General features: G+C 47.6%; 1 protein-coding gene and 1 pseudogene across 1 annotated transcript; one reads left to right on the plus strand and one right to left on the minus strand.

The window, feature by feature from the left end:
* Positions 1-516: 516 nt before the first annotated feature.
* Positions 517-49,824, minus strand: MAPKAPK2 (MAPK activated protein kinase 2). The gene is made up of 10 exons (XM_054479415.2): positions 49,217-49,824; positions 5,913-6,052; positions 5,663-5,727; positions 5,303-5,382; positions 4,680-4,806; positions 4,014-4,089; positions 3,515-3,639; positions 3,049-3,134; positions 2,855-2,935; positions 517-2,209 (listed from the first exon to the last, which is right to left on the minus strand). Exons 1-10 carry the CDS (start codon positions 49,496-49,498, stop codon positions 2,066-2,068), a joined length of 1,206 nt encoding a protein of 401 aa, XP_054335390.1. The 5' UTR covers positions 49,499-49,824; the 3' UTR covers positions 517-2,065.
* LOC129009893 (small ribosomal subunit protein uS11-like) lies at positions 38,472-43,066 on the plus strand (annotated as a pseudogene).
* Positions 49,825-72,089: the final 22,265 nt, after the last annotated feature.

Raw genomic sequence — 72,089 nt, forward strand, 5'->3', positions numbered from 1 at the left:
AGAATGGGCCACAGGAACTGTGAAGTCTCTTCTAGCTCCGAGGTAGAGCATTTGGTTTCTGCCTGACCCCTATCACCGCCTCCTGGAGAGTGCCGGTACTACACTAACCTGCTCCCCTGGTATCTTTACCAGGATTTCAACCAAATTCACCAGCACCCCTCTTCCCGGGACCCTATACCAGCTGGCTTTCGCAGGCTAAAGGTGCCAGCACCTGGTAGTAGCTATGTAGGTCAAAGAATCATATGCCAAAAAGAGCTTGGCTCCTGATTCTGCATTTGGCAAAAGAAGATGGGCTTGAGCCCTTGCAGCCTCCCTGTCCTGCTTTAAGGATGCCCTACACACATCCTGCCCAGGTCCTCACCAATGAGGCGCTGGCTCCTGCTCGCCCAGGAGGCCCTCCGCTCCTCTCCCAGGAACCCCAACCCACACCCTCACCACCCAACAAAACCCCTCTGCACATAGAGGCAGTGGGGGGTAGGGCCTGAGCCCCAGGAAGAAAGAGAAAGAAAAACTCTCAACTATTAAATCTGTTTAGTAAAGACAATTTCGCTCATACAAAACAACAGTTTACAACAATCGAGTGCTGGACACACCATCTGAGACAAGGGAGGCACTGCAGGCACCCAGCGCCTTCCCCCATACACAAAGACGACCCTGGGCACCCCTCCACCACCTGCCCCTGAGGGAGAGGAAAGGTGAAGTATTCCTGCCACCTCTCCCTCCAAGGGAAGGGGGAGTGGGGGGCCATGGCACAGAGAGCCTACCCCAGCTGCTCCTCATCTGTGCTGAGGGAGGCCCCTCCCCTCACCAACCCCGAAGCTGAGTTGTTTGGGGTGATGGCAAATGGCTGATGGGCAAGGGGGCAAAGTCGGGACATCTTTGGTGCAAAGACCCCCCCTGACCCACCAGGCCACACAATGGAAATCTGAGGGAAGACCTCAAAAGTGGCCCTGCCTTTGCCCACAAGGGGTAGCTGGCTGATGCCCCAGAACCCAGGAGAAACACAGGAAATGCAAAAGCTCTGTCAACAGAAGCCGCCCAGGCTCACCTACATGAGCTGGGCGGCGGCCCATGGAGAAATGGCTAAAAATTTAAGGAAAATAAAAATGGGTTAATAATGGCAAGAAGGGGAAGTAGAGAGGTCATTCAGTAGATGAATGCCTCAGAGGACCTAGGACCAGCACTAAGTAGGGGGAGGGGGGCTCTGGGGGCTGGGGGTCCAGTCTTCCTGATCGCTGTGCCAGTGCCCGGTCACTCCTCTCTGCCTCCCAGAACCCAGCTAACAGAGACAGGCCACAGAGGGCCTGTTTCAGAATCTGGGTGGGCTTCCCAGGCACTTTGGCAGGCTCAGTATGGGCAGGGCAGACCCAAGAAGGGAGAAGGTTCCTAAGCCCCAGCAGGGCCGTCTCCCTCTGCAGCCCTGCCTGCCCCTGGCCCCTCAAATGCACGATCCCAGGCACAGATCTGCGCACTCATACACACGTGTGCACACACACACACATACACTCACTCCTATTTGTCTGGCACACTGGAGATGTCTGAGGGCTCCGAGAGAGGAAGTGCGTGGCATCCTCCTCCAAGGTGGCCTTGAGCTCCCAGAACGCCTGAGCCAGCGGGGACAACCCCAGGCTGTTGTGGAGAAACAGGGAGGGCAGATGGGACAACACAGGGACAATCCCTATGACAGTTTCCACAAATACCCTCTAACAAACCACAAGCCTTTGCAGTATCCAGAGAGGAAGGCGTCTGGTGGAGAGGAGTGGGGCAAGGACAACAAAAGAGGTTTCATAAAAACTCTAAGTCAAATTACTGATAAAATTGTAAAATGAGCACAGGTTCAAGAGCACCTTGCTCACTTCTCTCCACAGCCTCCCAACCTCCCAGCCTCTCCCACTCTGGGGTGGCCAGAACCAAGGCAGAATTCAGCCACTGATGCAGTTCCAGGCTCCATGCAGCTGAGGAGGAGAGGAGGCAGATGTGGACAGTTCTGTGTCTCTTCGTTTAAAAAATATATTCCTGTAGAGAGTTATTGCTTGTCCTCCCGTGGGCAGGAGGGTGCGGTGGCTCAGTGGGCCAGAGCCGCAGCCTCCAGGGCCCGAGCTTTCTTCCGCCTCTTCAGCAGCAGAGGGTTGGATGCATCTTCAATCTTTTTTATCTTGATCTGCTCATAGTCAACGCGCATTGTGGCCAAGGCACTGGTCATCTCCTCCTGGGGGCACGGCAGCACCAGGAAGGGTACAGAGAGAGCCAGAAGACAGGTAGGAGAGACAGCAGAAGAGAGACGTGAAAGACAGAGACAAGGGCAGGGTGAGGGCGGCAGGGGTGGGAGCAGAGAGAGAAGACGGGCTGGTTAGTGGTCCACGCTGCAGCCTCACCCCAGTGCTGGGCAGCAGAGAGCCTGGCCACGGCACTGCTGCTGTTCCCTGAGAGCCCCCCAGTGATCCCGCAGGAAAGGAGGAAGAGACTTGGGCCAGGAGTCAGGAAACCTGGGTCCAGTCTGCCCCAACCAGTCACCAGCTGCATGACCTTGAGCAGACTGCCCCCCGCCTCTGGGTCTCAGTTTCTCTTCTGCAAAATGAGAAGATGATACCAGATGGTCTTTAAGGTCCCATTAGAGACCCAGGGAGTAAAAGGATTCTAAAAAACAGCCCTGAGTTTGGACAGGAACACAGAATCCTCTGCTCATAACCTGGTCAGCCAAGTGGCCTGGTTGCTGTTCTTGTCATGAAGACACCCCTGGGATGAGAGAGGCAGAATCAAGCTCTCCCCTACCAGCACCACGCCTCACACCTGGGCACTCCCCGCAAGCTGCCCACCCCACCTGGAGCCCCTCTCATCCAGTGGTGCCCCTCACCTTGACATCCTCCCACCGCTCCTTGTCCTCCTTCAGGACCCGGCTGGTGTGCAGTGGGGTTTGAGGGACCTTCGTCGATTGCTGAGAAGAGAGAAAAGGGGTCCAAGTGAAAGCCTGGGGTAGGGTCCTGGCTAAGACTCTGTCCTGTGGAATAGTCCCATGAGACCCAAGGCTCCCCAGCCTGCCGAGCTTACCATGATCCAAGGGTGGTTCATAAACTCAGTGATGGTCATCCTCTGGGTGGGCTCTGTTTTCAGCAGGTTCCGAATGAGCATCTTCACTGTGGGGTGGGACAGGGGGCAGTGACAGCTCAGGGGTCACTCTCCCTGGACTGCTCCTTTCTCCAGTTTTCATGGGGAAACCAGGTTCAAAGAGGGGGTGCCTGGAGGCAGGCTGCCCGAGCAACTGGCCCCAAGGACCATTACGGCTGTGCTGTACCACCTGATAGGCCCTGCACAGCCCCACAGCCTCGGCCCTGCCTCCAGCCCTCCACACAGGCAAAATGAGGCAGGACGTACCCCGCAGGCGTGGGCACAGGTGCTAACCCACAGTTACACCACGCACATGAGATGGAGGCCCATACGTGTGTCTGCGTGTACACACATACACACACACACACACACGGGCTCTTCCCCTTGTCCTGAAAGCTTGGGTTCTTACCTTCCTCTGATACTTCTGACCATTCTGGGTTGGGAAATTCATACTGGCCCATTCGGATGCGAGTCTTCATGCCCGGAGAGATGGCAAGGCCGTGGTTGGAGTAGAAGGGGGGATACCCACACAGCCTGCATCAACAGGAGGAAGGAAGTGGGAGACAGAACAGCTGTTACTTAGGGGCCCTGCATCAGGAACAGGATGAGAAACAGGCTCTTCTCCTTGTAAAGGTCACAGAGACATCAGGGCTCATTGACACAGGCACAATATACAAAGCCAAGCACGGGGCCCAGGAATCCAGCATATCAAGTATCTAAGGCACACACTTTCCAGCCCATGAGCTGGTTTACACCCGCCACTTAGCTATCGGAACTGAGAGAAGGGGCACACAGGGGACTCCCCTGTAGAAAGGGGAATGCTAATGTCTGCCTCTTCCTCTTGTCCTGGAGAAGTACAGGCCGCCCTGACTCCCTGCCCCACCCAGCCCCCTCCCCAGCACACTCACAGGATGTACATGATGACACCCAGGGACCACATGTCACAGGACTTGTCATACTTCTCTGGACCCAGCACTTCTGGAGCTGCAAATCAAAGGTCAACATGGGTGGGCCGGCCCTCAGAACCCTGTGATCCACTCAGTTTCTCTGTGAAAGATGCTCCCCATCCCAACCTTTCAGCCTATCATGAGGTGGCAGCAGCTGGGGCACAGAAGGAAGAGCTGAAGCCCAGCCCAGGGACTGGAACTGAACACCCTCCTCCACGAGGAACCCTGGAACTAGGATCTTAAGATTCTAAAAATCCTGAACTGCATGAGACTTTTAGACCCATGCCGTCCACTTAATTTCACAGATGCTCTGAACACGCTTTGAAAGCTTCTTCCATGCCAATCGGCTGAGGCTCCAGAATAAGACCTGAGTCCAGACTCCACTGAGAATCTGATGGAAACCATGGCTCTTCTCAGAAAGATCCCGGCAGATCCTTTCCTACAATTCCTCCACTCTAGCTTCGCTCTGACAAGCCCTACTTCTCAGCAGGTCCCAGCAGAACCAGCACCAGAAGGGGCCATACAGACACAACTCTCCTAGGATTTGCGGCCCCCCAGATAGCCAAGAGGAGGGGCTGAGAAAAGTTCTGGGAAAAGCCTAGGTCCCTGGGCCCCCTGTGGACTTACCCACATAGTATGGCGTATAACAAGGAGTGGTCAAAGAGTTGTGGCTGGTGGTTTCCTTGGCAAAGCCAAAGTCAGTGAGTTTCAGGATGGCGTTGGGCCTTTTGGAGGTGTATAAGAGATTCTCAGGCTACAGAAAGAGAGACAGAAAAACAGCAACCCTGCTGGACCTGGGAGGGGCTATCAGAAACCAAAAGGATCCTGGTTCCTCCCTTCCTCTACTCATCCAGCAACCATTTGCCTATCCCGGGCACTGCCCACCAAGAGGAGTGGCAGCTCTCTATGGGCAGGTGCCTGCCTCTGCAGGGTTTCCAGAGTGCCTGGACATAAAAGACTGACACACAGAACCCGCAGTAAACACCACAGGAACAGAGAAACCAAACGTGTGACTGGGGGGTTCTGCCTGAGGAGAACCACAGGGCTGAGTGGGGCCGGAGAATGCTTCGCTACTGGGTTTAGGGGTTTGTCCATGGGCAGAGAGGGCAAGGCCCTACAAGGCAGAGAAGGGCATGCTCAGGAACCAGGCAGCAAGGACGCAGGGTGGCCTGGCAACCATCTCTGGGGTGGCCACAGCCCCTTTGTTGCCCCCTATAGCACTTGGGCTCAGGGTTATGAACAGCTGGCACCTTGACATCCCGATGGGCAATGTTGATTGAGTGCAGATACTGGATGGCCTCACCGATGCTCTTCATGATTTCGGATGCTTCTGTAGAGGGGAGAAAGAAAGTCACAAAGACACGTCATTAGGCTTGAAAACTCAGTGCACCGGTCCTACCTCTGTGCAGCCTAAGGCTCCCCACAGCCATCACCCACCCCAGAAACAAAGCCACCAGGAGCTGCCCTGGTCAGCTGAGGCAGCCCTTGCAGCATGCTGGAGGGGGCAGCAGCCTCAGCACCCTTCCCCAAGAGCAGGCACTGCAAAGGCCCCCTTCAGACCCCCACTGCCCTGCCTGCCTGCACCTGCTCCCACAACAGACCCTTTCTACCTCTTTCTGTGAATGCCTGGTCTCCTCGATCCTGGATTCGGCTAAAGAGTTCTCCACCGTCCAAACTGAAATGAAGCCACAGTGAGATCCGGAGAACACAACAGCCCGCCGCCACTCTCCACTGCCCCCCAAAAAATCAAGTGTTTACATTTCAGGCTTCAGGCCCATCCCTGGGCTGTCCTCAGAGGGCGAGGTGCCTGAGTGAGGAGTGGGAACAGGCTGGGCTGGGACCAGAACAGTGGCTGCTTACCATTCCATGACAATCAGCAGGCACTTCCTCCCTGCGTACAGATTCTCGTACACATCCACGATCCGTACGATGTGTGGGCACTGGGAGGCCCGCCAGTGCAGCTCCACCTCCCTGCGGGCCTTGGGACAGTCCTGAAGCATCTGCAGGCCAAACAGCTTCCTGAGTAACTGCGCTGTCACATGGGCCTGCTCTAAGCCCCTGGCCCGCATGCCCTGACATTGCCACTGACATACCACAAACCCCCCACTCCTGCTGGCCCCTCCCTACCAGCCCCCTTGGCACATTTCGTGAGGCCTCTGCAGTTCCTTATCTGCTCTATATGAAATCTCACGATGACTCTCTTGGGGCCTTGACAGTTACACTGAGATCAGCCCTCAAGCCATTCAGTCCAGCTTAGGCCTGTCTCCAGCTTAGGCCATGAAGTCTACTCTAGAAGGCAGGCAGCACTCAGGTACTGGGAAGCAGGGGGTGAAGGGGCTTCGGGGAGAAAGGCAGACTGAGAAAAACCAATACAGTATTGGAAAGAGGGCTAGAGAGAAGAGAGACTCCAGAGTCCAAAGGAAAAGGCACCTTCTCAATTACTCAGACCCAGCACAACAAATCCAGAGAAATGTTCTCTCTACCTCTGTAGCTGACTTCAACCAGCCTTGGAAGTCAGCCGGATGCCAGTTTGAATCCAGTTATTACTAGATTTCCAAGCTTGAGCAAGTTACTTAACTCGTCGAACCTCACTGATGCCCCTTCTTCTCCCTGGACCAGTTAGTTGGCTAGGGGTATTAAAGAAGGCTGGCTTCTCACCAGCCTCAGGGGTTCAATCTTGACCTGTCTAAGCCAGTCTCGTTAATTCCAGTCCCTTTGCTAGTGACTGGCTTGGGAACAAGCCTACAACCCAACTGGCCAAGAGCCTTGTAAGAAATCTGCTGCCAGGCACAGTGGCTCGCGCCTGTAATCCCAGCACTTTGGGAGGCCTAGGTGGGCAGATCACGAGGTCAGGAGATCAAGACCATCCTAGCTAACACGGTGAAACCCCGTCCCTACTGAAAATACAAAAAAAAAATTAGCCAGGCGTGGTGGCGGGCGCCTGTAGTCCCAGCAATTCAGGAGGCTGAGGCAGGAGAATGGCGCGAACCCTGAGAGGCAGAGCTTGCAGGGAGCCGAGATCATGCCACTGCACTCCAGCCTGGGCGACAGAGCAAGACTCCATCTCAAAAAAAAAAAAAAAAAAAAAAAAAAATCTGCCAAGAGGCTTCTTAAAGGGAGCACAAGAAACCTACATCATCTCTCCTGTATATGGCACCTGGGACCATGACAGTCACATTATTACCAGTAAGGGGGGCCTAAGAGGATAAACCAATGCACTGAGGAAGGCAACCAGGAGAAATGGCAATCACCTGGATCCTCGCTGACATCACCAGGGATCCCTCAGGACTTCTTTTTGACAAGATAATGAACTCTTCTTACTGTTTAAGCTGCTTTTCATGAAATTTTCTATTGCTTGGAGCCAAAAGCATCCTGATCTACCCTTCCTTTGTAAAGTGGGGATGGATAATGGCTTCTGTTTCACAGATTTGTTGTGAGGATTAAATGAAATATTTCCACAAAGCACCTCACAGAGTATCTGACATGTGCTCACTAATAGCTGTCATTTTTATCACCAATTGTCTAAGTGCAAGCACAGGTGCCAAAATAATTAAGACAAGGACACTCACAGATTTAGCATCTTCATGGGAAGTCTAGATGAGCCCTACACAGTCCACACTCCAACTGCTTTGGACATTCAGAGGGCTGGGGTGTCCAAGAGACATGCTAGGAAGGAAATGGACAGGCAGAGGGAAGGCATGCAGGCAGAGAGAAATGTGGGAAGCAGGTGCTGACTGACCGAGATGGAGTGGAGCTGGGGTGACGCCTAAGAACCTGCTGGAAAGTGTCTGAAGCTTGCAAATAAGATCAGATGGCCATGATGGAGCCAGCTTGCAGAGGGAAGGGAAGGGCAAACGAGCATTTCCAACAAGAAAGCTGGCATACATTTATGCTATGGCCCATGATATGTTGGGTTTTCCCTAACTGTACATTTGCCATTTTACAGGATGGGGAAGCTGAGGCTCAGAGAAGTAGCATGCCCAAGGCTAAGTTTCTGAGAAAAGGCAGAGCCAAGGTTGGAATCCAGGCCTGGTAGACTCCAAAGACCAAGTCTTTCCACCACACCACCCAGCTTTTAGAGGAGGCGGGAAGCCAAGATTTCTCAGACTGACTTTGCAGAGGCAATTCCCCAAACAGGTGACTAGAAGGAATCAATGACTAGATAACTCGGTCTCTCCCATGGTGTAACAGGTGGCCGGAGCCAATAGTTGCAGGAGGCAAGGTTCCCAGGAGGTCACACTGCCACCTTGTGGCCATATGAGGACACCGCATGGGTCTTGAGTTCTGCCACTTTCAACTTCATTCGGGTTTGTTTGTTTGTTTCTAAGACAGGGTCTCACTCTGTTGCCCAGGCTGGAGTGCAGTGGCACAATCTTGGCTCACTGTAACCTCCGCCTCCCGGGTTCAAACAATTCTCCCACCTCAGCCTCCTGAGTAGCTGGGATTACAGGTGTGAGCCACCACGTCTGGCTAATTTTTTGGTATTTTTAGTAGAGACCAGGTTTCGCCATGTTGGCCAGGCTGGTCTCGAACTCCTGGTCTCAAGTGATACCCCACCTTGGCCTCCCAATGTGCTGGCATTACAGGTGTGAGCCACCATGCCCAGCCTTCAACTTCATTCATTTGGATGTACCGGGAAAAAAGTTTACTTTCCCATGCTCTAAGGGGAGCAAGAGAAGGCACTGGCCAATTTCCTTTGTATATAATTCAATCCAGCAAGCATTTACCGAACTCCTACTATGGGCCATGCATTGCACTGAATGTCAAAACCAAATAGAGCAGTCCTGATCTGGAAAAGCCTAGGCTAGTGTGGGGCAGAAGAAGATATGAGGGGAGACACAGAAAATCCTTAAAATCCAGTGAGATTACATACTGTAAGAGTGCTAAATTCAAAGGGTTCAGGAGGAACAAGGTTTCCACAGCTGCCAAGCAGAAAGAACCTCGATCGCCCCCTACAGGCACACAGGAACTGGAGTCCAGAGGAGAAGAATCAAAGTTGTCAGATTTACTCAGAAGCAATTCCTGGTTGTAGAGTTACAATCAGGGAAGACTTGGCCCAGTCTGAAATTTGTCAATTTCTTCTTGCACAGCCTCACAGAAAGGTCTACCTTTCAGAGCCTGTGCCACATGCATTTAGGAGCGATGATACCTGCCTAGCCTCCCTCTCATAGAAACATTATGAGCATCTAATGAAATAATACCTCTAAAAGTGCTTTATTATCAGAAAGGCATTCATCACTGTCAACCAGTACCATTAATGCCACAGTACAGGGGAGTCCCTCCGTCACCACTGAGTTGAGCCTGGAGCATGTGGATGTAACCAGCACAAGTCATCGGCAAGACTGTAGGCTGGGTTTCTGTCCTCAGCCCAGTGACCACCACCAGGACATCTGCCAACCAGAGCTGTGCTAAGTGAGGATGCACCAAGGTCCAAATCTAAATGCGTGCTCCTTAGCACCCCCTGAATTCCAAGCGCTCACTGCAACTTCCGCACTTTCTGCCCTAGACACGTTAGTAGTGCATGGCACAAGGCAAAGGAGAGTTTGCGCAAGAAGGGCTAGGTTCACATCGCACTTCCAGACTTGCACAAACTCTCTACCCATTAGAGGAGACGGATGTAGCACAGTGAACCTAGGCTTTGCAATCACATGCATTTTGAATCCCAGTTCTGCACTTCCTCGCTTGTATCACGCAAGCCCACCTATCTTTCTGGAAAGGGTTTCCTCATCTGTAAAATTAGATTCAACTTCGTGAAATAATATCCTTGAAGGTGCTTCAGAAACTCTATATAGGGTAGTTTTCACTTTGAAAAAATTTACCATTTTGTATATTTATGCCTTATCTGCCCAACCTGAGTTTCTAATGGACAAGATCTAATTTGATTTCTGCTTACTCCCTCCCCTCTTCCTTCCCTCACCTAGTGGTTAGGAACTTCTGAGCTAACACCCCCTCATTCTGTTGCTTCTTCTCCCTACTAAACTCTCTCCCCCAGTGACTGAGTGAGGGTGAGCTGTCCTTTCCGTCCTGAAATAAATTGGAAAAGGTAGTATTTTAAATTTCTTAGAGAAACTTAGCAAGAATTTCCCATGAAGACTGGTCATTGCACATCCTGCATTTGTATTCCAGAACTTAAATTAAATTAAAAAAAAAAAAGACTGGTAATTGACATCCATCTAGGCACATGTTTATCAGAAATCCCGGACTGGATAGGAAAATCAATCCAAGCAATGAAAGCCCTTCAGATGGGTGAGGCAGGCTGGCTGACGTCATGGGGGCACAGCCCTGAAGTGCCAAAGTGGCTCTGTGGACAAGTGTGGAGCGCAGAAGGCCTGGAGAAAGGAAACCAAGAATGTGCTAATCTGGAGTACAGGGCTAAGTAAAGAACAGCAGGGGAGGTGGCCTGCACTCCAAGCCAAAGAAGAGACAGGGAAGGAAAGCAGGACTCCTAGGGCACTGCCAGAGGCCACCAGCAGAGCGAGGCGGCAGGTCCACCCAGAAGCCAAGGCCCCTGCTCCTTGAGCATGGGCATGGCCATGGGCAGTGGAGGCCAACAGGCCCTGAACCACACTCTGAGGACTGGAGACTACAAAAAGGAAGGGTCTTCCCACTAAAAAGCCACAGATCATTAGTCAAGGAATGCCTGGAGGAATTGTGAAATATTTTAAGCCCAAACTAAGCCCCGGTCCAACATTGTGACTCACCTCAGCCCCACACAGTTTGTGCCTGAAATTCTCTTACATGTAGAAAAGGTTAATGATTGCGTGTGCTCAGCTGCAATGCAACAGGCAAGGCCCCCTGCCAACTGTGGCAGGGGCAGGGGGCCAAGCCACAGAGCCCATTGCCTGGGAAGGAAGCTCTAGGACAGCGGCAGTGAGGGAGCTGCGGGAGCTGCCTAAATACTGTCCCATGCCTCTCTGTCTCTTCCAGAACCTGAGAGGAAGAAGGACAGGACCCCTCCCCCTATTCAGGGTGTGCATGGTTCCCCTCATCTCCTCCTGCAAGTCTGCCATTGTGGAGCCACGTGGGAAGACTCAGGAGTGGTCAGCATTAGAAGCCTGGCTGAGCCAGAGGACAGGAAAGCAACCGGCACTCAGGGCCTGACGTGCTACTCGCCAGCAAGGTGGACATGAAGACAAGACTGGGAAGGAGCAGGCCCCAGGCCCTCAGGAGGACCCCCTTCACAAGCGCCACTGCTCACTAGCTATGTGAACTTGGGAAAGTTTCCAACCCCTTTGTGCGTTGGTTCCCTTATCCATTAATAGGACAGTAATAGCCCCTACCTCATGGACTTGCTATACGAGATGAGTTAATAGATGTGCATGATGTAAATAACTAAGAATAACGCTTGGCACGTAATAAGTACTGCATCCGTGTTTGCTATTATTATTCTGCTCCCCACTCCCCATGTGTTGGAAGTCCCACTGGGGTGGGCAACTGGGATTCCATTACACCCATTTCAATGAAGGTGTTATTAATAGCTCTGGGCACTGGACAGAGGGGGGACCCCAGGACAGGGGGAGGAAAGCAGGCTGTGGCATCCCAGCCCTGCACACTCCCTCTCTACACCACCTAAGCTGGGCAGCTAGGGGCGGGGGTGCGCATGTAATGAGAGAAGGAAGACATCCCTCCCCAAGACAGACTCTGATTCAGCGCCAAAAGCGATGCAAAAGGCTGATTCTGGCACCAAGTGTGTTGTGGGTGTGTGGTGCGGTATGTGGTGCATGTTGTCAAACAAGACCTCCTCTTCACTCCCAGGAGGCAGCTGGGGGTCAGGGGGAAAGCCACGTGTGTCACACACTAACCCACCGTGCCTCCAGGCCAGGGCCACCCACTCTGGTTCCTGGACCACCGGCGCCTCTGCTGCACCACATGGAGGATGGCTGGCCCAGGTGCTCTGCGGGGTGTAAAGGAAAGAGGACTCGGGAGGGCAGCTGCTGCGGGTGAGCCTCAGCAACCTCTTAGCAAGGTGCTGGAGCAGGCTGCAGGCCGAGGGGGGCTGGCAGTGCTCTGTGCTAAGTGGCTGCTAAGTATTGTTGGCCCTTGAACAACCCAGGTTTGAACTGCGTGGATCCATTTACACAGGGATTTTCTTCCACTTCTGCCAGCCCTGCAGCAGCAAGACCAACCCTTCCTCTTCCTCAGCCTACTCAAAGTGATTTTCTTAATGATGCTTATTTTCTTTAGCTTATTTTATTCTAAGAATAAAGATATAATACACGTAACAGACAAAACATGTGTTAATCAACTGTGTAATCAGTAAGGCTTCGAGTCAACAGTAGGCTATTATCTAATAGTAGTTCTCGGGGAATCAAAAGTTTTCTTTTGTTTCTTTGTTTCTTTTTTTTTTGTTTTTGTTTTTGTTTTTGTTTTTGAGACGGAGTCTCGCTCTGTTGCCTAGGCTGGAGTGCAGTGGCACGATCTCTGCTCACTGCAAGCTCCGCCTCCCAGGTTCACGCCATTCTCCTGCCTCAGCCTCCCGAGTAGCTGGGACCACAGGTGCCCACCATCACGCCCGGCTAATTTTTTGTATTTTTAGTAGGGACGGGGTTTCACCGTGTTAGCCAGGATGGTCTCGATCTCCTGATCTCGTGATCCACCCGCCTCAGCCTCCCAAAGTGCTGGGATTACAGGCGTGAGCCACCGTGCCCGGCCTTTTTTTTGTTGTTGTTTTTTTTTGTTTTTGAGATAGAGTTTCACTCTCGTTCCCCAGGCTGGAGTGCAATGGTGCAATCTCGGCTCACCGCAACCTCCACCTCCCGGGTTCAAATGATTCTCCTGCCTCCGCCTCCCGAGTAGCTGGGATTACAGGCGTGTGCCACCACGCCCAGCTAATTTTGTATTTTTAGTAGAGACAGGGTTTCTCCATGTTGGTCAGGCTGGTCTTGAACTCCCAATCTCAGGTGATCTGCCCAACTCAGCCTCCCAAAGTGGGAATCAAAAGTTTTATGTGAATTGTTGACTGCTCAGGGGTCAGTGCCCCTAACCCTTGCATTGTTCAAGGGTCAACTGTGCTTCAAATGGGTCATCTCACCCACTTCACCCCCACCCTGGGAGGAAACATCTTATTTTATAAATGAGAAAACTCATTGAGTCATTAGTTCACGACCTTTTGGCCAGTTGTCCCTGGCAGGGCTGGACTTTGAATCCTGCTCTGGCTGCTCCTAAAGCCTCCTTTCCACCACCCCACAGTAAGGCAAAGAGTTCAAAATCTGCCCAAGACTGTCCACAACAGCAACAGCCAGAAATGGAGGCTGAAAATGCCTTAAAGTGTAAACCCTTTGATGTTAAAATTCTACTTTTAGAATTTCATCCTCAGGTATTAATCATAGATGTATCTTTAAGAAAATATACATCTCAAGAGTTATTTACCTTTACTAGAAATAGCTAACAAACTTATTAGTCTACTTTGTGTTGCTATTAAGAAATACCTGAGACTGGGTAATTTATAAAGAAAATATATAACTGGCTTATAGTTCTGCAGCTGGTACAAGCGTGGCACTAGTATCTGCTTTTGGTGAGGCCTCAGGAAGCTTACAATCGTGGTGGAAGGATAAGGGGGAGCAGGGATGTCACATGGCAAGAGCAGGAGCAACAGGGGTGGGGTGCCACCCACTTTTAAACAACCAGATCTCCTAAGAACTCACTATCTTGAGAACAGCACCAAGCCATTCACGAGGGATCTACCCCCATGGCCCAAACACCTCCCACCAGGCCCCACCTCCCACATTGGGGATTACACTTCAACATGAGATTTGGAAGAAACAAACATCCAAACTATATCACAAACTTAAGGCCCAGAGATAAGTAACAGAGGTTGTTTTATGTAAAAGTGAGTTTAGCTACACAATCTGCAGCCACTAAAATGGTGTTTCAGATGAATATTAAATGGGGAAATGTGGATTCCTGAGTGTCTACTAGATTCTCAGGTATCATCACTGTCATTGTCTAGAATACTATCCTAGTTTTTCTTTTGCATCCCAAATCCCAACGTGTACTTTCTTTAAATTTCATTATCAAACATGTCTGATGGTAAGTGAAAGTTACAAACCCTTATGTACAGCACAAACTCAATGCTATATGGATATTTATTGGATCTGTATATAAAAAAAAAAAAGGCATAGGGGCCGGGCACAGTGGCTCACATCTATAACCCCAGCACTTTGGGAGGCCAAGGCGGGCAGATTACTTGAAGTCAGAAGTTCATGACCAGCCTGGCCAACATGCTGAAACCCTGTCTCTATCAAAACATACAAAAAAATTAGCCACACATGGTGGCATGCACCTGTAAGCAATCCCAGCTACTTGGGAGGCTGAGGTGGGAAAATCACTTGAACCCAGGAAGCGGAGGTTGTAGTGAGCCTGCACTCCAGCCTGGGCAACAGAGCGAGACTCTGTCTCAAAAAAAAAACAATAAAGGCATTAAGACTCAATGAGTTGTTAATGGTAATGATCTCTGAAGGACAGAATCACAGATTTAATTTCCTTTATTATGTCTTTATTTTCTAGGTGATTTACAATTAGTATATGCTACTTTTTAAAGAGACAAAGAAGCTTAGCTCTCCGAATTTTAGTCAGAGGGCAGCCATCCACGCCTCAGGCCCTATGGCCATGGAGCATATCTCTGGGGCTTCCGGAAACTCTGCCAGGTGGAAGATCTGGAGCCAGAGAGGGACACAGGAGGAGACATACAAGCACTTGATCCCATCCCCACAGAATGGATCACTCAGTGAAACTCCAGAGTGCCTAGCATGTGCCACACACTGGTTTAGAGGATGCCAAGGGTAAAATAGAGAACATGACAAATAAGGCCCATGACCGCCACAGAACTTAACATTTTAGTGCAGGAGGTACACCAAAAACAAGCTCAAAGAAAATAGTTTTAATTATACACTGTGATTTGTGCTGCAAAGGAAAGAAATAAGATGCTGCCACAAAAGCAGCAATGGTTTAAGGGAGAATCCTTCTCATCTCTCAAAATCACAGACAGCTGCTTATAGGCTGGAGCAAGATGTCACACACTTCTCAATTAGCCCACCTTGGAAGCATAAGAGGTAGCAGACAGAGCAATCTTGGCTGAACTACTGACCTTCCTCTACATTGATTAGGGAAGAGAGTATGTCCTCCTTTCAGAGCCTCTGCAAAGCTCAATGAGGAGTGACGATGGTTCTCCCCTAGAACCATGATCTAAACATAAATCTAACAACAAGTTTTAAAAGCCTTAGAAGGTTGATGAGATAAAGATACCACACAGACCCTTCACGTGGGTGCACACATTCCCAAACATTTGGTTGGGAGGCAAAAGCATGTCTCTATTTGTTATTAATGTTCATTAATATGATGGGGAAAAGTCCCTACCCAAAACAAAGCTAAAACTTACAACGGGGAATCCCAGTACCAAAAGCCTTAAAACAACCACGCGTCACTGCCCAGAAGATGGGACCTGGCTCAACTGCGGGCCACCGTCCCTGTCGGCCCCCTCTCCAGAGCTGTCACAGGCAGTCACAAAAGCCTAGGGCTCAACAAAAAGTCAAGAGGCCTAAAAATTGCACTGTAGATGACAAATCTTTAAAATATTTGCAACACATCATGGATAAAAGGCTAACTTAACTCAGGCAAATCAATTGTTGAAGATCAACAACCTAATATAAAAATGGCCAAACGATAAGAACAGGCAGTTCAAAGCAAGAGAAACACAGATGGCTGAATGGAAGACGCTCAGTGTAGCTCAAAGAGAAATGTTTATAAAAAAGATGATAATTTCACCAGACTGGCAAAAAAAAATTTTAATGTTTGACCAAAATAAAACTCCCAGGTTTATGCAAAGATCTGGGGAGAACAGGCACTCTCTTACACATTCAGTTGGTAGAGAAATAAACTAGTATTTTTGGGGAAGTATTTGGCCATATCTATCAAAATTGTAAATGTTCAAACCTTGGACCCAATAATTACCCAGCAAGAAACCATCTTACAAATTATATTCATAAAGTATTTTAATGGCAAAAAAACTGGTAATAACCTAAATGCCTACCAATAAGAAGGTGGTCAGATAAATGAAATGACAGCAAATCCATACAATGGAATAACGTGCAGTGTCGTAGAAGAAAGAAGCAGCTCCCCATCCACAGCGACGGGGAGAGCAGGATGCTATTAAATGGGAAAGCAGATAAGGACCAAGATGATATAATACTTTGGCTTTATCTTTAACATCCTGATTTTTTTTTTTTTTTTTTTTGAGATGGAGTCTCGCTCTGTCGCCCACGCTGGAGCTGCAGTGGCACGATCTTGGCTCACTGCAAGCTCTGCCTCCTGGGTTCACGTCATTCTTCTGCCTCAGCCTCCCAAGTGGCTGGGACTACAGGCGCCCGCCACCATGCCCGGCTAATTTTTTGCATTTTTTAGTAGAGACGGGGTTTCACCATGTTATCCAGGATGGTCTCGATCTCCTGACCTCGTGATCTGCCCGCCTCGGCCTCCCAAAGTGCTGGGCTTACAGGCGTAAGCCACCACGCCCGGCCAACATCTTAATTTTTTAAATAGAACTTCTTCCACCTTACTTAAGTAGCTTTTAAAGTATATTCATAAAGACAAGAAGCAAACACACCAAAAAGTTAATTAGTGGTTAATTATAAGTGGTAGTAATATGGATGACATTTTCTTCTTTTGCATATTTTTTAAATTTTCAAAAACAAAAAAATACTGAACAGAATATATAGCATAATCCCATTTGTGTAGTTTTGTTGTTATTGTTTTGTTTTTTATGGAAGAGGGCAGAGGATATATGAAATTGTAGATGTTTAAATTTTTTCCTGGAGGAATTTACCTCCCCCACAAAAAAAAGGTAGCAGTGTTGACTACTGGGGAATAGGTACTAGAGAGAGGTGTGTATTTTTTTTTCTTTCTGTTTTTTATCTCTATGTATTGTTTGAACCTTTATCATCTGAATGAAATTTTTTTAAAAAATTAAGTGAAAGGGTTTGGATTCTGAGGTGCAGTACGATCCAGGTCTTATATTTGAACCCCTGGCTTGAGACAGTGACACAGATGTGCCCCAAATGTAGGCCAACCTTCCTGCTAGAGGCAGGAGAGCAGAGATGAGAAATTTCACATTGGCCACAGGAGGAAGAGAGACCTTGCATAACTCTAGGTCAGAGGCCACACTTGACCAGGGCTGGCATCTTCCCAGAGGACGTAACCCTAAGAATTGATAAGGAGCGAGCAGAGGCCCCAAAGCCCCAAACCACTGCTGCAAACCACTTCTGACTTATATGGACATGAACACTGCACACAGCAGTGATGTCAACCACACAGGAGTCTTGGGTAGGAAACTGAAAGATGGGGACAGAGATATTTCTGCTTCTTCCAGCAAATGACATTGAAAGAGAAAGAGGAATTTTCATTTCAACCGCATCAATCATGTACCAGGTGCACTTTATATATAGCAAATATTGCTATATTTAAGCTTCCTAGCAGCCCTACAGAACAGGATCCATTGCTGACTCCATCGTACAGGTGCAGCAACCAAGGCCCAAGGAAGTATTAATAATTTGCCCAAGGCCACATGGCTAGTAGGTAATAAAGCCAGAACTCAGACCCAATTCAGATCTAACCTTTTATTCACAACAAAGGAGGCTTTGACAAATAAACCCTGAGCTGGTAATATTAGTTTACCGTTGGCCTCTCTCGTCCCCTCCTAAGTGACTCGTCTTTGCTCTGTTCACAGGCCTGCCCTATTCGCATCAGGCCTGGGGCCAGAGCCCCGTAGAGAAGAGTCACAATAAACACTTACTGATTAAATGGGCAGACTGTACACCAGAACAACACGATACAAGGCATCTTTCCCTAGGAGACCAGGCAGACGGTGGTAGGAAGGAAACACCCTAAATGCTCCAAGTTGGCTTTAAGCTAAAATCCAAGTGGCAAGAAGAAAAAGATCACGTTCTTAGTAGCATCTAAGTATCTAGTATCTACTTTAAAAAATCCACAGAGATGGGCAAACTAGCAAGAGAAAGTAAGACGGAAGGAGGTCAGGAACACTGCGCCTCTGGCCTAAGCAGCCCCCATGCATATGACCCTGTGCGGCTGCCAAAGCAAATCTAAAATTTTACTTTGAAGCGACAAAAGCAATCTCACCTTCATCACCCCAGCTGAGCAGAACGAGACTCACGGCAACGTATACCTGAGTCCACAGGTCTCACAGGGGTTGGAGGAGAGTTGAGACAGAATGTGGAGGAAGAGAAGGATCCTACAAATCAAGAGGGCAGCCCACACACACACACATCCCCCATCCAGTACACAATTCCACACGCCTAAGACTGGAGACAACTGGGTGAGGAGAGAAGGAAAAAGAACCGGAAGATAGATCATTGTTGTGCTGACACACAGCAGACTACATGGCCAGAGAGAAGACAGGAACCACCCTTTCCTACACACTGTGAGAAATGGCCCAGACACAAGAGTGAGTTCAAGCCACCAACATAAACACAAGGTCACTGTGAGAGAGAAGTCGAGGTCGTACCTTCTGCTACGAGCAGGGCACCTGATAAATAAATTCTCATTCTACATCACCTCTCACACAGCTGAAGATACAAGGAAGGGAACTATTACCCTGAACTTACTTCTGACCAGGAAGAAAAACCTAGTAAATTATGTTTAAAAACAAAAAAAAAAAACATGCTTCAGGTAGCAAAAACAATAATAACAAGAACACCACATTGGGAGGAAGTAAGCTTGTCAATTCAGAGTTCAAAGGAGGGAAATTACAAAAAAAAAAAAAAAAAAAAAAAAAAAAACTGAGACAAAAACAGTTGTTTAGCCTAGACTTCAAAAAAAACCAATATTTAGGTCAGGCGCGGTGGATCACACTGAAATCCCAGCACTTTGGGAGGCTGAGGCAGGAGGATGGCTTGATGACTAAGAGGATACAAAAAGGAGAAGGAGGAGTTCAAGACCAGCCTGGGCAACACAGGGAGACCCCATCTCTATGAATAATTTAAAAAATCAGCGGGGCATGGTGGCACTAGCCTGTGGCCCCAGCTACTCAGGAGGCTGAGGCAAGAGGATCACTGAGCCCAGGAGGTCAACGTTGCAGTGAGCCAATGATCGTACCACTGCACTTCAGCCTGGTCAACAGAGTGAGACCCTGTCTCCAGAAAAAAAAAAAAAAAAGAAAGAAAAAGAAAAAAAAAACAATATTTAGATGTTGAGACCAAGAAGTATGATGGGCAGAGATCCCAAAAGGGAATGCATTTTGAAAGACAAGGTCCAAGTCTCTAAAAAGTGAATTCTGATCATCTAAAACACAATAATCACCTAAAGAAGAAACCAGGAGGAGGCAGCCACAAATGTCAGGGAGAAGTGAAGAGCTGAGACAGTAAAGGATGTGTGCAAAGACACGAACAACTGGCCATGCGCCAGGACAGGCCCGAAGGGAGTAGTCTGCGCTCACTAAACGCAACAAGCAGAGCTTGTGAAAATGCAAGAGCTACTAGGAGCATGTCTTCAACCTATATCCAAAGCCGTAAGAAGAACCAGGGAGGAAGTGGCCCCGGGATGGGGACAGAGACTCTAACACACAAAATGACAGAGAATGGGGAATTTTCATCTCCAGTATTTCCCATCTTTTCTATGAAGGAGAATGCTCCACAGACTAGAACAAGCTAAACATTTACACACATGCTCTCTCCCAAGAGAAGCCTCAAATCTAAGCTAGACCGTAAACCAACTTAAAATCACCCAGAATTACATCCCAGGATGCAGAAGGAAAGTACAGGTTGATTCCAGAACCACTGCTGGCAGTGGTTCAGGAGCTGAGGGGAGAGAAGGTGGCAAAGATCTGCTTTTTGGCAGCACACATTCTCTCAAAACCTGGTACCCACAATGCTCCAGGCACTAGACCACGCTCACAGGGCTTCAAGGTTCACAGTCTAGCCAAGAGGGAAAAAGAAGCAATATGTAAACAAAACTGTAATAAACTATGATGACTAAGACGATATAAAAAACTGGGGGCTGGCACTTCTTTTTTTGTGTGTGACGGAGTTTCACTCTGTTACACAGGCTGGAGTACAATGGTGCGATCTCGGCTCACTGCAACCTCCATCTCCCAGATTCAAGCGATTCTCCCACCTCAGCCTCCCAAGTGGCTAGGATTATAGGCGCCCACCACCACACCCGACTAATTTTTTTTTTTTTTTTTTTTTTAAGTAGAGACGGGGTTTCACCATGCTGGCCAGGCTAGTTTCGAACTCCTGACCTCAGGTGATCCACCTGCCTCAGCCTCTCAAAGTGCTGGGATTACCGGCATGAGCCACTGCGTCCAGCCGGCACTTTTGTTTGTTTAAAGGGAAGGGGATAATAAATAGGATAAACTCCTTAACATCTGCCTCTGGAAAAGCTCTAGAACAAATCATAATCTGAACCATCACAAGCTAGCCTGGGCCGCTTAAGAGGCCACAGCGAGCTAGTCTTGTTTCCTTTTTAGCAGAGTTTACTGAATTATAGACCAAAGGAATGCCAGACGCAAGGGGTCTGGACCTCTATAAAGTATATGAACACAGTCTCCTGCCCAGACCTCAGGGATGACAAAGGAGGAGGCAGTGAGATGACAAAGCATTTAGATAATATTTGCAGTTGTTATAAATGGCCAGTAATAAAGTGCTGTTTGGTGGATCTAGGACAGGCTGCTGAACATGCACCAAACTGAACTCACTGCCCCCTTGAATTTGCTCCCGGATCTCAGTAAACGGCAATGACATCACCATCTAGCCAGGCTCCCAGATATAAATCTTGAGTACTCATCCTCAGCCTCTGTCCCTCCGTCACCCACAGAAGCAATCCAATTTTGTCTCTGGGAAGATCTCCCAAATCCATCTTTCCTTTTCCAGTCCTGCTGTCGCTTACTGGGTTGCAGCCCCCTTTTCTCTTGTGTGCTTTCTCTTTTTGAGACAGGGTCTCATTCTGTCGCCCAGGCTGGAGTGCAGTGGCATGATTTCAGCTCACTGCAAACTCCACCTCCTGGGTTCAAGCAATTCTCCCACCTCAAGCTCCTGAGTAGCTGGGACTACAGACATGCACCACCACACCTGGCTAACTTCTTATTTTTGGGTAGAGACGGGGTTTCACCATGTTGGCCAGGCTGGTCTCAATCTCCTGACCTCAAGTGATCTGTCCATCTCGGCCTCCGAAAGTACTAGGATTACAGGCATGAGCCACCATGCATGGCCTACTCTTGTGTGTTTTCTAACTAGTTTCTAGAAGGGAGACTTACTCCATCCCAGTACATCTTGGGTCACATGCTGAAAGGCAAAGCTGAGCAGGACATTTTCCTCCTTAAACATCTCCACTGGCTGACATGATAAAATCCAAATTCCCTAACTTAGTCTTCCCTAGCTCCTATCCACATCATCACTGCCCTCACCTCCCAACACATCCCCTATATTGAAGCTACGATGCACTTCCTGACCTCAGGCAAGCCAGGCCTTGTCATGACTTCACGCCTTGTCATGACTTCACGTCTGTAAGAACCATGGCAATGTCACCTCCTCTGTGAAGCCTCTCTGACCACTTCCAAGCAGAGTCAGGCCCTCTGCCTCTCTGTGCCCACAGACTCTTGCTAAACTCCTACTTCAGCACTCACCAGTGGGATTTATAAAACGGTTTCTCTTCTCACTGTGGACCATGTACCTCTTGGAGGCTGGGACAATGTCTTGTTCATCTTTTGATTTCAAATCCTAGACCTGGTACATGGCATTTAGGAGGTGTTCAATAAGTATCTACTTGTTGACTGAACCCAAAGAACAACTTCAGTGGCAAACCTATTTGTGTGTGTGTGTGTGTGTGTGTGTGTGTGTGTGTCATGGAGTCTCACTCTGTCACCCAGGCTGGAATGCAGTAGCGCAATCTCGGCTCACTGAAACCTCCACCTCCTGGGTCCAAGAGATTCTCGTGCCTCAGCCTCCTGAGTACCTGGGACTACAGGCGCCCACTACCACACTCAGCTAATTTTTATATTTTTAGTACAGATGGGGTTTCGCCACGTTGGCCAGGCTGGTCTCAAACTCCTGACCTCAAGTCATTCACCCACCTCGGCCTCCCAAAATACTAGGATTACAGCAGGCGTGAGCCACCACACCAGACTGGCTTTGCCTAGTATTAATATTTTACCAACAAGCTGACTAAAGACATAGTAGGCAGTAAGCTTATCAAACTTCCAAGTGACACCCCCTAAGAAAACAATGGGAGAGGCAGTCTGCGCTAGGTAGTAGATTTTTAAAAGATTACAGTAGGAGAAAATATACGCCAAAACTAACAACAACAACAAAAAAAACCCATCTTCAACAGCACAGGATGAAAGAGACTTTTCTCTAGTCACATCTTTATAACATGAATGAGAGCCAAGGTTCTGAAGCCAGGCTGCATGGGGGCAGTCCCAGCTCCTCCATTAAACAGCTGTGGGCCCTGAGCACCTTTACTAACCTTCTTATACCTCCGGTTTCCTTCACTGTAATACAGGGATAACAACACTATCTAACTCGCAAGTTGTTATTTAGTGAATAATAACAATGTAATTGCACTTAGAATTGTACCTGACTCAGTAAGATCTTTTTTCTTTTTTTATTATTTGTTGTCATTGTTAAAAGCTGCTTCTAAGAACAAGGAAGAGAAGGTGTAAAGCATTGTGATTAAAAGCAAGGGCTCTGAAATTACACTGCCCCAAGTTCAAACACCAACTCTAAAGCTTAGTAACTGCCTGACCTTAGCCAGTTACTTCACATTCTAAATCTCCATTGAACTCATTGATTAAATGGAGTTTATGATAGTATCCGTCAAAAATATTCACTTTAGCATTATTTCAAATTAGGGGACAGAAGGAAATAAACTAAACACCTGTTAATAGAAAACTGGGCCAGGCACAATGACTCACACCTGTAATCCCAGCACTCTGAGAGGCCGAGGCAGGTGGATCACTTGAGCCCAGGAGTTTCGGACCAACCTGGGCAACATGGCAAAACCCTGTCTCTACGAATAAAATACAGAAAAAACTAGCTGGTGTGGTGGCACAGGCCAGTAGTCCTAGCTACTTGGGAGGCTGAGACATGAGGATCACTTGAGCCTGGGAGGCAGGGGTTTCAGTGAGCAGAGATCACACCACTGCACTCCAGTGTGGGAGACAGAGTGAGACCTGTCTCAAAAAAAAAAAAAAAAAAAAAGAATGAGGTAGATTAAGACATACTGAAATCAAAAGTTCTTCAAAAATACATTCTTCTGGCTGGGCACAGTGGCTCACACCTGTAATCCCAGTACTCTGGGAGGCCAAGGTGGGCGGGTCACTTGAGGTCAGGAGTTCGAGACCAGCCTAGCCAACATGGCAAAACCCCATCTCTATTAAAAACACAAAAATTAGGTAGGTGTGTGGTACACACCTGTGGTACCAGCTACTTGGGAGGCTGAGGCATGAGAATCACTTGAACTCTGAGAGGTGGAGGTTGCAGTGGGCTGAGATAGCGCCATTGCGCTCCAGCCTGAGCGACAGAGAGAAATGGTGTCTCAAAAAAAAAACAAACAAAACAAAAAAAAAAACTTCCATGAAAAAAGCAAGTTGTAATTTGATACATATAGTCTGATCCCATTTTGTAAAATGTTTTAAAAAGAGAAAAAGCATGGTGTGTGCACACGTGCATGTGTATTCACCCACACTTTTTGTAAATAACAGGCAGCTCTTGCTTTGCACAGTAATGTGGAACCATAAAAACGACCATGCAAAGCAACCCTAATCATCAATGAGGAAAATTATGATTTTTCCATGACATTTAAAAATTTCTGTCAAAATATTAAAAATTCTTTTTCTGTCAAATTATAAATAAGGAAATGAGAAAACAGTAAAACTATTTTGTATACTCTAATTTAAAATATCAGAGTCACTGAGAATGAGTGTTTTATTGCTTTGTAAAAACCTTATCCAGAGTAATTTGAATAGCACTTGCCTTCTTGTTGTTTAACGTCCAATATGGAATGAGTATCTTTCATATGCGTTTGCAAACTGTCATACTCCTTTCTAAGTTTGGATCTGTTTCTAACGTTTTATCCTTTGCACTTTCAATGTTGTGAAATATCTTCAAGTCGCCTTTAATGTAAAGTTTCCTTCTGCAGTGTCACCTCTTCTGGGACCTCTTCATTCTTTTCATCAAACCACTTTCCTCATTTATGCTGACATGCCACCTTCGCTGAGTTTCCCAGGCTGTATATGTAGTCTTGAACAGTGGCAGTGTTGACATTCCCACAGTCAGCTATTTAGTCTATATAATTCCATTACATTTGGCTTGAATTTCACTACCAGCATTACCACATTTCATTTGAAATTTCATCTTTCTTGGCCAATTCCCTCATCAATTGTCCATTTTTGTAAAATGTCACGTTAGTTTCTCACTAGGAGACAGGGAGGCAACACAACTACACACTTTCCTGTCTGCGTGTGAAGTGAGCAGATAGGCAGTGACCAATCACCAAAAGACTCTTCAAGAAGAAACATGATTAGTCAGTGACCATGAAGAGCATCTGTTATGTACATAGTGATCTGTGGACTGAAGAGCTAACAGCAAAGTTTGTACTGCATGAAGTTACTTATAATACATATATGTTGGCAACTCAAATTTGAGCCAAATTCTTCGAGGACTGATGTTATTTAACAAAACCATAGTAACTGAAATTCATGCAGATTAGAACCAAGAAAAATGAAGACTGTCCATAGAAAGAGCATAATCTGTAAGTATATATGCTAAAGAGCTGACAGTGATTACCTTTCAGGAAGAGCTATATTGTTTAAATTTTTTCTCAGTGACTAAGCTCTACACCTTGGGAATAGTTCTTAACCTGGTGTTAATTTGCCCCGCAGGGGACGTTTGGCAATGTCTGAAGGCATTTTCTATTGTCATAACTTGGGGGGATGGGTAGATGGTTGCAACTGGCATCGAGTGGGTAGAGGCCAGGGATGCTGCTAACTCCTACAAAGCGCAGGACAATCCCCCACAACAAACAAAGGCTTATCTGGTCCAAAAGGTCAACAGTGCCAAAGCTAAGTACCCTAGTTTTAAATCAAAGAGTTTTTATTAAGCTAATTTGAATAGTACCTTTCTCACCAAGTGGTAGGCAAAAACTAAATGACACAATGGCAAGTAGAAAGTTCACAATAAATGCCATTAGTATCAGAGGCTCAGACTGACTTCAAGCTGAATGGATATCTTAATATGACCTTAGATTTGTGGTATTTTTACAAACATTAACTCATCTGATCTGATGCCATGACGTGGCTGCCAAAAAGTTAGTATTTCCTTCAGCTCATAGATCAAGTACCTAGCTCAAGACAGGGATCCAAATGTACCCACACTCTATATTACTCCCATACCTAGAATCCACATGTAGATCACATCGAGCAGCGAGAACTCAGTTCTGGGCAACACAGCTGTAAAAGAGTATTATACTTCCAGAGGAAGACAACCAGGATATAAAAGATCTGAGGAGCATAACATATGAGCAACAGTTCAATAAACTAGGGTGATTTGCCGGAAGAAGAGAAACCCTGAAGGAGCAACTGAGGGACTGGATGTGATAACAGTACTAAAATAATTGGGTGCACAGTACAATGAGAGGGCAGGGCAGAGAGTCAGATAGAAACAATAAGTAACAGCCTCCTGTAACCCGGCAATCACACTCCTCGTTGTTTACCCAGGAGAAATGAAAACATTACGTCCACAACAAGACTTGTGCAAGAATGTTAACAGGAGCTTTATTCATCATAGCCCAAAACTGGACACAGCACAAATGTCCATCAACAGGGGAATGGAGAAGCATATTTTATCATATCTATACAATGGAATACTGCTCAGCATAACAAACTACTGATACATGTCACCATGCAGATGAAATTCACACAAAAGGGAGAGTTCATACTGATTATCCCATTTATATGAGGTTCCAGAAAAGGCAAAACTAATCTACAGTGAGAAAACATCAGAACTGTGATCACCTGCGAGGGGGTATGTGTTGGGATGATTGGGAAACAACACGAGGGAATTAACTAGGTAATAAAACTTTTTGTTCTATAGTTGACAGAGGTTTGGGTTGCACAGATAGAGGCATTTATCAAAGCTTATCAGGTGATACCTTAAGAATTGTGCATTTTTCACTGTTATATAAATATTATCATCAAAAAAATGCATGAACAAATATTGAACTCAAATTAATGCCTATGTATGCTGAGATGTTTAGGGGTAAAGTACATTGATGTCTGCAATTTACTACAAAATGCATCCCCAAAATAAGATGGACTGGTCAATGGATAGAGAGATTGAAACATGTAGAGACGTGATAAAGTAAACATAGTAAGAGGCTAATGGTAGAATCTAGGTGGTTTGGTATAATCGTGTTCACTGTACAATTCTTTCCAGTTTGCTGCACATCTGAAATGTTTCATAATAAAAAGTTGTGAGGAGGAACAGGAAGTAACAACAGGTGGGGAGCACCACAGGGGAAACAAGAGGTGGCTGGGAGGTCACAGGAGGAAAGCGCAAGGGGAAGAAGAGGGCTGTTTTCAGCCAACACAGGGGCCTGCGGAGGGCAGAATTGCAAAAGGCCAGGGTGACCTGGGAACAGACAATCCTAGCCAACAGGGAATCTTAGCATATGTGAGGCTGCTACCCAGACCTTTACTGTTGTTAGTTCTTGTTCTCACTGTGCGGTCAGAGCAAGCAAGTCCCTGCCCCTCTCTGGCTTTGGTTGAAGGGATCAATGTACAATGTAGGGATCTGTTTAAAGGATCCCTACTTAACGCTTTCCAGCTCTGACAGTCTATTCTTCACAGCATTTGTGGAAACCATTTTTTTTAGACAGGAATCAAAGAATGCAGAGACACAATTACAGCTTCAGCAAAATCCAGCTGGTTTCACACAGGCAAAATGCAAGGAGCCTCCTGTTACATCACTGTATTCCCAAACAAAGGACCTGGGTGCAAGTAGCTCTCAACTGTCTGCATGTGGACTGTCCACTTTGTAGTTTAGCCACAGCAAATGCTAAATCAGTGAGCAGGAGCTCCATGCCCTACCCTCAAACCCCCACACACACCCAGCAGGTCTCCGGGGCACAGAATCTGAGTGGAGCCAACATGTTCCCCACCTTAGGCATCTTGGCGGAAACTAAGGTGCAGAGAGTTGCAGGCGTTTCCCAAGGTTACACAGTGCGTTAACACAGTGAGGGCTACAACCCAGGGCCCAGGGCAGACCACGTGGATTCCCCAGAAAAGTGCTGGGACCCAGAGAATCCTCCTCAATTTCAGTGCCTACAACCAGCCCCTTTTTTCTCTACCTTTGCTGCTCTAGTTTCCAAGGAAACCAGAGTCTAGTGCTTCTGGCTTCACATCTTAAAGAAGAGGGAAAGATGTATGTTTCTCAAACCAAAGTCTATTACCTCACAAACCAAAAACAACCTCTGGCAGAACTTCCTTCCCATCATTCTCCATGGGGGGGAGATGGAGTTGGGGACAGACTGCTTAGTGGGGGCCTGGAGGAAGTCTCTGGAGTGCCTGGGGGTGGGGGAAGTCCTGCTCCCACCCTGGAATGACTGTGGTCATCACCTAGGGGAAATCTGGGATCCTCATCATGCAGGACAACAGGATACCCCGTCTAGGTCCAGATGTGCCACAGCTGCAAGCAGGGCCCTGACAGGAAGTGGAGGCCCAACAAGAAGAAGACCTGTGGGAGAGAGAAGAGCATGGCTGCAGTGCCGTCCCCTCCTCCAACTACATGCCTACTGAGCTCCAGCTGGAGCCGCAAGGCTGCCAAGCTGTTCAGGGCTGATGGATGGAATGACAGATGAGGGGAGAGAATGAACGAGGGGTAGGGAAGGGGCTCAGGCACTGCCCTGCCTTCTAGCCCCGAGGGGCTGCAGGTAAATGCTCAGCACTCAAGCCAGGACCTAGAAAGAGCACATCTGAAGTCTCTTCTGAACAAGTAAAGCCCCACCCACGGGGCAAGAAAAAATTTCCATCATGACCGATTTGTCTAGAAGTGGCCTGAACGTCTTCCCAGCAGCGGTGATGCATACCCAGCTGAGGGGAAGGAGGGAGTCATCTGCACACTTCTCCTGCTCCCCAGGCCTTCTCCATCCCTACCCCATACCCACCTCAGTGAGCTCAGAGGTTCTTGGCAAGGGCTTGCTCCCTGGGGACCACAGCAAGCCCACAGGGGTCAGAGCTGCTGGTCCCCCCCAGAGAGCCTGGAGCCTGGGAGTCTGCAAGTATGAGCCCAGTTGGCAGCTGCAGCTAATACTCCCGATTCCCAAACCAAAGCCCGGCCCACCCAGACGTCCTGCAGGGTGGTAGGGGTAACTGCAGAGCAGCATCTGCCCTTTCTCCACTAACAAAGGGGCAATGATAGAGGGACTGGCTTTGCTCCTCCCCCATCTGAGTGACTCTGGGTCTCTGTGGCTGTGGCCAGGGAAAGGCAGGCAGAGGGCAAGAAGGAATGGGAGATGAAGGACACCTCCCCTAGCTCCTTCTGGGAACAGACTAATTCCCGTCCCTGTGGTAAGTAAATAAATAAATAAATAAAACAGAGATAGGAAATCCTGACCCCGCCTTAATTAAACTGGAAGTGTATAATCCTCAGGAAGAGTAGCCGATTCCCATCCCACACTCCCATTTACTCCCAGTTGCCAGTTTCCTGAGAAATAACCACTGCCTCACAGCGAAGCTGCACCAGAAGGGTGTTGAGGCCTGCAACAGGCTCCGGGAATTCCCTAAGCCTGGGTTTGTTCCAAGCGAAAAATCCAGTCAGGCCTCCCAGTCATTTCTCAGGAGTCGGCCATCTGCAGGACCCATCATTCATATCCACCTCCGACCAACGTTCCAAGCACAAGTCCAGCCAGGACTCTCGAATTTTCAAACTCCACAAACTTCCATAAATCCAGTTCACAATTCTGAATTCCTCCTTGAATTTAACCCAAAATGCCTTCTCTCAGCTCCCCTGGGTAACGGAGAGCTAATCACCTTTCTGCCCTGGTCTACCCTCCAGATGCCCTTGGGTTGGTGGAGAGAGGAGAAAGCATCCAGCCCACCTGCTTCTTCCTGGCTGTCCCTCAAGGGTCAACACAATTGCCCCCGTCGGAAAGTAGAAGGCAGAGATAAGGGAGCTAAATCTTGTTCCCCTCCGCTTCCAGGATTAGCAAGCAGCTGCCTCAGAATCACCAGCCTCTCCCTTGTCCAATACCCAGGCACTCTCGGCAGCCTGGCCCTCCAGCAGGAGTGTCTGCTCATGCACCCCCATGCTGCACATTGCTGCTTCCCAGGCATGACAGATGCAGCTGCTATTCAGTGTTTTCATGCCAGGACAAAAGCTTCTCCAGAAGCACAAAGCCAACAGGGAGGCAGACAGAGCTGACTTCAATAGAAGCCACCTGCCGGGGCCCCTCCTCTGCCACACCCCTCCCCCCAACCCACCGTACATACACATGCAAACATACACACACCTTTTTCAAACCTCTCCAACTTGTGCTGACCCAGAGTCAGGTGACTTTTGCTCTGAATCCTGAACAGTTCTCCCAGAGGAGGGGGGCTGTTGCCATTTCTCAAATAGTATTCTGTAGGATGTTAATAAGTGCTAAGTAAAAAGGGGTCATATAGATGGCGGAAGCACTAGGTTAAACAAAGTTAAACAGATTCTTTCACCGTAGAACTTCTCAGAGCTTTTAATTCAGTAATGTGCATTGCAGAATGTTCCCCAGTTTAGGTGATCACAGAGTGTCTCGGGACTGGCGCTGCACTTGGAGAAATGGGCAGCTCCTTCTTCCAAGTTCACCCGGTTCCCTGAACATAGCTCCCCTACCACTTGGAGCACACAAGAAATACCTTGCTTACATGTTTCTTCCTCAATAAGCCTGCAGTGAACAGATGAATGGACAGATTAAGAAGTGCACACACACACTTGTGGTGCACTCATCTTCACTTATTCAGTTCAAATGATGATGAAGCTTCTGGAAGGACCATTAGACTTCATAAAAGGGACTGAACCCATGCACACCCTCAAGTCAACCTTGACTGCAGATCATCTGTGCTTATGTCACCACGGACAGATATCAGCCCCTAGATGAGCCGGCTGGTTTTATTCCCTTATCAAGTCCTCCCCAACCCTGGACCTCAGGCACTGTTTTGTATCTGGCTATAAAGGAAGTTGGGGGACTGCTTTCAATGTACTGTACACATCAGCAGTCGGTGAGAAGTCACCACCATAACCATCACACATGGTCTGGGTGAGCTGAGTCACCACCACCACTAATTCCGGCAACCTGAGAGGAAAAGCAGGAAGGCCCGCCAAGCTTGCCCAGCAAGGGGACCCTGGGAGACCCCATCCGACCTCCTCCATCTGTGGGCCAGGTAACAAATGGACAGGTAACAATGAGTGAGAGACACCCAGACAGGCGTAAATCTTCAACATTTCCCAGAAAGTCTAGTGCGTTCATATTCAAATGACATATCTCAGATTTTCTTTTGGATCTGAAAGTAGGACCCCTCCCCAACCCCAGGAAAAACTATCAGACAGACCCTAACTTTGGACTGGAAAAATATAGCCTGTGTACCCTGGGGTATACCCATCAGCCTCTGTGATTTCCTGGGATAGGCTTTTTGCTTCATTCATAATGAAGCAGACCCTGAAAGGGTGTCTCCCACTGACTTCCACAGGCAGCTGAACCCAGAAGCAGATGCTCACCTCCCCCAGGATGGGGTGCAGGGCACTCTCAAGCTCCCTGCTCTCATAAGAAGCCTCTGCCTCTTTAGCAGGCTGCCCCTGCTTTGAAGCCACTGACTGTTCCTGGCCTGCATGTTTCTTACAATGCCTTCAGCAGAGATGGAGATTGTGGTTAGTGTCTGGGTACCTCAAGGGGCTGGGGAATTCCTCATGCTCTGGTTGTGATCTAGAAGGGAGGAGGCTCTGATGTCAGCTCTCCCCTCCTGCCCCCAGGAGCATCAGAAGAAAATACAATGAGATATTATCAGGCATTACGGAAAAGTCTCTATTGCTGAATACAAGTGTGTGCTGCATCACCTTAGGATAAATGCCAGGGTTGATGCCTACCCTCTGTTTCCCAATTTTTCTTGCTTGCTCACTTGGCAAAACTAGTCCAATCTATAGAAATTGGGAATGGAAGAGAACACAGACAGCCCTTTCTAGGGAAGCACCTCCCACCTGCTCTCCAAGCAGCCCCAGCCCCACTCCAGAGAAAAGAAATATGAAGGCCCCTTTACCAATCTCCTGCCAATATGCCACCCAGGCCTCTTTCCCCTGGACTCTTCTCAAGGCTAGAGAGAAATCTTTGGTTCCACTCATTATTCCACTTATCTTCTCTAACTGGGCAGGATTATGTTTGGAAGTAGCTGCTTCTGAAGCTGACACTTCAATGCTTGATTTTTAAAAACCTTATTGTTTAAATACCGGTTTTGCCTCTGAGGCAGCCAAACCTCACGTCCTGTCTGTTAATTATCAGCTGCTAAGTAGCACTTTTCTCATTGGAGCTGATGAGCTCTGGGCCACTGAGGGTAAGAATGCCAATGCAGGAAAAGGAGGCTCCAGCACCGGTGCTTGCTTGCACTCGGGGATATCAAGCAAGTAAGACATAGTTCTTGTCCGCAAGGAGCTCGGTCTAGCAGGGAGGGCCTGGCAGGGGGCTGTAATTCGAGTGCATAGCCGTCATGCAGGCAGAATGAACCGTCACTAGGGCAGAGGAGGGAGGCAGTTCTGCCTGGAATTGGGCAGGGGAGTAAGGGGGTAAAATCTGTTATGAGCCTTGAAGGATAAATACAGTTCTACCAGAAAAAACTGAAGATGAGCAAATATAAGATCCAAGAAAAGATGTGGAAGCAGATAAATGCACAGCAGAGCGGGAAGGAGTGCTCTCCTGGAAGGGAAAGTGTGGAAGGCAGGACAAACCAGCTTGCTTGAATGCCACGTTTAGGAGTTGGAATTTTACACTGGAAGTGAAGGGAGGCTACTGAAGGTCTCTAAACAGAAATGACATTTGTCATTACCGGGAATGGATGGCTGAATCTCTCAATGCCTCTGAAGAAAACCAGGTCGGTGTTAACAAGTGCTAACATGCAAAGAAACAGGGACTCTTCCCTATGGAGCAGGATGCAGAGAGGCAGACACACGCATGGTCCTCACCAGCTGGATGGCCCTTGGGCTGTCCCTGTAGGGCTCCACTGAGATTCAGACCTTTCCTCTGGCTCTCAGCAAGCCCTGACAATTGGAAGGATCCTGGAATGATGTTGCATCTCTGCATCTCCCTAGAGCCCTTGGCAGATCAAGCACTCTGATGCGTGCCATGACTTGGAGTGTCAGGGACCACACCACAGCTGCCCTCAAATATCTGCTGAAGACTGAGTGCAAGGATGAAGATGATGGTTCTGCAAGGCTCTAAAGACGCAATGAGCACCAAAGGATTTCACGACCTCAAAGAACCAAATCTCAAGATTTGAAAAACATAGAACTTTAACAACAGCAAATTTTTCCTTAATGGTAAGGTCTTCTTGAAAAGGGATAAGCTCCTTACCATTGGAAGAATTTAAGCACAGGTATGATAGGTTGGTGGTTGCCAAACCCAGATAATTATCACTTGGGGAGCACATTAAAAATGCACATTCCAGGTTACCTCCTCTGAAGAGTCTTGGATTCAATTAGGCACAAAGAGTGGTGCCCAGGAATCTGTATCTTGAAACGCTACCCACAAGTGAGTCTAACAATCGTCCTGGTTTGGGAGCCACTGGGCCAGGTGACCATCTGTTAGGATGTAGTCCTCAACAAGGTGAACTCCTTTTTTTTTTTTTTTTTTTTTTTTTGAGACAGGGTCTCATTCTGTTGCCCAGGCTGGAGTGCAGTGCAATAACGGCTATCCGCAGCCTTGGCCTCCCAGGCTCAAGTGATCCTCCCACCTCAGCCTCCTGAGTAGATTGAACCATGTGTGTACGCCACCAAGCCCGGCTAATTTTTGTATTTTTTGTAGAGACAGTGTTTCCCCATGTTGCTCAGGCTGGTCTCGAACTCCTGGGCTCACGCAATTTGCCCGCCTCAGCCTCACGAACTGCTGGGATTATAGGTATGAGCCACTGCGCCTGGCCCTACAAACTAAATACTTTTTAAGATCCTTTTCTAAATGAATACCTTCTACTTGCCCTCTCACCTGGGCTTCAAAACCTCTCCCTGCACCCTTCCTCAAATCCCCTCCCAGCTAAGTGTTTACCAGGATTAGAAAAATTATCTCAGAATCTTGCATTGTCTAAGAGACTATTCTGTGATGATAAAATGTTCTCTATCTGTGCCGCATAAAACCGTGGCCACTAGCTAACTACTGAGCACTTGAAATGTGGCTGGCACTACTGAGGAACTGAATTTTAAATTTTATTAATACTTAATTTTAATTTTAATAGTCACATATGGCCAGTGGCTACCACAGAGGCCAGCACAGCTTCTCGTGAAAGAGAGCTTCTGTATTCTCAGTGGGATCCAGGCAAACAAGTAAATTCTGGCCCCACTCCCTCCACCGCTCCCCTCCAGTCTGAAGAGATGCACCTGATCACAGGGAGATTAAATTCAAAGAAGACTGCAGGAAAGGAGGGGCTCTGCAGCAGCTGTACCAGAGGCAACAGGTACAGGGAAAACAGTGCCTAACCAAAAACTCTCGCCCCCAAGGACTTTACCCTGTTCTGCCCAGAAATATAATTAACACCAGCAGCTGTCATCCCAACCTGGGCAGCAGGGCCTGACACCTGGTGCCATTTCCCAGCTTCCCCAGAGCAAGCAGCTCTCATTCTCAGAGATGACCTACAACATCCCTTAGTTGACTAATGCTGGAGTCTCAAAACTGGTTTGTACTGGAACCTTTGGCTCTACTGGGGTATAGAAGTCCAAGGGAGAGAAATTGAATCTCAAAAGAGGGAAAGAGAGAAAGCAAGCTAAGTTTATTCCAGACCTCAAAAGGTTTCATAGGAAAATAGATCATCTGTACATTTCCAAATACAACTGGCTTCTTGCCCAGCTATAGCACACAGGCCAAAATCAAACCTGACCAAGTACTCCAGATTAACATGTGTGGTCTTCTAGCCTTGATTTCTACCTCCCACACACATTCTGGGCCCTTTTTCCCAGCATCTGCCTTGACACAGACACACACTGAATCTACCAACAAGGTGGTTATCTGAGTTGAGAAGTAAGTTATTCCCTCAGCCTTCTGAGACACAACACAGACCTGTGCAGCAGCAAAAAATGCCAGGTGGGAATCAGGAACCACCTGTGAAATTTAAACAGCTCTCAGTGTCCAGGGAGAGGAGACCAGCAACCTTCCAGGTGTGAGTTGGTGCAACAGCTCTCTCACCTTGAGGACAAAGGAGAGGATTCTCTCTCAAGGTTCCCTCAGTCCATGCACTGACTACTTCCCTTTGGAGATATAGCTGGCCTGCTGCAGAGACACAATCTCTCAGAGGAAAGGAGAGTGGAAAGTGTGGATGGGAAAGGAAGGACAAAAGAAAAACTACACAGGAAAAGCATTGCAGGGGGAGGGGCAAGAACCACCCATCACAGACCAGATACTCTTTCTGACGTTTTCTGGAAGATAGTTTCACCTGTTTCTTTGTTTATTTAAAAAAAAAAAAAAAAGGAAGAAGAAAAAAGAAAGAGAAAAAAAGAAGAGAGAGAGAAAGAAAAAGAAGAAAGGAGAAAAGAAAAAGAGAGAGAAAGAAAGACAGACATGTTGCAACTTCCTTTGTCACAGGACGTGCTCAGGAACAAACAGACCCGACCCATTGCTTCACTTTCCCATCTGCACTAACGGTCAGCTCCATCCCAAGCCCTGACCTCTGTTCTCTCAGCTCCTGAGCTGAAGGACACAAACACGGCCTCCCTGTCTCCCTGCACGCAGTCTGCCCACTCCTTCACCTAGAAGGCTAAACTCAAGAAGGATGAGATTCTTCAGACCAAAAGAGAAGCCATATGAGGACCCAAAGGAGGATAAAAAGGGCTCTGCCACAGCTTTAGCCCAGCCATTTCTTTTTCATGCCTCCTTTGTGACTTCTCCCGGCTCTATGTGACAGGTCGGTTCACACCAATCTCAAGCATTGCCTATTACCAGATTCCTGGAGAGGCAGCATCTCTCCCTCCTCAGCCAGACAAAATATGGGAGCCCCATTGGAGTCCCTCACACTTCTCGTTAGAAACCATCCCACTGGACGTATTTTCATCTGCACCCTCCCCTGGCTGTGTCACAGGTATGTGTCCATGAAGTATCCTCTGCCCATGCCAGGCAGTGATCCCACCCTCTACTCCCTCCCACCTTGAAGAGTCCATCATGTGTCTCTGCGTCCTTTATTGGCCACCCTGGTGCCCAGACACTTACCCCCCACCCACTCCCTGAAACTCTTCCTTCAGATACAAAACGAGGAACCACACCATCTAGCCTACAAGGCTCAAATGACAAAAATGCAAGAAATGGTAAGATCTGGACTTTGCGAGGAAGTCTTCTTTCATTCATTTTTATACACATGGGTGTTCGTTCCTCTAAACTGTATGTTTCCAAAGGCAGGGCCTACAACTTATTCATATCATCGTAGCAATTTGCACAAAATAAGTATCCCATAAATACTGGATAAACTTAAAATTGCTAGGTCATCTAAGTATCCAATTATAATGGAGTCACAAAGGACCATTAGAGAGGCAACACTGTGAGCTGGAGGGAGCCTAGGTTTTAGAGTTAGACACACTCATTAGTAAGCCTCAGGCTTTTGCCTTTGCACTTGCTATTCCTCTACCCGGTCCCCCTTCCCACCCCCAAATAGCTTTTTTGTCTGTTTTATATACTGATGTATATCCAGAGCCCAAGATAATGCTTAGCACTTAGTAGGTGCTCAATAAATAATTGCTAATGAATTATTCTGTATATGAAAATGTTTCTTCTATAAAATGGGGACTTTTACTTTGCAGTAAAAGGATTATTTTAAGGATTAACAAGAATGTAAGTAAAATACCTAACACAATGCCTGACACATAGTATCTGCTCAATAAAGACTTGTTATTAATCTGGGAAACCTTCACAGAGTTGCTAAGTTTCCTACAGTGATCTGAACAATAGAAAATTGTTATATTGTATCAAAGTCTATCTGCGGTTTTGAGCTATCCTTAGGGAAGCTGTACAAGTCACTCTTGGCATTGCTAATTAATTTTCTTGAGTAGTAAGTTGCTTTGGATCTCAAGGGTATAGAAGGCACCCACAGGCAAATCCTGCTTAGAAAGGCAGGGGTCTAGTCTAAGCTGCTAGAAGGAATCAATGTTCTAAATTCTTCTCATCTCATATAGCAGAGGTATTAAAGGGGTCTAAACCCAAGAGGATGACCCTTGACTGTTCTGCCATTCCAAGCTAATCCTGCCATCTGGGCCTCCTGATGGCCAGTCAGCAGGGAAGACAGGAGGCAGGCATGGAGAACAATAAACATTTATAAACATTGGCTGAATTAATAAAAACACTGTAGCCAGGAGAAAGGTGAAGTAACACTGTCCTGCAGAAACTGAGGACAGAGATGATGGCTCTTAGTACCTGAGGCTCCCTGGGACCCAGGCCGACCACTTGTTTCCCAGCATCAGGTTATTTTCCCAGCAGTGTGGATGCAACAACAGTGATGAAAGGTTTTCGGTGCAGGAGTCCTTCAAGGTCAAGTCTAATCCTGCTGATTTACAATGAGGAAACTGAGTGAGGCCCAGACAGGTCCTAGGACTTGCTTGGGGCCACATAGGTAGAGTTAGTAGCCAGGTCTCCCAGATTCCAGTCTAGTGTCAGGTTCTCTTTCTTGTGTAAATCTGTTGTGGCATGGAGTTAAGCAGCCCCATGAGGTTCAAACCTTTGACCTCAGTCCCAGCAACTGGGTACTTGATACAGTTTGGATATTTGGCCCCTCCAAATCTCATCTTGAATTATGATCCCCAGTGTTGGAGGTGGGGCCTGGTGAGAGATGTTTGGGTCTTGGGGGCAGATCTCTCATGAATGGCTTGGTGCCCTCCTTGTGGCAATGAGTTATCACTCTGAGTTCATAGACGATCTGGTTGTTAAAAAGAGTTGAGGGCCTCCCCCACCCCCATGCTCCCTCTTCTCGACATGTGACATGCCTCCTCCCCCTTCAACTTCCCCCATGAGCAAAAGCTTCCCGAGGTCCTCACCAGAAGCAGATGTTGGTGCCATGATTCTTGTACAGCCTGCAGAACTGTGAGCAATAAACCTCTTTTATCTATAAATTACCCAGTCTCAGATACTCCTTTAGTGCAACGCAAAATGGACTAATACAGTGTTTAACACTGGTCCCTCTTGCAACACACAAGAGCAGGACCAGCAGATAGAAAACCATGGACTGCATCTGTGTGTCTGTGCCGTGTCTGTAGCTAACTAGAAAATGCCAGGAGCTGTAGGAAAGTTGGCAAGCTCCACATCTGTCCCTCCCTCAGTTAAAGTTCTCCAAAGGGCAAAAGGGTCATCTCCATGACTGAACAGGAATAGGAGGGGCCCTGAAACAGGGAGAAGGAGGAGAGGCATCAATGAGAAACTATGGTCAGGGTCCTTGTAAGAATGAGAACTCTGTAAGCAGAAATAGAAGGTGCCTGCTTCAGTCAACAGATCCAAGTGGGTAGAGGGAAGAAATGCTCAGAAGACTGTCTAAGAGCAGCTTTTCAGCAGCAGAAGAATAAGAACAGACAATGCGAGAGATCATCACTCTACCCCAGCTCAGTCTCAGAGAGCATAGCCCAGTACTATCCCACTCCCGGGGCTGCCACAGCCCCTGACTCTGAGGATTAACTCTAGTACATCACATTTAATATCAGTGGCATCCACTATTACTCAGTTATCACACCTTTATTCAGCAGCTAAGTATAATGCGTATAATGCACAGTGCCAAAATAGGATTCTTTTTTCAGAGACAGGGTCTCGCTCTGTCACCCAGGCTGGAGTGCACTGACATGATCATAGCTCACTGTAACCATGACTTCCTGGACTCAAGTGATCCTCCCACCTCAGCCTCCTGAGTAGCTGAGACTATGGGTATGTGCCACCACAGCTGGCTAACCTTTTTAATTTTTTGTAGAGATGGGGTCTTGTTATGTTGCCCAGGCTGATATCGAACTCCTGAGTTCAAAAGATCCTCCCACTTGTCCTTCCAAAGCACTGAGATTATAGGCGTGAGCCACCATGCCTGGCCTGAGTTTTTTAATGAGGACATACGGTCACTACATGAAAATAAGAGGACACAAAAATAATGAAGATGTAGGTTTTCAAGGGATTTACAATCCAATCCGATATCTAAAGAGGTGCCTTGCGTTCCTATGCGGAGTCTGGAAACAACATGCAGAAATGGCACCTTGAAAGGGGAAAGAAAAGAAGGAAGAACAGGTCATCAGCCTCAGACCTCAGGTGGCTGAAGGAGAGAATGTATTTGGTGTCTGCCATATCTTTGCATCCTTCAATGACACTTTTGTCCACGTCACTGATCTTTCTGGCAAAGAAATCATCTGCCGTGTAACTGGTGAGATGAAGGTGAAGGCAGGCCAAGATGAATCCTCACCACATGCTGCTACGTTGGCTGTCCGGGACGTGGCCCAGAGCTGGGTATCACTGCCCTACACATCAAACTCCGAGCCATAGGAGGAAGTAGAACCAAGACCCCTGGACCTGGGGCCCAGGTGGCCCTCGGGACCCTTGCCTGCTCAGGTCTGAAGATCGGACGGATTGAGGACGTCACCCCCAACCCCTCTGACAGCACCCGCAGGAAGGGGAGTTGCCATGGTCACTGTGGACAGGACTCCTCAAATATTTTCTGTTAATAAATTGCCTTCCTGTTAAAAAAAAAAAGAGAAAGAGAGAGATGCCTTGCACATGGAGAAATGCACTTAAACAGAGAAATAAAAGGTAAGAGTGTATCAGCAAGTTTGATGGGGAAGGATGGGAAGACCCACTTTTGGTGTGAAAGGCTCTGGAAAAGCAGCATCTGTGCAGGGTGGAACAGGTAGATATAGACAGGACAGGGAACAGGCATGGTACAGAGAAGATGCAGATGGATAGATGCTAAGGTGTGGAAGTGGAAAGCACAGTTCTGTTAAAGAAACAACATATATAAGCCACTTAAGCTGGGGAGAAAAAAAAAGCACGTGTTCCAAAAAAAAACAAAAAAAACAAAAAAAACAGATCAGGGCCAGATCTGGGAAAGACGTGGGTATCTCACGTATTCTGCAGGCAAAGAGACCCACTGAAGGGCTTAAGCTGGGAAGCTACATGATCAGAGCTGGGCTCTGGGCAAACTAATCCCGCATGCCGAAGAATCATGGGGGCAAGACCTTCCTTCCATAGCTGAGGGTTCTCAGAGTTAGCCACATGTTTCAACCACCCATCCCACCCCCTACTACTCTCTATTCCTTCCCTCTCTGGTTACACATCAAACCTAATTTTATTTTCTTTTAAAGAATCCAAGCCTAGGTAGCCAAATCAAATGCATAAAATCAGGAGAGTTTGAGACCCAGGAGAGGGGGCACTGCCACTCTTCCTCCTCCTCTCTGTGAGCACAGGTCACTAGAGCACATCAGGGAAGAGAACACAAAGGGTATGAAGTCACTAAGAGTCCCAGGTGGGCTCTGCTGGAAAGGACATGATGCTCGTGAGCCTGGCAGTCAGAGAGAATGACAGCACTTGGCGTGTCTGCAAGCGCAAGCGTTTCCAGGGCAGGTTACTACATATGCTCATTTTCTCCCTGTGGCCTCCCCATCTGCCAGAGATCTGGGTGCCTGTAAGGATGGAGAAGGCATGGGATGACCCCTCGCTGGGCTGTCCAACTCAGCTGTGCAGCCAGGCTGCTCTGAGCTGCAGGGCACATGCAGCCTCCTCATCAGGCCACCTGCATTCCTAGGATTCTCCAAGTTCCAGACACATGGCCTTTAGTGTCCAGGGCTCTCCCCGCAGGACCCTTTGAGCTCTGCAGAAGCCAAGCATGACAAGCAACCTGCAGATTCCTCACTTAGGCTATCCTTCTCCAGCTCCCGTGAAGCCTGGCCTTTAGAATCCTACTAACCTTCTTCTAGGAATCACAGAAGCCAAGGAAGGCAGTCGGGATAGGGAAAGACAGAGGGTATGGCTATTCTGAGGACAGGGGCTCCTTCTGTCAGAGTTAAAAATAAACGCTTGGCAACTATGCCCAACTCTTCCCCTGCACAGGCCAATGGGCCCTGGCAGATAAATCTTTCCTTGCAGAGGAAATGAGGCCCTGGGGGAGAGGTGGGAGAAGGAGGCCATGGACACATGGTCAGAGTATGTAACTAGCTGAAGGCAGAGGGTTCCTCAAGTCCTATGTCTTGGTTGTCATTGCCATCACTCTCCACCATACACCCCTTCCCCCCAAATAAACCATAATTCCCGAAAGCAGACATAGAGCCGTCCTAGGCTACGATTAGTATCAACACCTGTCTAGGGATTAGAAAAAAACAGAAAGAATACTAACGCCATGCTGAAGAACAGAATGCCAATGTCAGACTCTGCCCAGTATCTATCAGCTAAGCAGATATTCTAGCTACCTAAGCCCCTTTCCTCATCTTGCTCCACAAGTCTCCAGGATCCCTGGGGAATAGAGGAAGAGGACACACCTCCATGGACACACATCAATACTGCAGTCAAGAGGCAGAAGAAACCCATGCACTCGGTGACATTCTGCGTGTGGCTGAGCTGGAAGGGCCAGAGGTGCCATGGCCTGACTCAGGAAGGAGATCCTGAGAGCCAGGGCCCAGTTATTCTTGGAAGCTGACAAGATGAGGTCACACTTTTGAATGTGGTAGCCCAAAGCCTCACACTGCGGAGGTGGAGAATACAATGTAGCAACAGGGCAGGAGTACACTGTAGGTAGCATGCTCAGTGACAGGGCAGTCGGGTTGAAGGCCTGGGGCAGACTGCCCATGTGGGGCTGTCCTAGCATCCCTAGGTAACTCTGGCAAAGAGGCCTGCTTGGAGGTAAAACTGGAGGAAGCCAGGGCTGGAGGAGAGCACAGTAGAAGGTCTGATCCACTCTGATGAGCTTGGTCACTCTCCTTTTTGTCTAACCCTTTCCCTACTGGGGAATAAGCAGGACAGCTTCACAGAGCTTTCATACACACAAATCTAGACACCTGAAGACAAAAACCATAGCACGTCTTCCAGCACTCAGAAGAGTGAGTTAGCCCCAAATCACCTACCAACCTCAGGCTGGAAGAGAAAGGGTCAAGCAGGGAGAATATCAGCAGAAAATGACAGAAACAGGTCAGGAGTGTGGCAGGAAGCACTGGGACAGCTAACAGGGCCTGGCTGTGAGGGGAGACTGCAGCAGTGACAGGTTTATTTTTAGCTGTTGGGCAGAGGGGCTGAGTAACAGTTCTGGGCCCTGGGCAGGAGGCCAGGCTGCTAAGGTCCGGTGTGTACTGAGAGCCTCCTAACAATGTGGATCATTAAAATGGCAGCAAACGATCAACTCGATCTTCTCCCTGTAGACAAGCAGGAGGATAAGGAGCCCCGCAGGAGGATGAAAGTGGAGGAGTCGGCAGGGGGACAGTCAGTAAATCTCCTGTTCAGCCCCTCCCCTCAGAGAGACTTCACCTTTGCTTCTGGTTCAAAAGAATCTTCATGGAGATGAGCCAGAGAGAAGGCATCAACAGTACAGCTCCCTCAGCTCCCTCATATGCTCTGAAACAGAAAAGGCTCCCATCGGGCGGCCACTAGCTTCCGCCTCTGGCCACCACTCTTCACCTCTCAGATGAGTCCTGGACGGACACTGGCCACAGAGATGCTTGGAAACGTCCCTCAAGAATAAGATGCCCTTTCATATGACCCTTTTGGAGGGCTCAGGTTCCCAGCAGAATGAGCACACAGTTTGGCTGGTCTTGGAGGAGAACACCAGATACAAATATGGGCTGACCTTGGGGCCCTGTCCCAGCTCATTCTGGCATACAGAGGTGTTTACTGATCAGAGAATAAAGACCCCAAGAACCTTTCACTGCCAGAGGCCCAGCCCAACTTCATGTCTCCTTCTACTGTTGCTTTCTTCCTCCTCCCACCAAACCTGACGGCCCAGCACACAGGACCCCACAGTCCAAACCTCCAGGCTGAAACAGCTGCTCTAGCCTTGCATGGGCAGGAAGAGGAGGAAAGAGAACAGACATCACCAGGCAACCCCTTTTCCTCCTGCTTCCTTGGATTCCTGATATCTCTTCTTACTCAGCCCTGTCTGAGGGGCTGAGGATCACCTGAATGTAAATCCTAACTTCCTCATCAGCTCTGGGAATCAGTCCCCAACTCTAACCTAAGAACAACCCTTAATCCGTAACTATACCTTTGGTGAATTAGAAGAAGGCACTCCTTTGAAAGAACCCAGCCACACACAAAGACAAAGCTGAGCAAGGGGACAGTGGCTAGACTTCAGCCTTCGCTTAGCTCCTCAACCAGATCCCTGTGCACAGGGCACAGCCTGCACCAGAAATCACAGTGGCCTTCAAATGCCCCATAACTTGAAACGAGAAAGGAATCTCAAGTAGGGAATAGAGTTCCTCATCTCTACTTTGCACCACCACTACACTATGATTCTTCTGATTTGAAGGAAAGAGAAGATGCACACCCTGCTAAATTACGTAGTCTATCCTCTCTGCCGAGTCACCAGCTAGAACACTTTCTAAGTCTTCACACAAGAGAAGGAGCAGCTGGTCAGTGATGATTATTCATTAACTGGACACAGGCTGCCCTGGAGCCCGGCACTAAGCCTACAAAAGGGCATCTGTGCTGACCCAGATACTGCTGATGGTCAGACCCGGAGCAAGTCAGCAAGCTATCCTGCCTGCCCTCCACCTCTGGCCTGCAGCACCGCCTTCTACTGCCTCACCACCTTCTACCGCCTCACCCTGCCGGTGCTCAGGAGCTGCTCGAGCCGACCCTCTGTGCAATGAGGCCTGGAAAGTTTAGCTGACCTATTCAAGGTCATGTAACTTGTTAGCAGCATACAAACACTGGAACCTTTCTATTTATGTATGTACTTATTTTTGCTTTCTTATCTAGCACATAACCCATGGTAACAAGCTCATCTCTACATATCTATATCTGTATATATATATATATATATATATATATATATATATATATCTTAAAATACAAAATACCAGTATTTTCCTAAAAACTAGAAAAGGTACAGAGCAATCTGATTTGGGTTCTATAACTGCCATACATTATTATGCTGTCCAGTGACATGGCCCCTTCTCTTCACCAATGCCCCCATTTACAAGGTAACCTATGTGGAAAGATCCTAGCTGATGTGTTAGTGGAGCTCAGTTTTGCTCCACCAGGTCTACAGTCTTCTAGCAACCAAAAACCAAAGGAGCCCAGACCAAGAGCAGATCCCATGGAACCAGGTCTCAAGATGTGGCTCGGACGCTGACACCATGTAAGACCTTGGACATGCCACTGAACCTTTCTGCACTGGCCCAGCTTCTTCCTCAGTGATATGCAAGGAGTCAAGAAAGATGACCAGGGAGTGTGGATTCTAAGTTACTATGAAGTGTGGGTTGCTTTGCCACTGGGCCTCAAACCATTACCAAGAAAAGCTGCAGTCCCTGCAAAGAACAACTCTTCTCTGCCCATCCACCTCCCTCCAGGACGCAGAACAATCTGGAAAGATACAGTGCAGGGAAAAGAGGGGGAAAAGAGACCTCACATGACCCTTGGCAGGGCCTGAAGTAGAGGAAAGATAGGAGAATAGAGTGAATCCTGCACCACAGATATCACGCCACCAGGAAGAACCCCAGCTCAGAGCATGGCAAGTCTGCTTGGGAACTGGGCAATGGCTCAGACGCAGACGACTGTGCCCTGCTCTTCCCCATCTTGGCTGACATTCCTCCTGGCACCCACTCAGCACACTCCTGGGCTCTGGGTAACAGGAGCTTTGGCCCCTCCCCTAGCCCAAGGATTAAGTTTGCCTCCAGCAGTTCTGAGGCTGGGCTCTTCCAGGCCCTCCTCCCAATCCCCTGTACCTGCTTCCTAAGAAAAATCATCAACTATGGATGGCCCAACCTCTCAGGTCCCAAGTAGCAGAAACATCACAGGTCCCAATACCTTCCTCCTCCCACAAAGGGGTTCTTTTGTTTCCTAGACACCCACCAATATTTGGCCCTAAGGCCCAGGGACTGCTTGTCTCTCCCCTCCTGTCAGCCACTGATCCCATATCTTAGCTGGAGATTGTCTCCAAGCTCAGTCAAAGCCCAGAATTCACAAGTAAAAAAGGACAATTAGCTGACCCAGCTTCGATCCTGCCTCAGTGGATGCCAACGGCCCTGCTGCAGGAGCCAGGGGTCAGGGCTAGGGCCAGGAGGGACAGGATCTCTGAAACCACAAACCTGACCCTTCCCTCATAATTCTGTAAGCCCAACCTCAATGATTCCTAACCTTTTTTGACAACTTCATGCCCCTCAAACACTCTAAAGCCTGCTTTGACACAAGATGAGTTAGCTTCAATTCTGAGCCACCAACCCCCGACCACTCTGACCTCCTGTTCCTCCCCTCAGTTCTAGCCAGGCCAATGCCACCACACCTCTCACAGACTTGCTCACTCCTCAGAGGCACAGCCATGTCCCACTGACCCCAGCTGGAGCCTCCCTTAGCTCCTGGAGTCACCACAGATTCCCCTCTTTCAAAGCTCCTCTATTCCCAGCCACACGATTTAGCTCCCAGACCAACAAAGTCTAGGAGAACTTTCTGCAAGGATGAAAATGTTCTTCTGCACTGTTCAATTCAATAGCCATTAGCCACATGTTCACTGAACACTTGAAGTGTGGCTAGCAACTGATTTTTGAAATTTAATTTAGTTTAATCTATTCATGTTAATTAATTTTAATTTAATTAGCTATGTGAGGGTAGTGGCTACCAGATTGGACAGTGCAGCCCTAGCCTACATGTGTTAATTTCACCTTCTCTAAATAAGTTTCTTGACTCAAAATTTTACAGGCCATTTTTTACATGTGTATCCTCCATGCAACTAAGCTTATGACAGATACTCAGCAAACTGTTACCTACCTGTAACCATATTGCATATAAAAGAGGCTGGCTTGGTCAATGAAATTTTCCTAACCTTGTGACAACTCCAGCAAACTCCAGTTTGGGACACTGCCTCTCACCTAGCCACACTAACTGTCTTGCCCTCCACAGGTACACAGTATGAGGTGTGCTAGAAAGGAGATGGTGCCTGTACTGTGGGGATGTGGGAGCTCTGGCATGTCCCTCCAACAGCATCCAGAATAATCATGAGAGGCTCCAATCATCTCCCCTTCACCAGAACAAAGGAAGCCACATCGCAGTCGCGCTTCCACGACCTAGGGAGAGAGGACTGCTGGAGAAAGGAAAGGAAAAGAAACTACAGGACCTTGTTTTCTCTAATCCACACAATGGAAAGATACACAGAGATAAGTTACGACAACATTCTATATTTTATAAAGCAGTAACATGCTTCACCTAATCAGAGTTGCACAGCAGAGAAGAACAACAATACAGTCTTTAATTAAATTTGCTGAGCTAACACCTAAGGGTCACCATGACACAGTGAAACAGCAAGCAGCTGAGGAACCCTCCTAGGGAATACAACTAATTAATACACAAGTGGGTTGAGACTAGGTGTCCTTATCAAAGAAATAATAGAGGCCGGGCATGGTGGCTCACGCCTGTAATCCCAGCACTTTGGGAGGCCGAGGCGGGCGGATCACGAGGTCAGGAGATCAAGACCATCCTGGCTAACACAGTGAAACCCCGTCTCTACTAAAAATACAAAAAATTAGCCGGGCATGGTGACGGGCGCCTGTAGTCCCAGCTACTCGGGAGGCTGAGGCAGGAGAATGGCGTGGACCTGGGAGGCGGAGCTTGCAGTGAGCCAAGATCGTGCCACTGCACTCTAACCTGGGCGACAGAGCAAGACTCTGTCTCAAAAAAAAAAAAGAAAGAAAGAATAGAATTCCCATGTTCTTGTACAAAAAATAGTAAGTAAGATGTCTATCAAATACTCTCTCAAAAGGGGGAGGGAGTGGTTAAAAAAAAATGCATGGAGCTACTGTTGAAGTTCCCCTCCAACTTTGAGGACTGCTCAGGAGCGGCAAATACCCACCCAGCCCCCTTCGCTGACCTCCCCTCTTGTCAGTCAGGGCCTGAGGTGACAGAACAGCTCCTCAGGCTGAAGGCACCCTGGAGCAGCAGCTGGCCATGTGCCTGAGCCTGTGGCTCAGTTAGGAAGTAAGTGGGAAGAAGCCTGAGACTAGGAGTCAGGCAACCTGGGTTCCAATCCTGCCTCTGTCAAGTGAATGGCTATGGTACCTTGAGCAAGTCACTCCCTCACTCTGGGCCTTGGTTTTCTCTTCTGCAAAATGAGGGGGCTGGACAAAATGACCTCTCAAGTCCCTTGCAACTCTGACTGGAAGCATGACTCAGAACTTAGCAAAAGCAGCCAGGAAAGATGGTGAGGTGAGGTCAAAGCACCCACCAAAAGCATTTAAATGGGAGCTCTCTGAGGTGGAGGGAGAGAAGCAGCAGGGTGAGCTGGGACTGTTTTTCAAACGCTGATTTCACTTAACAGGGCTAAGAGGTCACCGACTATAGGCAGGGAGAAGAGCATCTAAGCAGCTGCCAGCTCCCATCAACTCTCAGGGCTGCAACATAGCAGACTTCTGAACCCCAGGAGAGGCTGGGCTGCTGCCCTCCAGCTCTGCCCTAGCCCCCCAGCACTGGCCTGAGCACACTGCAGAATAGAGGTCTCCTCCCCTTTTCTCAGGCACCTTCCCAAGGGGGTAATCCCTCTTGCCCCACTCCATCTTCCTCTCCTGCTTTATAATCACGAGACTTCTGGTTTTGAAAACCATTTCACTACTCAGCACCTGAGGTTAATCAAAATTCAAGATCTAGAAATCTCTTTGGTGTGTGTCTCTGGAACAGCGTTCTTTGAACCAGATTCCCCCCACAGCTGTAACTATGTCTCAGTCAATATTTGGATATGGAAGTGCTGTTAACACGGCTGTCAGTCTCCAAATGCCTTGTCTCTCCTTTCTTCCTCCATTATTAAGTTTTAACACAAAGACGTGTGTGGGAAATCCACAATTTAACAGTTGAGTCAACTTAAAAGATCTGGGAGCAGGCTGCCTGTCAAAACAGACTGACTTCACTCTTCACCCACTTCTAACCTGAGAGGGATAAACTATGAGTGTTATTTAACACGCTGCTGGATTTTTCCTTCCAAAACTATTCAAAGTAGAAAAATATCTAAACCTCTCTCCCGTTAGTTACAAGAGAAATCTGAATTGCCACTCAAAAGCATTTTATAGGATGATTTTGTGCGTGTGTCTATTAAACAGAATACAGAGCAGAAGTTGGGAGTTTCTGTTCTGAAGTCTTTACATAATATTCCAAATATCCAAGAGAATGAATAGCTAGTGTCCCCAAACTACTAATGGGTGAAGGCAGATGGTGTCTCAGAGGGGACAGCAAACACTCCTCTAAAGACCGTCTGTCACTTCCTCAATGATACAGGTTAACTGTGGTCAAACTGTATTCACCCAACTCCAGTCCCCAAGGTCAGAGCCACGCTCAATCCAAACAACTCCTCCTCCTCCTTTCCCTTCAGTTATGAGTAGGGAAAGAGAAGTCTAAGGCACAAATATTGAAGTGTTGAAGATACTTATCCTCTCTCCAACAGTCAACACTAAACAACAACCGAGATCCCAGAGCAATAATTTACAGTAGAAAGCAAAGCACTCTGACAGGGTTGAGTATGAGAGCAGCAGGAAAATAATTCTAGAGGCCTTAAAATCTAGAAATGGAACATGCTTGCCCCGTACAACCCCGAAGTACTGGTGTTTTTTTTAAAACGTCTGATCGTATATTCCAATAGTTCCACCCATACCACATTTCTGAGTTTTGTACTTGATAACTGAAATACAGCTCGCTGTGGGGGCTGAAGGGGAAGAGAAAAATATAACACAGGAAGTATTTTTCTCCTCCTCCAATCATTGAGACACCCCAGGGGAAACAGACCTGAGGTGTCACCTTTAGAGATTGGTTTGACCTGAAACCCCTGTGAGAGGAAAACCTTGGTGGTGACCCTGCAAGACCGGCTCACACTTCACTGGGGACCCACCCACCTCATGAGACCTCCCAGTCCATTGTGTTTAACTTCTGAAGTCGATATTCTCACTTGAATCCTTATTCTCCCCACCACCACACCCCTTAAAGAAAGAAAAGGGATGGGCTCCCCCGGCTCAAGGATAATGTTTCAGCAGACTGCCCATCACGGCGCGAGTCCAGGACAGCAAGTGGCCCTCTCCAGGAGGCGGAATCAGCACGGATCCGGCCGCGGGTTACAGAGTCGGTTCACAATGCTCAGCCGGGCCGCGGACACCGCCGGCCTCTCCCCGGAGCCGCCCCGCGCGGGCGTGGGAGGCGGCCAGCTCTGGGATCCAAACAATCCCGCCCCCGCAGCCGGGGGACGCCCAGGACCCTCCCGCCGCACACCTCCTGGCCGGCGCGCCCCAAGGCGGCCCGGCTGCCCTCGCGAGGCTCGGGGAAGTGAAATCACACATTCCGGCTCCCAAATAAGGAGCGAGGCTAAATAAACCTCTGCGATCCGACTTCTCCAAACCAACCCACCAACCGGCTCAATGACTAATGGGCCTTTTGTGCCCGCAAAGAGAGAAAAAGAAGGGAGGAAAGGACGGCGAACCACCACCCCCAAAATCACTTCCTTGAGATGGAGTAAAATTAGCAGAAGTCCCGAAGCCAACCGTTCCGACTCGGCTGGATCCCGCTCAAACCCCAAAATGGCAGGGTCCCCTGAGTCCCCGGAGCGGGTCCCAGGGCTCCCGCCCGGGAGCGGCCGGAAGCGGTCAGAGAGGCGAGGGCGCTGGGACCCGCCGCCCGCGCCGCACTCGGCACCCCTGGCCCGGCCGCCCCGCCCCGCCCCGCCGCGGCCACCCCTCCGCCCCGCGCCGCGACCCAGGCCGGGGCGGGCACCCGACGCCGTGGAGCTCCAGGGCCCGGGACCGGCCCCGCCTCCCCTCCCCGGGCCCCAAACCTACTTTGAGGGCGAATTTCTCCTGGGTCCTCTTGTTGAAGATCTGCAAAACTTTCCCGTTGATGCCCAGCCCCAGGACCTGGCTGGTGACCTTGTAGTCATCGATGATGGCGTTCTTCTTGATCTGCAGGCCGGACTTGACGTGGAACTGCGGGAACTGCTGCGGGGGCGGCGGCGGCGGCGGCTGCGCCGGGGGGTGCGGCAGGGCAGGGGCGGGGGGCTGCGGCGGCGGGGCCGGGGCGGGGAACGGCACCGGCGGGCTCTGGCCCTGGGAGTTGGACAGCATGGTGCCCGGGGGCGCGGGGGCACAGGCGGGGGTGCCCGCGGCCGCCCCCTCCTCCGGCTCCGGGCCCCCTCCCCGCCGCCCCCCGACCTGCTGCGAAGTTCGCTCCGGGCTGGAGCCGGCTTCCCCGACCCGGCCCGGCTCCAGGCTCGGCGGGTCGCGGGGCTCCGTGGGTCCCGCCGCGCGCCGCTGGCGCCCACCGGCCCGGCGCCCTCCCTCCCTCCCCCCGGGGGCCTGGCACTCTGGGGACCGCGGGGCGGCGGGGGCCCGGCCGGGGGGAAGCGGCCGCGCGACAATGTACCCAGCCCCGGGCCGGCGGCCGCGTCACAGCCTCGTCTGCGTCCGGGGCCGGTCCTTACAGGGGAGGGGCGGGGGGCGGGGCCTGGGGAGGCGTGGTGTGGGGGGAGGGGCGGGCCTTAAAGGGGAGGACGCGCGGTGCCGGGAGCTGGGAGGACCGCGAAGTAGGCTGGGGGCTGCTGCCTGGGGGACAGGGAGAGGGGACGAAGAAATCCTAGTTCTTAACCAAGGCCGTGCAAAGGGAGAGAGGAGGCGTGTCAAAGGAGCTGCATAATTCAGATGGAAAATCCACTCCTCTCCAATTGTCTGGGCCTCTTAGCGGCAGCGAACTGGGAGAGGGGTGTATTTCCAAGGAGAGGGATGGCTCGTAGGTATCCAGCTAGATGAGACCTCGGGGGAGGGTGGGGGGGAGCTGGAATCACAGGGGTCATTCATCCCAGGGGTCAATCAAAGGCGGGCGTATTAAATATTTCCCTAACTTCAACATTTTCCTCTGAGGTTTTTTGCATCTCTTTTCTCATTAATTTGTTTTTCAGTAAAGACGTATTATTGTGTAACCAGGAGCACTTTAGTAATTATACCTTTGAACATGTTTTCATGTAAATAAACTAAAAAGGATACAGGGTGGGAAGAGGATGGGTTGAGATTGGGGACACCCGAATTCCAGCCATCCTTTGCCACGGATTGGCTGTGTGAGGCTGAGCAAGCCTTGCACCTCTCTCTCAGTGGGAAGAACAGCGAGACCTTTTCAAAGGTTGTGGGCAGATTCAGAGGAGATAACGAAACTGAAGGGGAGGCCCTGGGGAATGGCTTCTGATTTCCGATGTGGAAAAATTAGTCCCTAAGAAGTGGGTTAGCCCCGTGTATCTCAGGAAAAGCCCAGGGATCTAGCTGGACCCTGCATAGAAGCTGCCAGGAGACCTCCACACACATTCTGATGGGGTTCGAGATGACCAAGTACATCCCTGCCGACTTCCTCCCACCTCTGACTGGCAGAACATTTGAGAAATGGCAAACGACCTAGACAGGTGAACACAAAACCTCAGCTTAAGTCTTGGTAAGGCCAGTTAGAGAATGAGGCTTGACCTATGGCCACACATGCACCCTAATAGGTCCCCCAAAACTCCAGAAGGAAGACAACACCTCCAGAAGGGGCCCTTGGGGATAGAACTTAGGTAGGTAAGGGACAAGTGCCAATGTCTCTTCCCTCATTCACCTTTCCCAGAAGATGCTTGTGGAGGCAGGAATGAGGGGGAGGAGTGAGGGGTGGGAGTTACCCTCCCAACGCTGTCCTTTCCTGGGGCAGGCAGGGCTCTGTGGACCAAGGAGAGACATGGTTCCCCCAACACAAACATATGCTCTTCTCAAGCAGCATCTGCTTAGCTCCATATACAAGGTGCCATGCTCAGCCCTGCAGCCGTGGATGGTGTTATCTGGTGGGGAAGAAGACAGATACCAGTGGCACAGAGAGGATGGCAGACACCTTCCTAGGAGCCCGAAGCACAGGGATTCTCTTCTGTCTGCAGCAGCCAGCAGCTTCCTCCCGAGTCTACAGGATAGATATGGTTATACAGCTCCCCAGATGCCCCTGACTCTTCAAAGACAAAGACACTACCTAAGGCCATGAGGATGGGAAAACACCTTCACTCCACCACTTCTATAGCACTGCGATCACCTCCCTGAAGCACACACAGGAGATGCCAAAGGACAAGAGGGACGCAGGGGTGGGAAGGTGGAAGGCTCCAACTGCTCAGGCTCTGGTCTGGGGCTGCTCTGGAGTCTGAGTTGGTCTTTTTTTTCTTTGCAGAGTCACTGGAGGCTCCCTCTGGCTTGGTGTTGAGGTATCACCTGCTTTTCTCCACAAAGCTAGAAAGAGAATAACTTCCTTCTGCCTTTTCAGAGGCAGCAAGGCATAGTGGTAAGATGACAGGATCTAGAGACAAATGAGCTGAAGCCAAGGCTGTCCTCCAGCTGGGTTACCTTGAGCGAGACATGTAACATCTCTCAGTATCTGAAAAAGAAAAGAGAAAAACAACAAAATATACTTTCAGGGCTGAGAGAGAATAAAATGAAATAGTAATTACAAGAACACATCCTAAAGCATAAACTATACATTATCATGAAATATTAAATATCATCATTATTTAGACATTGCTGGCTTGCTCCTCTGCTCCGTGCTCATGGCCTACGGATCTATTCCTGATATCAAAGCTGCTTTCCTACCTAGCTGGAGCTCCAGGGAGATGGTGAGGCCCGATGATCTAGGAATAAAAGGACAACTGAATTCCCACCTGAGAGTCCTCCCGGTGTTGCAAGAGCCAAATAGGCCTAGGGGGCACACAGGGACTCTGAGGGTACATACATAGTGGATAGAGATTATATGAACTGTACACACAGCACCAGAAAACACACACATATATGAACACAACACATAAGCACAGCATGCCATGTAACAGAATAAACTCCTAGTGGATGAATAATTGAGGAGTGAGATGTGCTAAATGCAGAAGCACTGGCCAAGAGATCCTGAGTCTTAAGTTCCATTCTGATACTGACTCGCTATGTAACCTCATGAGAGCCCCTTGCTCTCTCAGTTCCTTCCTTCTCATCTGCAAAATAGTGACCATAACATCTGCCTTGCTTACTTTGTAGGGCTTGTGCAAGGATAAAATAAAATACTTTCCTACAGGAAGCAGTCCAAAGTCCTATTTGTGTAACACCAGGCTCTTAGCCATCTATAATGAACCACTTAATAAACAGTTTTTATGGATGTGTAAAAGCGCTTCAAAACTTGAAAGTCTATGCAAATAGAAAGTACTATTTTTGTCTACTATTAACATGCAAACACATATGCCATGCAATATAGTACACACAAAGACAATTTAAGGACCTCAGGTACATAGAAATGGATTAATTATAATCCTTGATTCATGACACACTCTCATCATTGGATCATCGATCCACGCAGCTCCACTTTTATTGTTAGTTAATAATTATTTTTAATAATGCAGTAAGCACCTGTGAATCCACTACCCAAAATAAAAACTAGAACTTCGACAATAATGTACATATAACTAGATGATTCCTCCACACACACTCCCCCAACCCCTCCATTTTCCTGGCCCAAGACCCCATCATCCTGAGTCCTATGTTCACCTTTCCCTTGCTTTCCTTTTTATATAGTTTTATTTCATGAAAGCATGTTCAAAGGTATCATAAAAGATGAAACGCAAATCATCTTAAAATGGAGGTGGCCAAGGGTGACGTTAGCAGCAAGACCAGGTTAAAATAAGAACATGCCTCGTCATAGTTTCAAAGTATTCCTCACCTTCTCATGATGATGGTGATGATGATGATGATTATGATGACAATGTTTTTTGAGTGCTTCCTGAGTGCCCAACACTGTGCTCATCCCTCTACCTGCATTGTCTCATTTAAATCTCATGACAATCCATGGCTGAGATTGCTAGTTGGGTGGGCTAATACCTTTTTTTCCTCTCTTTGATAGTAAAGAGCACCCCATATTTAGCTAAGCACAAGACTGCCTGGAATAAAAATTACTTTTCCCACTTGAGCAGCCTCCATTATAGCCGGTTACATTCATAAGATTAAGTTATAACCAATGACTTGTAAATGGAAGTGGTTTATGGAAAGAAGTAGGTCCTTCTTCTTCTTCTCCTTCTCTTTTTTCTTTCCTGCTGGCTGGAATAAAAATTTCACAGCTGGAGCCATCTTGGATGGTGAAGTGGAGGTTACAGGTTGAGGAAGACAGAACAAAAGGACAGAAAGAGTCTGTATACTGGTGAGCCTGGATCCATCATATCAGCACTGAACCACCTACCCAGACTTTTATATGAAAGAGCAATAAATGGCCTTCTTGTTGAAGTGACTGATGGTCTAGGTTTTCTATCATTCACAGCCAAACCTTATCCTACTCTTACATAGCCCTATGAGGTCTGTACTGTTATCCTCACTTATCTGTTGTATAAACAAGAAAACTGAGTCCCAGAGAAATTAAATAACTTTCCCAGAGTCATTCCACTAGCGAAGGACAGGACCCAAGTCTTTCTGACCCAAAGTCCATGCTCATGGTCCTTACTATAGATCCTGAGCAGACATACACTCACATATCCTTCTTAATGTCAGAAATATGATATCTGCTATTTCTGGGCAGGAATTGCCTGAAGAGATATGGGCTATTCTTTCCATTTTAGAGCAACATAAATTTTCCACACCCCAATTTCCTTCCATCTTGGCCTAATCTGTTACAGAATATAGGTCTATGTTAATTTGCATGACTGGGTTATATGATAGGATACATTGTGACAATCTTTTTCTTCAGGATTCCCCCACCCAGCCTTCACACCATCAGGGAGTAAAAGTTTCCTGTTTTACTATGACGTGGCATTATGAACGAGTGACAGAGGGTGGAAATTTATGGAGGTGGATCTCTTGGAAATTTTCAGCTAACACTCTCTTGATGAGAGAGGATCATCCACAGGCTGGCGGATCTGCGCATGAACACAGATAAAGCAGCCTTTGTATCCACTGCTAGTACCGCAAACAAAATATTGCAAGAAGGAGCATGATTTACAGAAGAAGCTCTGTCCACTAAAAACCCACCCTTGGAAAGAAAAATGGCTTAGAGCCAGAGAGAAATAGTCTTCATGTCATAGGCTAGTATTTCTGTGATAAAATGAGAAATTCCCCCAAAGCAAAAGTGACAGATACATATACATAAGACTCATTAGTCACAAAAATTTCTGACCCAGAAAATGAGCTCAAAATATTGGTCAGGATGGCCTCTATCATCCCTTCTATCTTAGCTCTCTCTGAAGGTATTAACGGCTGCCTCACAGAAAGGAATTCTACCCAAAGCAAGTGCCATTGGTAATGCCCTATTTAAGACATCCCAGAGGGGAAAAATCCTTCCCCCACCCACGGTGCCCTCAGTGCCCTCGGTGCCCTCATCTACACTTCATCCTTTGATAGTTTAATGCCACAGCAGGGAACAGCTGGGGCAGTGGCAAAGAATGCGAATAGAAAGAGAAAGAAGGAAGTACCCAAAGGGAACAGAAACTTCACCTCTGCACATCAACAGACATAATATGGTCCAAAGGGACTACAAATGAGAGTAATTAGGACTACAGTATGCCTAATTCTTTTTTTTTTTTTTTTTTTTTGAGATGGAGTCTTGCTTTGTTGCCCAGGCTGGAGTGCAATGACGTGATCTTGGCTCACTGCAACCTCCGTCTCCCGAGTTCAAGCAATTCTCCTGCCTCAGCCTCCCAAGTAGCTGGGATTACAGGCAACTGCCACTACACCTGGCTAATTTTTGTATTTTTAGTAGAGACAGGGTTTCACCATGTTGATCAGGCTGTTCTCGAACTCCTGACCTCAGGCGATCCACCTGCCTTGGTCTCCTAAAGTGCTGGGATTACAGGTGTGAGCCACCGCACCCGGCCAGGATGCCTAATGCTAAATCCACAGTTTACAATGGGAAATGTAGGGAAGAGAGGCAAATATCCACCTGTATTCAAGAAGGCTTCCAAGGCTGTTGTCCTTGTATTAAAAGCATTGCCCTCCAACCTAGCTTATATCTGGCATATCAGTTGCTACTTAGATGAGTAACAACCTGGACAATGATTGGGAAATGAGGAAAGGAAAGGAGGAACTATCTAGGAGCACAATCAAGGTGGGTCAACCAAAAGGATCATCAGGTTCTTACCTGGTGACCTGGTGATGCCTGGATTTTTCTCCCTTGCTTAAGATAAGTAAATGGAAGTGGAAGGGTAGAAAAGGTAGGGGGGAGATATACACATGTGTATGTGGAATGGGTAGAGATTTCCTAAGGGTATAATGATCCATAGCTTCACATGAGAACATAACTTTGAGGCAGCAGAGCATGGTGGAATCAAATCCTGGGTTCTAATCCCACCTCATCATTCACTACTATACTTACCTGCACTTCATTGTACTGTTTGTATAATGAAGGATGGAATAATATTCCCTAGATTAAATACAGGAGTAACATTTTCAATGGTTTCTGGCACATAGTACTTGGCCTCTATAAATGTGAGCAGTTACTATGCAGCAGGTACTTTCATACTAACCATCTCATTCAATCTTCTCAACAATGCTCTAAGTAGTAGTATTTCTGGTATTTTGATCACTGAAAACATGGCTCAGAAAGGTTAAATAACAGCCAGTCATCACACAACTAGATGGAGAAGATCTGTTTCCACATGTGTCAGAGCCTATATTCCTAAATGCTCTTGAAAGTGGTCCAGCTAGCTGACACCTGCCAGGCCGACCTGGGGAAGACATCCCAGCCTGTGTGCATGGCTCAGGAGAAGGAGACAGTCTGCAACTGCAACTTACTCAGAACTTCCAGAGACTGTCCCTACCACTGACACAGACAGTTAAAGGCAATGAATAGAGTCATTTGAGCATTAATGGGTTTGGAATCTTAGCATTTGTAAACTTTTGAGGAAGTACCTAAATATTTGAGGTATATGTGAGATAATTTATGTAGCATATGTGTATTGTATATACATATATATACACACACACTATATATATAAACACTATATATACACTATATATATACACACTTATATATATACACACTATATATATACACTTATATATATACTTTTATATATATATACACTATATATATATACACTATATATATATATATACACACACTATATTTTGTTTTGTTTTTGCTCATTCCATAACAGATCGAAGTAGGACCTAATTTTTCCTCCCACATTTCTTATGAAGTGGTGAAAACTACAACATTGTAGAGACAAAAGGGACATGTACAGATCAATCTGTACCTTTCCTCCAAAGACCACCTCTACACTATCATATAGACAGGTAGGTGTGTGGCTTTAAAAACTAGGCTCTCAACCCAGCTGCAGTGGCTCACGCCTGTAATCTCAGCACTTTGGGAGGCTGAGGCAGGTGGATCACTTGAGATCAGGAATTTGAGGCCAGCCTGGCCAACATGGCAAAAACCTGTCTCTACAAAACATACAAAAATTAGCCGGGCGTGGTGGTGTGTGCCTGTAGTCTCAACTACTAGGGAGGCTGAGGCAGGAGGAATCACTTGAACCCAGGAGACAGAGGTTGCAGTGAGTGGAGATCACACCATTGCACTTCAGCCCTGGTGACAGAGTGAGACTCCATCTCAAAGAAAAAAAAGAAAAAGAAAAACTAGGTTCTCAGAACTTCTGGTGCACATTTATTGTACCACGAGAGTGTACACTGGGTGCAGTGGCTCATGCCTATTATCCCAGCACTTTGGGAGGCCAAGGCAAGAGGATCACTTGAGACCAGGAGTTCAAGACCAGCCTGGGCAAAAAAGCAAGACCTTGTTTCTACAAAAAAAAAAAAAAAAAATAGCTGGGGATGGTGGCAGGAGCCTGTAGTCCAAGCTACTCAGGCGGCTGAGGTGGGAGGATTGCTTGAGCCTAAAAGGTTGAGGCTGCAGGGAATTGTGATGGCTTCACGATTGTCCCACTTAATGGACCACAGGAACCCTCCTGACCCAGGGAGGTCAACAGGGGCAGGCCCTCTGTGCTATTTGGTTAACCTTGTATTTGGGAGCTGACAGGGAGGGAATGGGGCAGTGCCAGCACCATGGGTACCCAGGATTCTCCTAGATGGATGCCAGACACTACTTCCATATTGTGTAATACACAATAGGCATTGTGCATTGATCTTAGTACTTTTGTTTCTTTTTTGAGACTGAGTCTTGCTCTGTTTCCCAGGCTGGAGTGCAGTGGCATGATCTCAGCTCACTGCAACTCCCACCTCCTGGGTTCAAGCGATTCTCTATCTTGTGCCTCAGCCTCCCAAGTAACTAGGACTACAGGCGCATGCCACCACACCAGGCTAATTTTTGTATTTTTAGTACAGACAGGGTTTCACCATGTTGGCCAGGCTAGTCTCGAATTCCTGACCTCAAATGATCTGCCTGCTTCGGCCTCCCAAAGTGCTGGGATTACAGGCGTGAGACACCATGCCCAGCCACACTTTGTTTCTTTAAAAACATTTCTCTCTTTTGTATTCCAAATTCTTATATTTATAAAGTGTGTTGAACTTTGCACAACACTTTCACATACATTACCAGTAGCTCCCTATTGACCAAAGTCCAAAGCCTGAGAGGAATTTCTAGCCCTTAAATCTGCCTCTCGCCTTACATCTTGACACCCTCCCCTACAAACCCTATCTTCTTGCTGGTGCTAACCACCTGCTGCCTCTAAATAGGCCATGCAGTTTCTTGTCTCTCTCCGTTCCTTTTTTCGTTAAGCCTTTCTCCTATGTGGTTTTCCTCCTCCACCTGGAGAATTCTTGCCCATGCTTAGAGGCCCAGGTCAAATGTCACCTTCTAGATGAGGGCTTCCTGCATATATCTCTCCCATTTATGAGCCCCAGGGCACCATGCTTAAACCTTCTTAAGGCTATCCCCATTGGAATGGCTATTACTAAAATAAAAACAAACCCAGAAAATAAGTGTTAGCTAAAACATGGAGAAATTGGAACTCTCGTGCACTGCTGGTAAGAATGCAAAATGGTGCAGCTGTTGTGGAAATAGTATGGCAGGTCCTCAAAAAATTAAACATAAAATTACCATATGATTTAGCAATTCCACTTCTGGGGATACACCAAAAAGAATGAAACAGATATATATATATATATATACCACTCCAGCCTGGGCGACAGAGCGAGACTCCGTCTCAAAAAAAAAAAAAAAAAAAAAAAAAAAGGAAATTCTGATACACGACATAACATGGACTAACCTTGCAAATATTGTGCTAATAAAATAAGCCAGACACAAAAAGACAAATATTATATGATTCCACTTATCTGAGGTACCTAAGTAGTCAAATTCATAGACACAATAAGTCAAATGTACTTCTAGGCCTGGACAGAAGCTCAGGCCCATCCTCCTCCCTCTAGGACTATCACACTCAGCAACACTACCCTCCTCGTGCAAGATTCTAAGTCATTCAGATGCTCAGAAAATCTCAAACCCAAGAAGCTACCTGCCCTTGTCAGCCCCTTCTAAGCCTGAAGTCTGGCCCAAATGAGGCCTTTTCCACACAGCTATCCCACTCTCCCTTCCACCATGAGGACAGGGGCCAGAAATTCTCTATATCTGACATACAAGAGGTTTACAAGATCACAGAATTCTTTTTTTTGAAAACTTTTAAAACATTCACATGGTACAAAATGCAAAAGCCCTAAAGGGCATCTTGCAAAATGTCTCCCTGGCCAACTAAGCCCTCAGCCACCCAGTTCTCCACCCCAGTTTCTTGTGTATCCTAGAAGTATTTAAGTCAGTTCAACCTTCCATCTAGGAACTAGCAAGAACTGTGCTTGGCCTAAACATCCAGGAGACCTGATCCTACACTCAGAAGTCACATTGTGAAGATGAAGGCCCTGGACCAGCTTTGACAGCCTGTGGGCCAGTGCCCCTTCAGGGCAGCTTCATTCCTGGGTGCCCAGGATCAAGGCCTCTGCACAGGAGCCTAAGGCTTCGCCTGGCCTTGGTGAGGGACATGCATGATTCTCCCTCAAGAAGGAAGGCACAGGGAGTGCAGGATGACAGCCAAGGGTGGGAGTCAGACACATGAGTAGGGGAGAGGGTGGGGAAAATCCTGGAAAAGGAGAGGTGATGGAGGAACCTAGTCTGGTTGGGAGATCGGGGCTGATGGTTGCCCACTTGTGTCTGCAGAGCCAATTGGTGCCAAGGCCCCTGTAATTCAGGCCAAGAATGACTAGAAGGGTAGCAAAGAGGGACACATGGGCAGCTTCTCCCCCTGGGCCTTCCCCAAGCAGGCCAAGGCCGAGCAAGAGGTGTTTCTTCATGTCTTGGTATAATCACAGCTGCCTCAGCCACAGAGCTCCCGCCTGCGTCACTCCCCAGGAATCTGGTTCTTGTTTACCATGAAGAAGTGTGGTTATTACAGGGCCTAGTGGCCCTCTTCCAGCTTCCCCAGAGATCTTGTGGGAGAGCTGAGGGCCTGGGAAGGGGAGCCTGGCCCAAGAGGGATTGCTGAGTGAGAGGAGCAACAGGCTTCCCTGGGGACCTGCCCCTCCCAGGGCTCCCTCACCAAGACAAGTCCTAGAAGAGCCTGGCGGGATTCCAGGGACCTTCCTTGGAGGAGACACCTGGGACCTATCTTCCTACAGAGTTGGGAAAGAAAGAGCAAGGAAGCAGAAAAAGCAAATGGAGAGAATGGCTGAGGAACAGGACCAAGGAACAGTGAAAATTGGGTTCAAACTTGTTATGTGTTCTGCTCTGGATTAAGAAATGAGAGAAACCTGGGGGGAGGATAAACCCTCTGACGAGATTTAGTCTGCTAACTTTGTGTCTATCCCTGGTGACTTACCCAGCGCCTGTCACAGAATATGGCATTTGTATTTTTGCTGGATGGACGAAATGGAGGATGGTGAATGGCACATACAGAAAGACAAATTTAAAAGGTCACGGTAATAGCTCCCATTTAGTGAGCACCTATTATGTTCCTACAATGCCTGTGATTCCAGGTGTTGACTCAATCAATGCCCCATAACAACCCTGCAAGATAGGTGTTACTAATATCCTTCCAGGGGCCCAGATGAGGAAACTGAGGCCCAGTGAATTTAAGCAACTTAAAGTAAGGCCTGGAGTGGGGATTTGAATGCAGGAAGCCGGGACCTAACACCTGTCTTCTCAGCCACCATGTTCTCCTGTGCAGGGAGTAAGACTCACAACTGCTGCAATTCGGGGCATAAAGCTCCATACTAGAGTTGTTCTTCCTCAGTCAAGTACCTTGTTATGATCCTCATCCTCCATCCCAGCCGCTGGGTGGGCTTCACTGGATCCCCTATTCTAGGCTCAGAAAACATCATAGCGAGAGTAAGACAGTTTTATGTTTTTCCCAACCCAAAATTCCAATAATCTATTAATCTAGCTCGAGATCTTGGTATGAAAGCCACAAAAAAGGTGTGGGCCCAGGGACCAGAACGTGAGCCCAATGCCCTGCACAGCTGAAATGCTCTTTCTTTCTCTTTCTTTGCTATCCCCTGCAGATGCCTTCTTCTCTTCTGTTTCCTATGCATTTTTTTTTTCAGAATATTATCCAAATGAGGAGGTGTTTCTGAAACATCAACTTGGTTCATTTACTCCCCACATAGCTGCCTGCTCTTTTCTCCCTAGGAAGTTGAACTAACAAGGTAGTATGAAAATCAGGTCATTTTCATTGTTTCAGTGTTTCCAGAGGCCATGGGGCTGAAAATGGAAATGTCAAAGTGGGATAATTACATCGGCCCTGAAGCCCTGTTTTCTAACTACCATTTATCCATAATCGATTCCTGAAAAAGACAAAGGACATGAATAATCAACCAAGCAGATGGAGCCTCAAGCAGTGAGGCAGAAGAGAAAACATGGCCTCCTGAAGGGAGAGGGAAGAAAGGCCTCGGGGGCCCAGGGAATATGTCTGCCCTGGAGACAGACCCAGTGATCAAGAAAGGCACACAGCTCAGACCTGGCCTGGGCAGATAAGGCATGTGTACTGGGAAGTAATTAATCATTGGACTTCTCCTTTAACGTCTTCTGACAGCCGTGAGAAGCTCTCTCTAGGAAATGGGGAAGGAAGTAGTAAGGAAGAACCCTGAGGCTATCACATGAAGAGGGAAGCTTGGGCATAAAAATAAGGTTGAAAGATCACAAGTTCTAGAAGCTGCTTATTTAAAGACACTCCTTGTAACACACACACACACACACACACACACACACCAGAAGTTGTTAAAGCTTGTGGCAGGGCTACAATTTTCTTTGGCCAGTTTCTCCTTTGCCTTTAGGTCCGGCTGAGGAGACAGGGTCAGCCACATATCACCGAGCATTTTGGTCAGTTTCACTTCCTGTTTCTCATGCTGAAAACATAATCATCATCATAATGATAATAATAATTCTGCAGCCTTGCCTCTGGCTTCTATTTATATAGGGCCTCCCAGAAGTGTGTGCATCAGTGGGAGGGGGAGTAGAGCATATCTACTCCATCAATCAACAGCTGAGGGTGGAGGCAGGCTTGGAGGAAAGGGTGGGGACATAGAAATTAGCAATGGAAATTATTAAACTCATTTTTTCAAGAGGGGGAATCTAAGTGGCTTGGTAACTCTCCAAATGGCTATTCTTACCTTAGAGACATTTGTAAAGCCCTTCTCCCAAGGTCCTCTAAAAATAAATCATTCCCAAACACTTTTCACCCTTCAGTCTGTCCCCAGTCAAGTTAATCTCTGTGATCTGAGGCCCAAAAACATTTAAGCTAACTTCCCAGAGTTACACAGCAGGTCAGGAGAGAAGACAGGACCAGACTAGGCTTCTTCTGCATCTATCAAGAGCTGTAACAAAGAAGGGAATTTCCAACTTTATGGGGAACTTGCAAAGTTGTCAGGAAAAAGTACAACTGCTTCTGCTAAGGAAAAAAAATGCGTAGTTCTTGCAGACTTAAAATCCTAGGACAACGAGAGAGAGTTCCCTCTTACTAAGAATGTGCTGGGAATGTCTAAGATTAGAATAGGGGTAGGATGGGGCAGCTTTCAGACTTTGGTCAAGACAACAGTTTCGTGGAGTAGAGGTGTTGAATCAGTATTTTAATTTTTTATCGCCAGTAAAGGGTTATACTCAAAGGGCATAGGTTGAACGCTCCACAGGCTCAAGAGAATGAGATGGGAGTGGAGGGAAGCGGGGGAGGGAGCCATTATCCTGATGACAATGGTAACACAGTCATCCTTTAGATCCTGGCTTCCCCTGGGGACCTGAGGAGAAGCGGTGGCAGGGAGGAAGCAGGTGGTTCCAGGGTCCTGTCTATATGAACCAAAAAGGCAGGTAAAGAAAAAAAAAAATTAAACCACCAGAGAGAGCCTCTAATTAATTGAATTAAAATTAAATGGAAAAAAAAAACCTCCCTCTCAGACACAAACAAAGACACACAGAGTACACAGACACACCCTGAAGCACTAGCTAGCTACACTAAGGATCAAGAGAGGATGTGATCTCACCTATGTATTTATTGTGATAATTATTGTTGTTGGAGTTTTTTCCCCCAAAGGACAATCATAAGCCTGGGGCTAGATGGTAAGTGACAGGTTAGAAATGCAAAAATGAGAAAAGCCCACTGTGACCCTTTGAATAATCAACTTCAGGCTGTCAGGTATTGAACCAGGACAAGGAGGGAACGGTAATGATATTAAACACTTCCACAGCATTCCCTATGTGCCAGACACTGTTCTAAGCACTTTCCACGTATTTTCTCATTCAACACTTGCAGCAACCCTGTGAAATAGACTACTGCTATTAGGACATTATCATTCATATGCATTTCCACCCTGGCTGTCTTGGCATCTCTGAGCCTGTAAAAGACGAGTCTCTTTAGTTCCCTACCTCTGTACAGGGCCAATTACCTCCTTTGCAGGACCCAGTGCAAAATAAACATGCATAGCACCTTGTTCAGAAATTATTAAGAATTCCAGGCCAGGTGCAGTGGCTCATGCCTGTAATCCCAGCACTTTGGGAGGCCGAGGCAGGCGGATCACGAGGTCAGGAGATAAAGACCATCCTGGCTAACACGGTGAAACCCCGTCTCTACTGTCTCTACTAAAAATACAAAAAAAAAAAAAAAAATTAGCCAGGCATGGTGGCGGGTGCCTACAGTCCCAGCTACTTGGGAGGCTGAGGCAGGAGAATGGCACGAATCCGGGAGGTGGAGCTTGCTGTGAGCCGAGATCGCGCCACTGCACTCCAGCCTGGGTGACAGAGCAAGACTCCATCTCAAAAAAAAAAAAAAAAAAAAGAATTCCAAGTGAGTATTAAACCCACACAGGGTCCTTATAAGTGCAGGTCCCTGTGGAACTGCATGGCTTGCATGCCCATGAAGCTGGCCCTGCATAGAACCTCCCCAAATCATTGCACAGGGCAATTGTGCTGTCTTCTGTTATCCTATCCTGGTGCGTGCCCAACTCCTAAACAAGGAAAGGGGAGGGAAAAAAACACATCCTACCCCAAATATATTGGCTGTATGTAGATGGCTTTGTTGAAGAAGATATTCCTCAGCTAAATGAAAGTTTGAGAACCATGATCTAGATGATGTTTTTCTTCTCTTCCTATCCTCCCCCCATACCTAGAAGACAATACAGATCATTCGTTAAAATCTCTCCCATTGTTTTTTCAGGAGGTTTGTCCTTTTATTCACCCATCTCCTCACATCCCACATCTACTCAGCTGGCAATTCTTGCTGACTCTGTCTCAGCAAGGCCTCCAGTATCCTGCCCTCTTTTCCATCTCCCCTGCCACTGCCCTAGATTTCTCTCACCTAGAATATTCCACTAGCTCACTAACTAGATTCCTTGCCTGCAACCCCCTGCTTTTCCAATCCATCCTTTATGATGCTTGTTATACTTGGGCTTTTATTCGTCACTTTTGGACTTTTTTTTCTCCCAGGTTGTCAATTTCTCAAGGGCAGATACTCCATTCCCAGTCACCTGTGCCCTCCTCAGTAGCCCCGAGAGGAGCAGTCTGTGCTGGCTGAGTACACGTGCAATGACTCCCTTGCAAATATCTCTCCTTTTCCATCAGGCTCACATTCTAGACAAAAGCTCAGCCTTTTGAACTCTCAGTCTAGAGAGTTCCTTTGTCTTAAATTCTAGAGAAAAGCATGACATCCGAAGTCTTATCTCATATTACAATAAAAATGCAGCCAATTGCAATAATTAGGAGGGTTTACTTCCCAGTGTATCAATAAAGCATGGTAATAATTATGAGAAGCTGTGGAGAGGACAAATGGGTGTTTCTTCCTTGGAAGGCTAGTTTGACTTGGCTTCAACCAAAAAAAGCAGAAAGGCCTGACTTCCATAATCTTCACTACCCATGGCAAAGTAATTGGTCTGTTTAAACAATCAGGATTGTTTTAAAAAATGATGGCCTTGAGTGCTACTTTAGGGAAGAAACCACAGTCAAAGACAGTTTACCTCAACATTTCAAAAAGTCTTACTGCTACCGTAATCTCATTTAAAAACCAGCCTAAATTACCTTGGATCCAGAATATGAGAACCATCCTATATCAGTTAGGACTCATGCAGCTGAAAAGACAACCGGCAATGGCTTAAATCATAAAGATGCTAATAGTTTCTTAACAAGACTAAAGGGAGGTGATCTCAGGTTGTTCAGCAGCTCAACAAAGTCCTCAAGCTCCATCAAGGATCCAGGTCTGACCGTCCTCTGCTTTGCCATGCTCAGCAGACAGGACCTCTCCACCATCCAGCTCAGCATATCATTTCATTGTTGCAAGACGGCTGCAACAGCTCTAAGTCTCACATCTTCACATGGCGTGATTCAACAGAGCAAGAAAAGAGGCAAGGGTGAAATAAAAAATAAAAGTAAAATTTTAAAAAAATTGAAGTCTTGGCTGGGCTCAGTGGCTCACTCCTATAATCTCAGCCCCTTGGGAGGCTGAGGCATGAGGATTGCTTGAGGCCAGGAGTCCAAGACCAACCTGGGCAACATACAGAGACCCCGTCTCTATAAAATATAAAAATAAATTAGCTGGGAGTGATAGTATGTGCCTCATCCCAGCTGCTCCGGGGATGCTGAGGCGGGAGGATCGTTTGAGCGCAGGACATCAAGGCTGCACTGAGCTGAGATCACACCATTGCACTCCAGCCTGGGCAACAGAGTTAGACCCTGTCTCAAATAAATAAATAAATAAATAAATAAATAAATAAATAAATAAAAATTTCCTCCAAAACTACCTTATTTATCAAGGGAAAAATATTTCCCAGAGAACTTCAGTTGGCTTCCCATAATGTCCCATTGGCCAGAAGTGGGTCACATGCCCACTCCTAAACCAATGGCTGCACAAAAGAACCAGAATGTTTCCCGGGTCGGGGAGGAACCAACCTTCCCCTGGCACTTTGCTACCCACCTGCTGAACCAGGTATGGGTTCTGTCACAAGGAAGGAAAAGGGGGATGGGTTTTTGGTTCTGGTATTGTTTTTTAGAGAAAGAAGCTTCAACTGGTTTGTCCAGGCTAGACTCAAACTCCTGGGCTCAAGGGATCCTTCGGTCTCAACCTCCCAAAGTGCTGAGATTACAGACACATCACGGGGGCCCAACAAGCAAGGGGGATGGTTTTGAGTAGGGAACAGCATTTGCTCCATTTCCACTCAAGTGACACTTTCCCCTGTGTGTAACATCTTTAGGTATTTCTTGCCCGCAGTCCTGCCTCTTCCTGACACCTGCCTGGTTTCCTCTTGTTCCTTTCCTAGAAAACTCACCGCAGGAGCAATTTAACTATACTTCCTGTCTCCACTTCTTCAACTCCTGAGCACTCAACTCTTCTGAAATTCGGCTTTTGCCTTGGCCACTCACTCCTCCAATCTCCTTATCTTAGCTCACCGTCTCAGTTTAGATCTCTCTGCTGAATTTCACACTTTGCCCCAACCCTTCCTTCTTCCTTCAAAACTCTGTCCTGGGCCTCTTTGTAGCACAGGACTTGATTATCAGGACCTCACACTCTGAATTCTACTTCTACATCCTTGCCCACTTCTTCTCAGTTTCCTTCAATTGCTCTTCTCCCCGACCTCCCTCTAAAATGTCGAGGTGTTCCAGGGCTCCTCCCTTGACTGTCTTTACTAATCATTTTATACAATTTCCCAGGTTTCAACTACCAGCTAATCTACACCCGTGACCCCCAAATTTACAAATTCAACCCAAATACTTTTCTTAAACTCATACCCATAGTGGACTTTCACTACTATTTTCAGACAACTTAAATTCAATATCTACAGAACTGACTCTATCTACACCATACACACACACATACACCCTCCTTCATCCTGCCACTCAGAAGGTACCACTCTCCATCTGGTTGCCAAAGGCTGATGCTGGTAGTCAACCTTGACTCCTCACTGTCTCTCACCCCCAATAATCAATTACAATTCCAGCTAATGTCACCTCCCCACTGTTCCCTTCTCTCCATTCCCATGCCACTGCCTTGCTTCAGGCAATCACCAGCTTCCATCTGGATTATGGCACCAGCCCCCTGATTGCTTCTGGTCTTCCCCTTTCCAATCCATTCTCCAAATATCACCTCAATAATTTTTTAAAATGCAGATCTGATCATTTGATTCCAGGGGGCTTAAAAATATTTGAATAGCTCTGCAGAGCCTAGAGAAATGGGCCGAACTCCCTAGAGTACATGGGACTCTTCACAGTCTTGACCCCTAAGTCATGAGCACTATTTATATAAACTGTAAGTGTTGTGTAGATTAGATTGAGGAGGGGACAAATGATGACTGGGATATTAGTTAAGAGGCTATTCTAAAATACTATTTTAAAATCTCTGCCATCAGATTTGCAGATTTCATAAGCTCATATTGCCCCAAAGCCTTGAATATTCATAGCATCCAATGAATATTTACTGGTTTGAAATTGAAATGCATTCCTTTCCTCTGGGTTTTAACTTTTCCAACCACTCCACATGGTAGACAGAGTCATATATCCAACAGGGCATAGACCTTAGCCAGCTCACTTAATTTCCATAAATAATTTACTCCATGCCTTTATCTTAGAATTTGGAGGTGAAAACAAATGTGCCAAGTAATTGGAAGGAAGGGGTGGATGAAAGAGGCATTGTGAATGATTGATAATTCCTGGCTATTATTAAAACCTGAGTGCCTATGACAAGCACTACGCCCTCTGTCCCAGGGGAATGTGGCCAAGTTCTTGGATTTGGAAATAGTAAAAGACATGATAGTTTCAGTTTAGTGGGTGAGAGAAGCAGCTTGTGCCAGTGATTATGCATTGGAGGCGGGGGTGGGTGGTGAGGGTGAGGGCACGGGAAGAGAGGAAGGGAACATATAATGTGCATAAGAAAACACAAATCCGGCCAGGCGCAGTGGCTCACACCTGTGATCCCAGCACTTTGGGAGGACGAGGTGGATGAACTGAGGTCAGGAGTTCGAGATCAGCCTGGTCAACATGGCGAAACCCCATCTCTACTAAAAAATACAAAAAAATAGCCGGGCGCAGTCGCTCACACCTGTAATCCCAGCACTTTGGGAGGCTGAGGCAGGCAGATCACTTGAGGCCAGGAGTTCGAGACCAACCTGGCCAACATAGCGAATCCCTGTATCTACTAAATATACAAAAGTTAGCTGGGTATAGTAGCACGCACCTGTAGTCCTAACTACTGGGGAGGCTGAGGTAGAGAATCGCTTGAACCTGGGAGGCAGAGGTTGCAGTAAGCTGAGATTGTGCCACTACACTCCAGCCTGGGCAACAGAGTGAAACTCTGTCCCAAAAAAAAAAAAAAAAAATGAGCTGGGTGTAATGGCGCACACCTGTAATCCCAGCTACTCTGGAGGCTGAGGTGAGAGAATCGCTTGAACCCAGGAGGCGGAGGTTGCAGTGAGCCAAGATGGCACCATTGTACTCCAGCCTGGGTGACAGAGTGAGACTCTATGTCAAAAAAAAAAAAAAAGAGAGAGAGAGAAAAAAGAAAAGAAAACACAAATCCATCCAATAAAATAGAAACTGAGGAGGCTCAATTTCAAAATACAAAGAAAGTATCATTTCCCTTTCACATTTTAACAGCATTAGAATCCAACTTGAAAGGGCTAAGGTTAGAGTTCAGAAAATAGGGAGGATTCTCACTCTTAGGAACTGACAATAAGTGAGGCAATAGGAAAAGGAATTGGCATGGAGAAGAGAAAGTCATTTCTGGAGATGCATCTGTGAGATTTTCTAGTAGATGGAAGGGAGACAGAACTAACATCATGGAGCTTCTGCTACTCTAAGGTAAAGTACCTCATGTACATTGCCTCATTCAAACTGCACACCATAAGGTAAGAATTGTCATTCCTACTTTGTGGCCCAACAACAACAAACAAGCCACATACTTAGGAATAGGGCCAGCACATGAACCCAGACCTTTCTGACCCCAAAGTGCACGCCCTTGTCAATTCATTGTGACTATAAGCAGCCATAAAATTTCCTTTTCCAGGGATGGCAAATCTATCTGTCCAGATTCATTTATCAAACAAATCTTTATTAAGTGCCCATTATACATCAGGCCCAGAGCTAAGCTATGGGTTGGCTCTGGTTCTGATTTGGGGAGAGACATTCAGGACCCCTGGAGGCACCCCTCTTGCCAAAGAATTCAGCAACTATAGGAAACTGAGGAAGCCCCAGCCCCCTTCTCTGCTGTATTATCTGATTAATTCTCCTGGAGAAGGTGCCAGAACACAGTAGCCACTACTCTTGTGCCCAGTCTAGAGAGACCAGAAGGAGAGAATGCGTGCAGTTGAAAAGATAATTAGCAGTGGCTTAAGTCATAAAGAAGCTAATAGTTTCTTTATGGTTCTTTAATAGTGGCAGCCCAGTACAGAGATTCTGTTGGAGATGATGAAAAAGTTCTAGAGACAGATGATGGCGATAGTTGCACAACATTGTTAATGTACTTAATGCCAATGAATTATACATGTAAAAATCATTAAAATAGTAACTTTCGTGTTGTATTTTGCCACAATAAAAAAATTGAGGTACACCTAGCAAAACTCTTGAAAATAACTTTTAAACACACAGTGCAACATTTCTCCCAAAGAACTGACCTTTCAGACCATTCAGACAAATCAGTTCATTTTTGTTTTTAAGCCAGCAGTACAAAAAGAAAGAAAAGAAGCCATAGCAAAAGCTCCACTAACTGACCTGTGGAAAGAAAGTCACAAGCATGGGCAAAGTATCTCCCTTTGAACAAGAATTTGTTATCTGTCTTATGTCTCACAAACAAAATCCAGCATCTGATAGACAAAGAGTCACAGTGCATAAAAGAAATGTCCGGTAAGATACCTAAAAACAAATGTCAATAATAACACTGTTAAGTGGCAACAACAACAAATAGGCCCACGACTCCTCCCTATGTCTTTCCAGCCCGAGTGCCATAATCACCATGTCATCCCGTCCTCCTCTGGCCATCAGCCTAGGCAGCTGGAAAGGTGACTTCCTGACCAGAATGAAAGAATCCTAGCAGCTGTGAGGAGCTGAGCCTTGTGGGGTATCTCAGGACCAGGCATGGGTGACAGTGATGCTGGCTTCTGACAGGGAAGACCACCCTAGCCAGCAATGGAACTAACTGGGTCCTGGGACCAGGAAGCATCCCTCTTCCCTTGTCTGTGATTAGTGGTTCACACTGGATCTCACAGCCTCCTTGGGAGGCAGACAGTGCCTCTAGCATCATCTCCAAATTACAGATATGTAAACAGCTAGGCTTAAATAAAGAAATTCAAACTCAGATTCAGGGCACAGCGCCAATGCTTCCTCCACTGTGCCATGTTGATCCATAAAGTTGAAAGCCTCTGGCTAGGGACCATAAATGCAAACAGGAGAAAAAGAAGGAAGCTAGAAAGAAAAGGAATCAGCCCTGGACTCACACCGCAGGCTCCAAGTCACCTTTCGGAGACCTGGGGGAGAAATTGCAAGACCAAGTGAGGGCCAAGTAAGCTGCCCCTGTGTAACCTTTTCCCGATATTCACCACCAGGTGGGGTAGTTGCTCCACATCGGTGGTCTTTCTGCGGCGCTAAGGAGGTATTTGCTAAGGGTGAGAGACCCTCAGGGCTCTAAGGGGTATTTTTCTCTCTCCCTTGCCCGCCTCAGGGCTCTAAGGGGTATTTTTCTCTCTCCCTTGCCCGAGTACTGCCTGCATTTGCTTAGCACGCGTCACCCTGTTTTAGATAAGGAAGGCATTGCAGACATCATCTGGTCCCAGGCAGCTGGCAGTTCCCCCTTCTCTTAAGAGCTCCAAAAATAGACTCCAGCACCTCAGTTGGCTGCTATTACAAGGCTGCCGGTGTGGTCTGTTGGCTGCCCACAGCCCTGAAACAGGAGCCGGACTAGGGCGGGTGAGCCCCGGGGACCCTGCATTCGCCCTTGCGGAGGAAGCAGCGGTTCCTCCTGCCCTAGAGACCCTGAACAGCTGCCCCAGCACCTGCTCCCACGGCACTTGCTCCCACCCTTCTGGCCTCCTCACTGGCCATGCCGGCTCCCCTCCGTGCCCGGTGCCTGAGACCCTTGGCTTGCAAGCCCAAAGGCTGCAGCCCCATCGTCTGCCTCTTGAGCTTCTTGTTCCAAGAAGCAGCCTTGGTAGAGGTGAGCCTGGGCTCACAGAACACCATTTAGCATCTACTCCCGCCTTCCCTTGTCCCCATGCATCTGCTCGTACTTCATTCCGCCTGGCATCCTTGGAGGAATGGCTAATTAAATGGAAAAGAGCTGGCCTATTTTTTGGTGTTTTTCAGCTGAGACCTGGGGGAATTGTCACAAAATGTGGAACGAGCCCTGGGGAGACTGACAAGCTCTGGGGTTGGCTGGTTCCTCTAGGATTGGCAGGTCCTGAGTCCCACAGACTGGCTGTTCCACTTAAGGTTTCATCCCATTCTCTCGGTCGTCAAATTTGGGAATGGGGTAAAAACTGGAGGAAGGGGAAATGTCCTCCTGGGTGTTCAACCCACATTGTCCTAGAAGAGGAAATAAGCTCATTTATTTGGCCCCATTCTTTGGTTGCAAAATCAGGATGGTAACAGATTTCAAATAACAACTGTTCTCTGGAGAAAGATGAGGATGGGGAGGTGAGGAGGTGGGATGTGGGGTGGGGCCCTGAGAGGAGCAGAGGAACACATCCCTGTCTCAGGTCCTATTGCTTGTATTTGAGCAGTGCCATCTCCTCCTAGAAAATTGCCTTTCCAAAAAGAAGCTCATTGTGTCCCTCCCTTGTGTTAGAACATCTTTGGTTCCATATTTGTCTGCTTAACTGGCGAACTCCTTAACTAGAGCTATAATATCCCTTTAAACCAGCCCACAGTTTTTCCACTAGACTCAATTACTGCCATCCTAGGCTCTGACCACCCTTAATTTTTCACCATCCTTTCTCACCTTCTTGCTGTTTCCACACATTTCAAGTCCTCTGCCAGGAATTCCCTCCTCTGCCTAGCAAGTCCTACTCATTAATGGAGTTGCAGTGCAAATATTACCTCTGAAGCCTTTTTTTAACACCTCTAGGAATGAGTCACTCTCTCCACTGCATTTTCCCAGAACTTTGCTCATACCTCCATTACACCTCCTACCAAACACATTTTAATCATTTCTACATATCTCTGTTCTGTTAGAATATGAGTTCATTAAGAAGACGTGCTCTAAAGAGGTATAGCCCAAGTTCCCAGTGCCTTCTACTTATGAGGCCGGTG

The sequence above is a fragment of the Pongo pygmaeus genome, chromosome 1 (genome assembly GCF_028885625.2).
Source record: "Pongo pygmaeus isolate AG05252 chromosome 1, NHGRI_mPonPyg2-v2.0_pri, whole genome shotgun sequence".
NCBI classification, from domain to species: Eukaryota; Metazoa; Chordata; class Mammalia; order Primates; family Hominidae; genus Pongo; species Pongo pygmaeus.

Coding starts and splice junctions, on each gene's coding strand:
- MAPKAPK2 (XM_054479415.2), bottom strand. CDS start 49,498: ATGCTGTCCAACTCCCAGGGCCAGAGCCCGCCGGTGCCGTTCCCCGCC. Junction 6,053..49,216: donor AGGAGAAATTCGCCCTCAAA/GTAGGTTTGGGG, acceptor TTTGGCCTGCAG/ATGCTTCAGGACTGTCCCAA. Junction 2,210..2,854: donor AGCGGTGGGAGGATGTCAAG/GTGAGGGGCACC, acceptor CCGTGCCCCCAG/GAGGAGATGACCAGTGCCTT.